Source organism: Schistocerca americana, chromosome 4, assembly GCF_021461395.2.
Source record: "Schistocerca americana isolate TAMUIC-IGC-003095 chromosome 4, iqSchAmer2.1, whole genome shotgun sequence".
NCBI lineage: Eukaryota > Metazoa > Arthropoda > Insecta > Orthoptera > Acrididae > Schistocerca > Schistocerca americana.
The window spans coordinates 161,831,041-161,903,129 of record NC_060122.1 but is presented as its reverse complement, the minus strand read 5'-3'; the positions used below and the strand labels follow the sequence as shown (position 1 = coordinate 161,903,129).

General features: G+C 42.7%; 1 protein-coding gene across 1 annotated transcript; it reads right to left on the bottom strand.

The window, feature by feature from the left end:
* Positions 1–34,405: 34,405 nt before the first annotated feature.
* On the bottom strand, positions 34,406–35,659 carry LOC124613329. The gene has a single exon (XM_047142025.1). It carries the CDS (start codon positions 35,657–35,659, stop codon positions 34,406–34,408), a length of 1,254 nt encoding a protein of 417 aa, XP_046997981.1.
* Between the last annotated feature and the right edge of the window lie 36,430 nt (positions 35,660–72,089).

The window sequence follows — 72,089 nt, the reverse complement described above, 5'->3', positions numbered from 1 at the left end:
ACAGAGATATCGAAATTGTAAGGACAAACAACAACAAATATTTCCTCTTCATCTTACTAGAAAACCTTCACATCCGAAAAACCATAACAGGAATGAAACAACGCATAAATAGTCGGACCAATCTGGTAAAACACACACTCTTTAAACTGACTGCTTAATATCAAACTAAATATACACATACAACCACAGGCTCCATTCACCATCACCACCTCCTCCCAGTTACTGTCCTATTAACATCATAAAACCCCCACCCAACAAAAGCAACCACAGCTCGTTTTCATCGTCCCAACATCCCGCCACACATCACTGCCAAATATACAGGATATTTTCAATAACTTACACAAACTCACACATTCCCATTCACCCCCAACCCTCCTCAAACGCTCTTATCCCTCTCTCCCTCTCTCTTTCTCTCCTCTTTCCCTCTACATCACCCCCTGCCTCAGACGTGGATGTGTGTGATGTCTTTAGGTTAGTCAGGTTTAAGTAGTTCTAAGCCTAGGGCACTGATGACCTCAGATGTTAAGTCCCATAGTGCTTAGAGTCACTTGAACCATTTGAAGATGCAACAACGCTTCATTCATTCTTTACTACACTACTGGACATTAAAATTGCTACACCACGAAGATGACGTGCTACAGACGCGAAATTTAACCGACAGCAAGAAGATGCTGTGAAATGCAAATGGTTAGCTTTCCAAAGCATTCACACAAGGTTGGCGCCGGTGGCGACACCTACAACGTGCTGACATGAGGAAAGATTCCAACCGAGTTCTCATGCCTGGTGAAATGTTGATGTGATGCCTCGTGTAAGGAGAAGAAATGCGTACCATCACGTTTCCGGCTTTGATAAAGGCCGAATTGTATCCTATCGCGATAGCGGTTTGTCGTATCATGACATTGCTGCTCGCGTTGGTCGAGATCCAACGACTGTTAGCAGAATATGGATTCGGTGGGTTCAGGAGGGTAATACGGAACGCCGTGCTGGATCCGAATGGCCTCGTATCACTAGCAGTCGAGATGACAGGCATCTTACCCGCATGGCTGTAACGGATCGTGCAGCCACGTCTCGATCCCTGAGTCAACAGATGGGGACGTTTCCAAGACAACAACCATCTGCACGAACAGTTCGATTAGGTTTTGCAGCAGCATGGACTATCTGCTCGGAGGCCATGTCTGCGGTTACCCTTGACGCTGCATCACAGACAGGAGCGCCTGGATGGTGTACTCAACGACGAACCTGGGTGCACGAATGGCAAACGTCATTTTTTCGGATGAATCCAGGTTCTGTTTACAGCATCATGATGGTCGCATCCGTGTTTGGCGACATCGCGGTGAACGTACATGGGAAGTGAGTATTCGTCATCGCCATACTGGCGTATCACCCGGCGTGCTGGTATAGGGTGCCATTGGTTACACGTCTCGCTCACCTCTTCTTCGCATTGACGGCACCTTGAACAGTGGACGCTACATTTCAGATGTGTTACGACCCGTGGCTCTACCCTTCATTCGATCCCTGCGAAACCCTACATTTCAGCAGGATAATGCACGTCCGCATGTTGCAGGTCCTGTACGGGCTTTTCTGGATACAGAAAATGGTCGACTGCTGCCCTGGCCAGCTCATTCTCCAGATCTCTCAACAACTGAAAACGTCTGGTCAATGGTGGCCGAGCAACAGGCTCGTCACAATACGCCAGTCACTACTCTAGATGAACTGTGGTATCGTGCTGAAACTGCATGGGCAGCTGTACCTGTACACGCTATCCGACTCAATGCGCAGGCGTATCGAGGCCGTCATTACGGCCAGAGGTGGTTGTTCTAGGTACTAATTTCTCAGGATCTATGCGCCCAAATTGCGTGAAAATGTAATCACATGTCAGTTCTAGTATAGTATATTTGTCCAATGAATAACCGTTTATCATCTGCATGTCTTCTTGGTGTAACAATTTTAATGGCCAGTAATGTAGTTCCTAGAGTTTAGTCGTTCTTCTTATTGCACTCCATTCTGTGGTACGGCTCTGAGTTCCCTAGTAATAAACAGGAATCGTAGCTGCTGACGTTGACGTACGGCAGGCGGGGTGCACGCACTGCTCGGGAGACACAGTGCTCGCTAGCTGCGAGGCGAGCTGAGATGGCAGGATGCGGCCGCTATGCGACCACGGGCGGCAACCATCTCTCCAATGCTTAAGGTCGTTTCGTTCCAGTGGACCATCGGCATGAAACCACAGGCTAGTCGACAGGCCCTGTGGCCAGCCAGACAGTTCGGAGTGTTCCGTCAGACGATGTTGCGAGAAACAGACGTGAGATGGCAGCCCCGAGCAACGTACTGGGTCACGAGCGATCGTGAAGACGAAGATGTGCGGTAATGTGGCAAGCAATCACGGATTTTACAGTGTCGCACTCCACGGCGCAAGCAAATGTACGGGTGCCAGATGTTCCAGAAGTCGTTTCCAGATGCCATGTGGATGCGAATTTACTATCAGGCGCCTTTGCCGTGTAAGGTCGCTAACACCAAGAAATCGGCGATACTGTCTACAGTGGTGACGGGCCAAACCAACCTGGACTGTAACAGATCGGTAGAACGTGGTGTTTAGTGATGAATCTCGATTCGTTTTGGCGACGGATGATAACTCTATCCGAGTGTGAAGGCGGTCTGGTGAACGGTACAGTAATACCCACGCTGTCGCGTGCAACCCCACCCGCAAGCCTGCCTGTCGAATGTCTGCAATAGTTCTGAAGCGAATGCCACAAAGTGGTTCCTTCATCTTCGGAATCAAATCAAAGTCACAATCGCTTAAGTTCGGGTAGCATGGTGGATCGTACAGTACTTCCCAGTCTCATCGACCGAAGAGAGCAGTCACTGCTTGAGCTGAATGTGCCCGCGCATTATCGTACAAAATGATGGGTGGACTAAGCAGAAAGTGTCGTCGCTTTTTTCGCAAAGCTGGTAACAGGTGATGCTCTAAAAACGAACAGCAATACTGTGCATTGATAGTCTGCCGTGGAGGAACGTAATGCGTTAGGATAACACCATCACAGTCGTAAACGAGAATCACCATAACTTTAGACCGCTCCATTTGCACCGTCAACAAAACAGGCTGTGCTAACGGTATACTGCGCCTTCCACATCTCTAGCAACGGGTTCTACACAACGCTGGCGACTACTTTGAAGCCGGCCGTGGTAACTGAGCGGTTCTAGGCGCTTCAGTCCGGAACCGCAGGTTCGAATCCTGCCTCGGGTATGGATGTATATGATGTCCTTAGGTTAGTTAGGTTTAAGTAGTTCTACGTTTTAGGGGACTGATGACCTCAGATGTTAAGTCCCGTAGTGCTCAGAGCCATTTGAACCATTTGACTACTTTGAAGGACAGTATCAAATGCAAACATGTAACTCTTTTATATCGGTTGTGAATAAATAGTAACCACTATTTAAGTTCCAACCCACGTATCAACAATGTCTGTCCCGCAAATTACCCATTCAATCTACGTTTAATAACAATTGTAACTCTACTCAAAAACTTTTGGAGTCTTCGACTTCTCAGAAAAGTCCAGCAGTATCAACTCTCATTTCTGTTAATACTTTGTACATATAACTGTGGGGACCTTTGAAAGTGTTACTGTATGCAACACCCCCATTGACAAGATTCGTGCGACTCGAATATGTATTCGAAAAACGTGATCAAGTCAAGCATGTTTTTTTCTCACGAGACTATGATATTTTTAAGCAGCATGTCTGACAGAGGTGTATAGTCGATAGTAAACATTGAAATTCTTCCGATGTTGTCAAGAACTGACAATTATCGTAGAACAGAACTAGCCATATTCAAGTTTCTTATTTACAGAGAGTTTTCTTTCCAGTATGTGCCACCACCACTACTTGAGAGAATTTCGTACACGTTCTTTCCGTCATACTCGCAAGAATGAAAAACAAACTGGTGGTTTCTTGCAGCAAAGTGAGTTCTTACAACGACTTTATTACAAACCTCAGAAACTGCATATCTCTCCGGGATGCTCAAAGTCCCCACATTTTCCGAAGTAATAGCACATGATAACCACCAGCAAATAAATCAAATAAGCCACGAAAGAATTATTTTTGGATGTGCTTACTACATCAAAACGAAAGGAGGATAATCGTTCTTAGCGGCATATTTGCGCTGCATTAAGCAGAAGAATCCTGGTAAAACGTGAAAATTTTTGAATGGTTTACTTAAACCGATTTTTAAACAAAACACTTTTCCATCAGTATAGTAGTCATATCTGATCCTCGCCTCAGGAAGCAGTTAAAATACTTACCTTATTATCATATTTGAACGATTTCGGACAAGATCTTCCTTGTATGTAAGATCTAGAGAGATGCCTTCCGTGTCTTGGTTTAGTAAATTACAACAGAATTTTCCTTTGTATGGAGTAGTAACGAATGAAAATCAAAATACCAGTGCTTTGAAAATGTAGCAGAAGCGACACGTATACGTATTACGACGACAATCAAATAGAACATTTAAAAAAATGTTGCTTCTTTTACAGTCACACTAATATGAAATACATACACATCGAGTTAGATAACATTATGTTCTGAACTTAGTTCTTTGAGCAACCCAACAGAAGAAGACAAGGCTACTTTCATTGAGTATTATATTTGTCTTTGATAATTATAACACAGGATACAAAAAGAAAACGTAACAGCCATAGATGATTGAATAGAAATGTTTTATTTCTAGATTTTGTTCCAAGATTTTACTTACTGACAGATCACTGAATCTTTTCAAACACCTCTAAACCTCTAGCAACACATTTTTTGCAGTAAATCGTACAAATGTAGAGAGTAAGAATCAAAAAACCAGAATCAAGTGTGCTAAATTTCTCATCTGACTCAAAGTTCACACGCGTTTGTCGGGATATGCGTCAGCACTCTGTCCAAAACACACAGAAGATTGGAGACTCTTGCATCCAAAACGTACGACAAATCACATGGAGTATTCGAGATTTCCTAGTCCAGAAACTGCTCCACATGGAAGCATAATTTCAAGGGTCATATGTTCACAAAATATTCCAAACTATATACTATGTTTCGGTCTGCTGCGCCCCACACGAGGCCCCAATACAGAGTTGAGTCAGGATGGCGGCGTTCCTCAAGAGTTTCACAACACAAAGCACATTCAAAGCTAATGAATTCTGCACATCGTCACAATCGCAGGCTAGATTCAGAATTTGTGTCAAACACGAGGTACAAACCACGCACACGTTTCACGACTGCAGCGTCCAGTTTGTAATCCAAACAGAAGAGTCTGTTCTGAATACTTCCACCACAGAAGATTATCACACAAAAAAAACCAGGTGCATGGCATCTGCGTTGTACATGTAGTCCAAACCACTGATTGGTTTCTGGATGGTTGCGTCCCACATCAGGTCCAAGCCACAAACCACTTCTTGTATTGCTGCGTCCTACCCGTGGACCGAATAACACACTTGTTTCTTGTTCGCTTTGTCCAATACGAGGTCCAAACCACAAAGTAGTTTCAGGATTGGTGTTTCTGACATGTGGCTGACGCAACGTAGTTTTCTGAACGTTACTGATCCCTGTACAAATTATCAAACCCGTTAGGGAATTTGCAAGTGTACCACGCGTGTGACGTCCAGCCTTTGTATGAATTTTAGTACCGCTGGGGCCAATGCTAGAGTCAAGCTGTAGTTCTAGATTAGAACGGTTGCAACCAACAGTGTTTCCTGTAGGTTTCTTGAACGTATAATCTGAGGAGCGTAAAGGACATGATTCATATTCCTGCGTTTTCCGAACTCTTGCCACGTTGGCAGGTACAGACACATTATCATCACCAATCGATTTTTGTGAGAATTCACCACTCCGTGCAGCATCTGCCTGTGACAAAATACAAAACTGTTCTTCAGAGTCATCGTGTTTGCAAACCGTATAGTCTGCATCAGAAAAATCAGTTTGTAAACGTCGACGAGCCACCTCTTTCTTGTCTAAAATGTACGCTGCTGATACTGCAAAAGCTAAACTTGCAACTGCTGTTAGAAGAGTGGCAAGCAACGAACGTCTGCTCCTCAGCATCTTGAAAGCACTGTGCTTCTCTCTGCAGCGAGCAGTCTTTTTATATCAAAGAGCCGCCCACTGTTTCACCGCAGTGTCCAATGTATTGCCTTCGACACGCAATTGAGTAGTAGCAAACTGGCAGCCATTTGTCGCTGTTAGCCCCTGTGAAGGATTCTGCAACCTACGCGTATTCCACAGTGTCCTAGCACTTGCTATTTAAGGCTCGTGCATTCATCTTTAGTTACACAATTTTAAAGGAATATTGACGATATGTAATCTTTGTAATGTCAGGTAAAACCCTGAAGTATCTGAAGTATATTACATGAAATGTAATGAATGGTAGACTGTGCCTTTATGCGCTGTTGTCAGTGCATCAGTTTTTGTAAACTAATCGGCAATGAACGGAAATATGTTCAAATATGATCGTGGTAGAGAATGTCACTGCCGTAATCAACAAGTAAGGTGTGGTGGATTGGTAAAAACGGACAATGATTTGCTATGATTTCAGGGTTAAAACAGTTTGCGAAAAGTTCTCTCCTAAAAAGCAGACACGTATTATTTGATGATGAGTGTGCCACTTTTTGCTCACATGCGCTGTTATCGTTTCTTAGACCCTTTATTGCATATTTGTGTTGACGCACCTGTGCTATGTAAACGGAAGTCCGTTGTAAGACTACTGATTACATTTTATCATCACAGGTTTCCTCGGGATAGTTGGTTCCGCAGTTACTCTACAGGAAATTGATAAGTCTGTTAATCACATGTCACTTTCACATTTGTCTCATTTACGCATCACAGTACTCAATCAACGTATTTAGTGTGTTTGCTAGTAACGCAGAAATAATACAAAAAAAATGATGTCACTATTATTATAATTTATGTAATGGCCTCCTCTGAACCGCTCTTGTCAGTCTTAGAAATGTTTATACAAGTTTCTGTTATTAAGTAAAACAACTCAGTTTATTGATAATTCAATAATATGATTGAATAACAAAGCGGTTGTACGAGTATTATCATAATTTTTTATTGTATAAGGGCTGTTTTCTCTTCTGTCTGCCCAGTTTTTATTCAGTCTTTACGATCTTTTTTTCCATATGAGGTTAATCATCCTGTAGTGCTTTTATTGATCTTCGTTTGTAGTCTGGTTTCTGTATCTTGCAGTATTCTTGTTTTTTCTGTTTTGGTTCCTAGGACATCTACTGCAATTTGGAGTTGTCTTATATCTTCCTTGATTTTTGTGATCTATCTAATTTTGCTCTTACTGTTCCACAATTTTCTATCATTATGATACTAATTCTATTTCCTGGTGATCTCATCAGGTGCCCAAGGAATGAGATGCATTTCTCCCTGATCGTCCTCATTTAATGTATACTGTTTCATTTGAAACTATTCTCCAGTGCCCATTTACCAGATATTGTTTGTTAATTCATGTCCTGATCACTCTTCTTTATGTCTTCGTCTTTTTTCAGTTTCAGCTGCATTTGTTGTTTTGAAGATGGTTTGAGCTGCATTTGCTATTTCTGATTCTATGACTGTAAAACAGTGTTTTACTTTTACAATTATGTGTAACCTTTTGTTCGATGTGTAATTGGTTATGTAATTTGCTTTGTTCAGTTTTTTTATTCTATTTTGGACAGTTTGTTTTTCATTTGGATTTTATTTTGTGATTTCACCTAAATCGCAGCTAATAAAAATACTTATATCCGCAAGTCCCATTTATCATCTTATACCGACATCTGTGTGCAGAATTTAGCGTCTTTAAAAAACTGGTGTCACCAAAGCGTTGTACTTAATTTGGTTTCTCCAAGTGTTAAGTACTTCCATTGCTACAGGTGAGGACTGGAGTAAATAATTCCGACAATGATAAAGTCATTGTGAAACAAACTACACATACATAGTTAATCATCAGAATCACATGGAGGATTGTGTAGTGAGAGAGTAGTGGAGATAAATACGTGGGTGAAACGTCACAGCAAGTGGGTTACTGTGGAAAAAATGTACATATGAAGCTAGACTGCCCATATGAAGCTAGAACACCTTTCCACTTGGCACTGAAAGTACTCAGGACTTCTTTAGTCTTATTGCACAAGGTATTTACCCTGTAGTACATCCATCCATGTTTGCTATGTTTGAACCTGTATATTCCATAAATTTTGATATCGTCACACGTGACAATCGATTCGTCTTTAACATACTTTAATGGAGAGCTTTCAGGCGACCTACTAGTCCACGTAGTTGTGGAAATTTACGAAGGTATTCCCATATTACGTTCATCAAGTGACCTGTCGTACTGCTGGAAAATGCCTCATAGAACTCCAATGAAGAGCAAAAAAAGTGTCGCTAATATAAAAAGCACTCGATTGTCATCTCCTTTCGCACAGCTACTGGGATAAGTAAGAGTCAAGTGCGGAGCAGTGACCCTGTAGTAGGGACGGTGTATTGTACGACCATACGCAGTACTTTGTCGTTTATCGCGACACTCTGAAGTGCACACATATCAATCCTCATTGCTCAGGTAGATTATGGAGTGTAGTTAACAGGTAATTGTATTCTTTCTCGTCATAGCTCCGGTTTTTATTTGAGGCAATAAATTATGAGTGTGCTTTTTTGTGAAAATTTCTGGACATATTTGCCAGATGGGATGCCTAACCAACAATGAAGAGAACGAGGAAGGGGATAGCCTTCAGGAGCTATGTACAGCATGAGGCCTGAGGTCAAGGATGTCACCATAGGAGGCCACCAATAGCCCCTCTACCTCTCACCACCTAACCAAGAACTACCGAATGTCGTAACACGGATCAATAACACATGAACCCAGTGAATTCCTTCGGCTGTAATGAAAGAAACACTTGCAGAATAAAGGAGATTTTCAAAGAAAGAGCCGGCAAAATGTCATGTCCACTAGACACAGAGCTTTCAGATTTTGCACAAATTGGAGGGTGAGAAAGGAAAGGAAAGCAAAGGGAAGGAACTAATGATATCAGCTGTATCGGGACTTTATACTGAAACAGAGGCGTCGAGTGAAGTTGTATACCAAACCTGGCCTTGAACCCGGGATCTCCTGTTTACTAGGAAGTTTCATTAACACTGCACCTTGGGGACACAGTGTTTACCACTAATGCACTCCTTGACTGACCTGCACTCCCTCCTAGCGCCATCTATGAGCAGTTCCTGCCCATATCCGCCATGCTCGCTAATTTTAGATCCCCCCTGGAGGTCGAACAAATTGTGCATCGGCGTTCGATCTCCAGCGGGAATATATAATATTAGCGAGGATGCAGGACCTGAATATGAGGGAGTGTGGGTCAGTCGGGGAACGTGCCGAAATAGTCCGCGAATTTGCGATGAACACTGTGTCCGGGTGGTGCAGTGTTAATGCAACTGTCTAGTTAGCAGAAGACGTGGTTTCGAGACCCGATCCTCCACACATTCTTATTCGTCACCACTAATGCCTTTCTCCCACACTTCACATTCAATTTACATAATATTTATCACAACTACGGATTCCGCTTGGTATCTGTTCTCTCGGATATTTCCAAAGAACAGACACCACACATTCATATAATCTCAGATTTTTTTTCAAAAATTAACTCGCAACAAGGAATATTTGCTTCCAATCAGGAACTTTATGGCTAGTGTGTGTCTTATTATCATGGAAACAGATGAAATTTCAGAACAACTACAGAAGTTGTTAATTTATTTGATTGGTGGGGTCCCAACCTGGATTCCTGGAAACCTCTCTACGAAAATGCTTCCAGTCTGCTACCAGTATTTCTAACAAATGGAGTTACCTGGAAATGAGCCCTGAATGTAAGCACAAACTTTTCAAGGGTCCTGAAAGCCACACCTCTCCATTTAATTAACCTGCCTTGACGCTTCCTGACAGACTACTGCGTTATTTCCCAGAGAGTCGCACAAGGTCGAGTATTGCCGAGAAGCTTGCATAGAGGTCACTGAAAGGTGATCTGCCAGAGCTGCATTAGGGGGGAAGAAACAACTCACAAGGAGCAGAAACCTCAAGTTCTGTACTACGTTAGTGCGTTTTTTTCGTTTCTTTTTATTATTTAAAAAATGTAAATTTTGTTTCTTCCGTGTAGGTTCTTGATTTACTGCAAAAACTATGATTCATGATTGTACCTGCACTACAGAAAAGGGCGATGGATTAGCACGTTGTTGGACAATTGCCAGATTGGGATGTAATAATCACACGGAGGGAAATGCTGATGACAATTAGCAAACGGCAATTTCAAAATCAGGAGACCGAAATCTGGGGTTTCATGTGCTGCATATCATGAATACAGTAATTTCAATGGAAGATATGTTAGTGGCAAGAATATAGAGGAAGGTAGAATCACTGTATTATTCAGAAAGTTGGAGTGACATGGGCGGCGCTCTCTCTTAAGTACAGATTTACAGATTTGCTGCCAAGAAGAACACAAAACAGCTTTTTGGGTCAGCTCAATAAAAAGTGCAGGTTATACTGGAAGAGCATGTGGTGGAGCGGGCATGGTGTTTTTGCTATTCAATATATCAAGAAAGGAAAGCACCATAAATTGTTACTGTTTCCACAGATAACCTTATTCTAGATGTCTTGAAAATTGACTCAATGTACTGAACAGACTTAGTATTTAAGAAATTACATCTAGGATCAGGCAACAGATTGTTGAGGTGAACACTGCCGTTCTGTAAATCAGATATTAAATCCATTCCACTCTCGAAGGCAACTGGGAAAAATGAACAATGCGTGTATCAAACACATAAATCTTTACATAACTCGTTGTTCCGTGTGCAGTTCTGACAATCAATGCTGGCTTCGAAATATTAAATCACATCTTCATCTCAACTTCATTCACATATAAACCACAGACCGCTGCATAAGATGGTTTATATTTGGTACAGATTTTAGAGCGTTCATTGCCCTAAATGCACATTGGAAAGCAGAATGTTGATTGTATGCATGTGCTCTAATTTCCTTATTTCTATGGACTAGATATACGATGGTGGCTGTAGAATTACTGTACAGTCTCGCTTGAATTCCCATTCCATAAAATCACCCAACAGAGTTTCTTTAAGAAATAATTTGCTGTTCTGTTATGGAATCTCATTTATCACAGAGGCGAGAAACCAGCCCAGGGATTGGGTACCCATATGCACAGACAAGGCTTACTTGTGTACAGAAAAATTTTTGCAATCTTAAATGTGTAAGTAATGTTTACCTAATAACTTCTTTTGACGACCAGTAATGATATCCTAATTGTATATCCGAAATGTGTAAGTAAAGTTTACCAAATGCCCTCTTTTGGCCACAAATAATAATTCCCTAATTTTAAATAAGGTAGATGATTCGACCATTAGGCAAACCCAATATTAATATCCATTAGCAGGTGTCTGGATACTTTGATCAGATAGTGTATGCTTAATTTAATCACCCACTCTGACATTAATTTTATTATTAAATGTATTTTTGTTAAGCATTATATATCACCATCAGATTATTGACATTAATTTTAGAAGCTGCCTCAGGCTCGCCCTTGTGGCGTCATATGTGATGGACCTAAGAGGACTGGATGGTACATTGAATTGAAGACAAAGGCCAGTCTGTTCCCACTGCTGCTGGGAGAGGAAACCTCTTTACGCAGGTGTTCTACAGCAACCTCTCAGTCACTCCCCGTCTCACACAGTTCCTCTGGTCATGATATTAAAATCATTCCAAACTCCATCTTCATCTTGGATGGACGAGGTGTGTGCAGTGCCTTCTGGGTGCAGTAGCGGGCACAGCACAGCAATAGCAGCAGGGTGCCTGTGGAGACCTGACTCTTTGCAATGTAATATCTGTATGATCGGTATTGTAACATTGCAGATGGGGCAGATCGTGAAAGGTAGAGTCTGTGGCAGGCAAGGTGGTTAATGCGCTGCGACCAATTTTCATCCAAAGCGCTGGGCGAGTTCATTCGTTTGTTCGGAAGGGGAGGCCGACAGAGTTAGCCCCCTTTAGGCTGGCTGGCGATGACAGAATTGGGGTATACGCCCTGCAGTCTTTCTCAAATGATTTTAGGGAAATTATTAGGTAAAATAATTTCACTTTTGTGTTGCTTATACCTTTGATGTCAGCTTCACGATGATGTGCCCATCATTTCGTTCACGGATGTGTTTATTGTGACATGTATGTGAAAGTGAACACTGCGCGAAATTCGAAAAAACTTACAATGAAATATGTGGGTCGGTATGACTTCGCGTTTGGTGATAGTGTGTAATATGGTGCTCCATGTGAAGGTTAAATAACAATTCTAATTTTTCTTTAGACTTAGGTCGAGGTCTCTGTCTGTCAACAATTTCGAGAAAATTGATCTGATGTAGCACACTCTTTTTCGATGCCACCGTGCCAGTAAAAAAATCCAGAAACAGGTATCCAGAACATCCCTCGTATTTAATAAACAGTTTGAGATATGAAATGAGATTTTGGCCAATGATAGCACACAAAGAAGCGAGAATTTTTCCTTGCGGTTATTAGGCGAAACTCCATTATGATTCGTGTTATTCCACGAACTATAGATTTTTTCGATGAAAGAATGTAGTTTTTAGGGGAAATCGATAGCTGGTGAAACGAGAAATGCTGTTGGTTTTGGAACAACGTAAGTGAAGACGCTACTCATTTATTTTGTACCGAGGATTTGCTTTTTCATAAGCTACTGACTTTACTTTTCCTCAGTTTCTGACTTAATAAATTTAATAAAACAGATTCGGAATTCTCTCGCTGCTGCATTTGTAAAACATGTTAGAAAGGTGACTCTGTGGTATCTCCGCTGTGTTTTGACAAAAGAAGCACATATTAACATAGCGATAGAAAAAAGCGTAGGTTTTACTCAAAATACGACATTCATGACGTTTCTCTAAAAGTTACAAATGGTTAACAAGCCAAGCGAAAATAAATGGCTCTGTTTTCTGAGGAATTCTTTTTAGATACTGATCCAAGCAGAGGTGATAGATATTTTTAAATGGTTACCACGGAAGTGTGGGCGTGGAGGGGCCACACTTAATATTTACAAAAAATGTGGGTGTAGGCTTCAGTTTTAAACGGCGCTTCCTCTCCAGTGCTTGGCATTTCCACTACAGTATCTGCCCTAAACCTCACCTCTACCACTCTCCCCACACGTTCCCTGCCAATGCTCATCTACACATCACAGTATTCTGTTCGTACTCTACCCTCCTGCATTTTTGTTTGTTTATAATAAAAGCATCATTATTCTTCTTGCCCCTCTCAGTAATGGTGGTAGCAGCACAAGTGGGTGGGGAAAGTGTTTAATTGTGATGTATCAGTGCAAATTGGTGATGTCTTATGTGTGTCTTTTTAACACACATGCTTGTCTGTTGAAGAATTTATAGTTTGACATAATTTTCCAATTACCCAGTTTCGTTACCCAGCTAGTATAAACTTACATTGTCAGACTCCCCTACGGCAACCTGATAGTGACATCAAGATGAGTAGGCCACATTTTGGGTCACAAAAGTATGGTAAATCCGTTGCAAAATATTTTAAGAGATCGACATCTACATCTACATTTATACTCCGCAAGCCACCCAACGGTGTGTGGCGGAGGGCACTTAACGTGCCACTGTCATTACCTCCCTTTTCTGTTCCAGTCGCGTATGGTTCGCGGGAAGAACGACTGTCTGAAAGCCTCCGTGCGCGCTCGAATCTCTCTGATTTTACATTCGTGATCTCCTCGGGAGGTATAAGTAGGGGTAAGCAATATATTCGATACCTCATCCATCCAGAAACGCACCCTCTCGAAACCTGAACAGCAAGCTACACCGCGATGCAGAGCGCCTCTCTTGCAGAGTCTGCCACTTGAGTTTACTAAACATTTCCGTAACGCTATCATGGTTACCAAATAACCCTGTGACGAAACGCGCCGCTCTTCTTTGGATCTTCTCTATCTCCTCCGTCAACCCGATCTGGTACGGATCCCGCACTGACGAGCAATACTCAAGTATAGGTCGAACGAGTGTTTTGTAAGCCACCTCCTTTGTTGATGGACTACATTTTCTAAGGACTCTCCCAATGAATCTCAACCTGGTACCCGCCTTACCAACAATTAATTTTATGTGATCATTCCACTTCAAATCGTTCCGCAAGCATACTCCCAGATGTTTTACAGAAGTAACTGCTACCAGTGTTTGTTCCGCTATCATATAATCATACAATAAAGGATCCTTCTTTCTATGTATTCGCAAAACATTACATTTATCTGTGTTAAGGGTCAGTTGTCACTCCCTGCACCAAGTGCCTATCCGCTGCAGATCTTCCTGGATTTCGCTAAAATTTTCTAATGCTACAACTTATCTGTATACTACAGCATCATCCGCGAAAAGCCGCATGGAACTTCCGACTAGGTCATTTATATTTATTGTGAAAAGCAATGGTCCCATAACACTCCCCTGTGGTACGCCAGAGGTTACCTTAACGTCTGTAGACGTCTCTCCATTGATAACAACATGCTGTGTTCTGTTTGCTAAAAACTCTTCAATCCAGCCACACAGCTGGTCTGATATTCCGTAGGCTCTTACTTTGTTTATCAGGCGACAGTGCGGAACTGTATCGAACGCCTTCCGGAAGTCAAGGAAAATGGCATCTACCTGGGAGCCTGCATCTAATATTTTCTGGGTCTCATGAACAAATAAAGCGAGTTGGGTCTCACACGATCGCTATTTCCGGAATCCATGTTGATTCCTACAGAGTAGATTCTGGGTTTCCAAAAACGACATGATACGTGAGCAAAAAACGTGTTCTAAAATTCTACAACAGATCGACGTCAGAGATATAGGTCTACAGTTTTGCGCATCTGCTCGACGACCCTTCTTGAAGACTGGGACTACCTGTGCTCTTTTCCAATCATTTGGAACCTTCCGTTCCTCTAGAGACTTGCGGTACACGGCTGTTAGAAGGGGGGCAAGTTCTTTCGCGTACTCTGTGTAGAATCGAATTTGTATCTCGTCAGGTCCAGTGGACTTTCCTCTGTTGAGTGATTCCAGTTGCTTTTCTATTCCTTGGACGCTTATTTCGATGCCAGCCATTTTTTCGTTCGTGCGAGGATTTAGAGAAGGAACTGCAGTGCGGTCTTCCTCTGTGAAACAGCTTTGGAAAAAGGTGTTTAGTATTTCAGCTTTACGCGTGTCATCCTCTGTTTCAATGCCATTATCATCCCAGAGTGTCTGGATATGCTGTTTCGAGCCACTTACTGATTTAACATAGGGCCAGAACTTCCTGGGATTTTCTGTCAAGTCGGTACATAGAATTTCACTTTCGAATTCACTGAACGCTTCATGCATAGCCCTTCTTATGCTAACTTTGACATTGTTTAGCTTCTGTTTGTCTGAGAGGTTTTGGCTGCGTTTAAACTTGGAGTGAAGCTCTGTTTGCTTTCGCAGTAGTTTCCTAACTTTGTTGTTGAACCACGGTGAGTTTTTCCCGTCCCTCACAGTTTTACTCGGACGTACCTGTCTAAAACGCATTTCGCGATTGCCTTGAACTTTTTCCATAAACACGCAACATTGTCAGTGTCACAACAGAAATTTTCGTTTTGATCTGTTAGGTAGTCTGAAATCTGCCTTCTATTACTCTTGCTAAACAGATAAGCCTTCCTGCCTTTTTCTATATTCCTATTAACTTCTATATTCAGGGATGCTGCAACGGCCTTACGATCACTGATTCCCTGTTCTGCACTTACAGAGTCGAAAAGTTCGGATCTGTTTGTTATCAGTAGGCCCAAGATGTTACTTCCACGAGTCGGTTCTCTGTTTAATTGCTCGAGGTAATTTTCGGATAGTGCACTCAGTATAATGTCACTCGACGCTGTGTCCCTACCACCCTTCCTAAACATCTGAGTGTCCCAGTCTACACTCCTGGAAATGGAAAAAAGAACACATTGACACCGGTGTGTCAGACCCACCATACTTGCTCCGGACACTGCGAGAGGGCCGTACAAGCAATGATCACACGCACGGCACAGCGGACACACCAGGAACCGCGGTGTTGGCTGTCGAATGGCGCTAGCTGCGAAGCATTTGTGCACCGCCGCCGTCAGTGTCAGCCAGTTTGCCGTGGCATACGGAGCTCCATCGCAGTCTTTAACACTGGTAGCATGCCGCGACAGCGTGGACGTGAACCGTATGTGCAGTTGACGGACTTTGAGCGAGGGCGTGTAGTGGGCATGCGGGAGGCCGGGTGGACGTACCGCCGAATTGCTCAACACGTGGGGCGTGAGGTCTCCACAGTACATCGATGTTGTCGCCAGTGGTCGGCGGAAGGTGCACGTGCCCGTCGACCTGGGACCGGACCGCAGCGACGCACGGATGCACGCCAAGACCGTAGGATCCTACGCAGTGCCGTAGGGGACCGCACCGCCTCTTCCCAGCAAATTAGGGACACTGTTGCTCCTGGGGTATCGGCGAGGACCATTCGCAACCGTCTCCATGAAGCTGGGCTACGGTCCCGCACACCGTTAGGCCGTCTTCCGCTCACGCCCCAACATCGTGCAGCCCGCCTCCAGTGGTGTCGCGACAGGCGTGAATGGAGGGACGAATGGAGACGTGTCGTCTTCAGCGATGAGAGTCGCTTCTGCCTTGGTGCCAATGATGGTCGTATGCGTGTTTGGCGCCGTGCAGGTGAGCGCCACAATCAGGACTGCATACGACCGAGGCACACAGGGCCAACACCCGGCATCATGGTGTGGGGAGCGATCTCCTACACTGGCCGTACACCACTGGTGATCGTCGAGGGGACACTGAATAGTGCACGGTACATCCAAACCGTCATCGAACCCATCGTTCTACCATTCCTAGACCGGCAAGGGAACTTGCTGTTCCAACGGGACAATGCACGTCCGCATGTATCCCGTGCCACCCAACGTGCTCTAGAAGGTGTAAGTCAACTACCCTGGCCAGCAAGATCTCCGGATCTGTCCCCCATTGAGCATGTTTGGGACTGGATGAAGCGTCGTCTCACGCGGTCTGCACGTCCAGCACGAGCGCTGGTCCAACTGAGGCGCCAGGTGGAAATGGCATGGCAAGCCGTTCCACAGGACTACATCCAGCATCTCAACGATCGTCTCCATGGGAGAATAGCAGCCTGCATTGCTGCGAAAGGTGGATATACACTGTACTAGTGCCGACATTGTGCATGCTCTGTTGCCTGTGTCTATGTGCCTGTGGTTCTGTCAGTGTGATCATGTGATGTATCTGACCCCAGGAATGTGTCAATAAAGTTTCTCCTTCCTGGGACAATGAATTCATGGTGTTCTTATTTCAATTTCCAGGAGTGTATAACTTGTATACCAGAATGAGAAAACAAGTTCCTTATGAATACAACATTCAAATGAGACATTCTGCTGTTTTCAATTTATTTTGTCTGATGCTGCTAATGCATTATTATAACTGACTGATGTATGGAGTATGAATCATGAGTTGTTCTAATGATAGAGACTACTACCCTTGGATGAGTAGTGGGGACCTAAGTAACAACTTGGGATGATGGTGGGGAATCAAAACCCATGTATCCATGATGTCATAGTTGGTAGTAAGAGACGATAACTAAATACACGCTATCACTAGTTTTTGGGCCACAAATTGTAGTAACCACCCTATAACACCAGTGGGGGAAAATGTTATATTGCTAATAAACCATAATAAAATGTACTGTTCCACATTTTATTCAAAGTGAGTCAGAATTTATAGGTTGTGCATTAGTTAATGATAATTATTAGCTGCCTAGTTGTATGTTACACACCAGATTAAGTACACTAGTCTTGTCTTATATCTTATTAAAATCGTAACTATTACAACGGTTTAGTAATGTTGGTTTCAGATAATTCAGAAAATATGATAATGATTTACCATTTAAACGTTATTCTGGTTCCCATAGGCTCTTTGTTGACTCACCGCTAGATTTATACAACATCTCATCAAATGTATTCGGACATCACCACGTAATACAGAACTGAGCATTAGAAGTCAACGCAGATACATACCAATATAAAAGGAGGTGTGGAGTATAGTGTTATTGGCAGAGAAGCAGTAACAACGGTATGTGTCAGTCTTTAGAACCATGCGACTTCAAATGTGGACTAGTCATTGGATGTAATCTGGATGAGAAATTGATCACGGATATTTCAGCCCTTCCAAATCCATCAAAATCGACTGCTGGTAACGTGAATGTGAAGCAGGAGTGCAAAGGAACAACCACATTTACGTCAGGGTCAGGAAAACGTTATTAACTGCCAGACAGGGTCAATCGTGCATTGTTAAGTGTAGTTGTGAAAGAACGCGTGAAAGCAGCGGAAAGAGTCACTTGGCTTTCCAATGTGCTGCCACTAGTCCATCTAGAACAATGGCAATGTATATGGCGCTAAATGATTGGCGTATAATGGTCAAGCAGCTGGTCGAACATTTCTGTACTCTACAGTAATGATAGAAGTTGAAATTATTTAAAATTTGTGCCATGGCCGGGACTTGATCCTGGATCTCCTTGCTTACTAGGCAGACATGCTACACCATGGGGAATCCTTAGGAAGGGTGTGAGTTTCGGGCTTGGAGAATTTCCAAAGAACTTTACCTCGGATAATGTGTAGTGACAAAAGTGAAGTACAGAGGAGATGGTGTTACGGCATGGGAATGTGTTTCGTGCTTACGTTTTCTTCAGTTTTTTTCATTAGTCTTCTAACTGGTTCCACGAGTTCCTACCATGCGACAATCTCTTCATCTTATAGTAGCAGGTGCCCGCAAAGTCCTCAGTTATTGGCTGGATTTATTCCAGTCTCTGTCTTCCCTAAAACTTTTAGCCTCCATACTTCCCTCTAGTACCACGGTGGCTACTCCCTGAGACCTAAACACATGTCCTGTCATGCTGTCCCTTCTTCTTGTCAGTCGGTGCCACACATTCTTCTTTCGTTCCTTATCATATCAGTACACCAGCTTTAACCATTTTTCTGTAGCACCACAGCTCAAACGCATCGATTCAAGTCTGCATCAGCTTTACCACTGTCCATGATTCACTGCGGTAACATACTGTATTCCAAAGGCACATTCTCAGAAATTTCGGCCTGAGATTAAGGCCTACGTTTCGTACTAGTAGCCTTCTGTCGGTCAGAAAAGTTCTCTTCGCCTGTACTACTACGTCATGGGTTATTTTCGTTCCAAGATAAGAGAATTCCGTAACTTCACCTACATCGCGACCAAAACTTTTGATGTTAAGTTTTACGCAGTTAACTACGATGTTATTTCTATTTACTTTGGTCTTTTTACGGTTTACTCTCAATCCATATTCGATACTAATCTCACTGTTCATTCCATTCAACAGATCATGTACTTCTTCCTCCCTTTCACTTAGGATAGAAATTTCATCAGCCTGACTTTTTAATCTCACTTGTGAACCTTTCTTTCATTTCCGTCTCTGCTTCTTCGATGTACACATTGAACAGTAGGGGCGAAAAGCAGAATCCCTGTATTAAGCTTTTGAACAACTCAAATATGTACCTGTACATGGACAGCCAGTCACCGATTACTATTCTCTGGTAGCTTTTCAATTTCACATGCGGCCAGCACGGGCCAATTCAGCGACATAGCACCACTCAGCTCAGGGACGTCGAAGTGGATACCTGTCACACGACGCCGTTTTATAACATTCAGTGACTGGCCATTTCAGTACAGATACATCTTATGATGGTCAACAGCCGTGCACTAGTGGTGCTTAGGGTGCTACCGAACGGGGAGGTGGGAGGTGGTGGTCTTAGAAGCACCCTTTGTCGTTTTATTCACGCATGTGCCACCGTCGCTCCCTCTCTTTCTCTGTGATCGCTCCACAAGTGGACGCGCGAACAGCAGGGCTGAAAAATGATAAAAACACATTGCTGCTTCGGTTCACGTTCAAATTTCATCGAATGCTTTTGAACAAATCCCTAGTGGTCGCGCTGCACCCGAAAGGGGTGCTTTTACGTTCAGTGGGGTTCCAGGAACACGGTGTCCCTAAAGAGCGGTTGAATTTGTCCGGGGGACGTCAGCAGTGTCGAACATTGGTAAGAACGTCGTGTTGTTGCTCATCGCATTTCGAATTATCTTTTTCGGTCACAAACTGTGTGGAAATAAAAGCCCGAGTGGATGGAGTGGTTTCATTGTCATCCTTTCTGTTACCTTCTCGGCCTTTTCATGACGAAACTGAGCTGTGGTAGGTCTGAAATATCTTCGTGAGGAACTTATATCAAAAACCTCGTGCCTGCAACGATGGGTGTTGTGCTGCTAACCTCCATCTCTGAGACGTCAATAGGAGGAGGAAAATATGAGTCAGAGGACGTGTGACGATATTCCCATCGTGTGACTCGTCGACGGTGGTACTGGGCAGAGCTGTACTGAAAAATGGTGCCAGTGTGACACCATTAAACCACATTCTACCTCACTTGACCTTCTGAGCTCTGGCCTTCTTCTCACATGTGACGTCACCTTGCTGTTTGAAGTATAGACGAGCTCGAGAGTGGCGTCACAGAGCGCTAGCTACGCTTTTGCGCCATCACAGAGGAAGGGTTGAGCCATCTTTGAGCCAAATTTCAAACTTTCGCATAGCGATGGGAGGTAATTACGGGATTTATAAAAACTGACCCTTCAATTGTATTGCATAGTGTATATGAAAGTTTTTATAGGATAAATTCCTTTTCAGGTCACATGAACCCGAAGATAATAGTAAAGTTGAAACAGCATATGACGTGCAGCCAAAAACTACTCACCCAGTGCTGTCATTAGCCAGCACCGGCCGCTACGTTCTAAGGGCGCCCTTCACTGTAGTCCAGAAATTTATCTGTTGGCACAGTATAAGTTTCCCTGGTCAAACAGAGGCCTACGTTAACCTTCGTGGAAAGACCTGAGCGCGTGTGCGTCTAGCTCAAATTGCTTGGATAGAAAACATCTACTGGATTGGTGCATAAGTTCATAGTGTTTTTAGATAAATTTAAGAAACAGAACCGATACAGAGACAAATCTCCTTCATTATTTACAACAGGTGGCAAATGCTGGGGTAACTTCTGGTTTCCGCGACCGTAGAAAGTACGTGGTTTTGTGGCAAAGAACACGTCTAGTCATGTTCAGATCGCATTTTCAACCAGAAACGTAGTTTTTCGTAGGTTGTTTGACAGCAAGCGGAAATGGTGAAACTCTCAGGGATCAAGATAGTACAGTGTTTTCTATCACTCTTGAAGAACGCAGGCGGGGGTTATCGTGGAGAAGCATCATTGTACGATGTCTTCCTGACAACTGTTCTTGCACTGCTTGTGCAAGGCGTCTCAGTTGTTGACAATAAATGTCAGCGGTGATGGTTACACCTCGGAGAAGCTATTCGTGGTGCACCACACCGTCGCTGATCCACCAGATGCAAAACATTACATTTTATTAATGTGTTCAGGTCTTTGTACGAGAAGTTGCTGCCTGGTTTGGGTCAATCATTCCTTTTTATTCCTTATGTCAGCATAGGGACACTATTTCTCGTCACCAGTAACGGTACTGTTCACGAGTGAATTCATGACGATGCACGTATGGCAACTCACAGATATTCCTGATTTTGGCTTAGGGCATGGCGTAGCCATACACCCGACTTTTGGATCCTCCCCGCTGCATGCAAATGCCGCACAATGGTGGAATGAACACAGCTCATCACATTTGCCATTTCTCGAGAACACTGACGTGGATCATTGTGAATTAATGTGTTTAAACGATCTTATCATCAAACCCCTATAGTCTCCATGAACTTGGAGAGTCAGGTCCTCCTTAAGCGAGAGAATCGTTTTCTAACAGTGCTCTGTCTACCGGCGTTATCCCTAAATACGGTGCACATGTTTCTGGCTTCACCCGTTGGTGTCACAGCTCTACTGAACTCATACAGAAGAATATGTGGAAAATGTTCCGATTTGTCCATTTGGCACCCTATATTCTAGCGTCCACTACTGCACTCGCTTTCTCCAACTGACAAAACGACACTATGCACACTCAAGTAGCAACAGTGAACTACAAATAAAAAATCACCCTTAAGAACCGGGATACAAAATGCAAAGCATAAACGCTACAAACTTACGCACCAGCCAAAAGATACTGAAATATTTATTGCTAAGTGAAGGTCAGATGAAGACCTGGCTGCTGCCACTTTGCAAGCCAAAATGGTGCTCCTTCGTGAAAGCAATCTCATACTGATCTGCAGTACAGTCTGTGAGTTTGTGTACCACGATAACAGACCTCTCCATTCAAGTGTAAATACCTTAAAAATCTCAAGAGATGTGCATCTGATTGAAGTTGTGATTGAGAGAAATCTGGAAAATTAGTCCCACACGTTCCATACGTTGTTTCTTCGACTATGAGACTAATTTGCTATTGTCATACCACTGATGCAAGGTCTACGCAACAATGACTAATAACAGTCTCTAAATTCGTTTCCCTAAGAAGAGAGACAATGTCTAGTGTTACTACATACAGTTTTAACTGCAGGACGGGACACTTAGAGCCACCGTCTTAGAAAGCAAAGTGTTAAAGAGGCCATATCGCAGCCAATCTTACCTTTATACATATATTTATTCTTTACTAAACTCAGTTTAACTGCTTTCTGGCTATATCGTTTTTAGTTGAATCACCGGCAGGAGATGATAAAAGTCATGGGATACCTACTAACATTGTGTAGGACCTCATTTTTCCCAGTATAGTCAAGCAAATCGACTGACATGGACTCAATAAGTCGTTGGAAGTCCCCTGCAGTAATACTGAGTCACGGTACTTCAATAGCCGTCCGCAACTGTGGAAGTGGTGCAGGTGCAGGATTTTGTGCATGAACTGCATTTCGATTATGTCCCATAAATGTTCGATGGGATTCATGTCGGGCGATCTGCGTTGCCAAACCATTGGCTCAAATTGCCCAAAACGTTGTTCAAACCAGTTGCGACGAACTGTGACCAGATGACAAGGCGCGTTGTCATCCACAAAAATTCCACCTTTATTTGGCAACATGTAGCCAATGAATGGCCACAAACGGTCTCCTACTAAACTAAAATGCTCATTTGCAATCAATAATCGGCTCAGCTGCCCCAGAGAACCCAGTCCACGCCATTATGTAGACACCACGAGCTTGCACAGCGCATTGTTGACAAGTTGTGGCCATAGCTATGTGACGTGTGCGCCACACCCGAAGTCTACTATCAGCTCTTACCAACTAAAATCGGGACTCATCTCACCAGAACACGTTTTTCCAGTCGTCTAGGGTCCAGCTGATCACGTCACGAGCCCAGGAGAGGTGTTCCAGGTGATGTCGTGCTGTTAGCAAAGACACTTGAGTAGATGGTGTGCTGCAATAGCCCATTAACGCCAAATTTCATCGTTCTGTCCCGACGGATACGTTCATTATACGTCTCACATTGCTTTCTGTGGTTATTTGACACAGTGTTGCTTTTCTGTTAGCACTGACAATTATACGCAAACGAGCTGCTCTCGGTCGTTAAGTGAAGGCCGTCAGCCATTCCATTGTCAGCGGTGAGAGGTAATGCCTAAAGTGCGGTATTCTCGACTCACTCTGGAAACTTCCCAAAGATTTTCGAAATGGTGTGCCCTAAGCGTCTAGCTCTAACTGCCACTTCACGTCAATGCCTGCTAATTCCCGTCGTCGGGAAACTTTTAACATGAATCATCTGAGTACAAATGACAGCTCCACCAACGCACTGCCATTTTGTTCTTTGTATGCTGGCACTACAGCCTTCTATATATGTGCATTTCGCTTATCCCATGATTTTCGTCATTTCATAATGGACGAATTATTAAAAAGTGTTTCCCACGTGCCGTTTCGACAAGTTCAGCAATATCAACTCAACTGTCGATGCTTGAACGGAATGTCCTACTTCCTACTGTGGAATAGCCACACATATTCGGATTGTTGTGGGAACAGAACCGTATGAAAGAAATCCATTGCAAAGCTCCTGCGAGCGACATGTTCCGGAGATGATGTTCAGTATCAGTACTTTCATCACGATTTTTGCGTCTCAGCTGGGATTGCACAACAAATTAGGTTCTTCACTACTGCGGAAATTCACTTACTAGCTTGGGGGTGACTTTGTGCGAAGAGATGGTAAAATCATTTTTTCGAAAAGTACTTATGCGTCCTTGAGAAGACATCAAGTAAAACCTTGGGTCAGGCTGACTACATATCGCATGATGATCAATTCGCAGAATAGCTTCAGCGCAACTGCCTACTACATGCTGGCAAAATGTGAGACTAGTCTCGGAATAGCTGTGCCTCCGACGAAAATACGGTTTCGATTTACGATTATTAACATGAGTTACATCTTCCGGAATATTCATGTCAGTGTCAGAGATACTATTGTCACATAGATAACTTCACCAGTTACGTAAGTTTATGAAGTAAAGTAAACATCACTAACGGTTTAGATTTGTTCCGACTGCCCGACTGCTGCCTACAAGACAGTACGAGGAGCGATCTATGATCGTCGTAAATATGATCAGCGTGTTACCAATCGCTGCAGCCGTGATTACCAGTAGATAAATCCTGATGATACTGCTGCTTCCTTATTCAAGCTGCTCCTCATTTTGCCGTCACAAGGGCTGAGAGTGCTCCGTATCAGACCTCCACACCACAGAAATAATCCGACACATACCGGGAACCCAGCTCCTACCAGAACTTAGGCAGAGACGATAATAATTCGGCTGCGGTAGCAAAAAACTGTATTTGTTGTACTCGTTTAGAATGATTAAGTGAGTGCCATAACTATACAGACACTTTTACGGAAGTGTGTAAGTGGCTGGAAACTGTTGGCTGCGGATTGTTTTCCGCTGCCAAAGAACTGTTCTTTTCAAAGAATGCAATGTCAGTGACAAATTTGCTCTCATTCCCAACCCCAGACGAACATTCAGTGCCCTTGGTTCAAATGGCTCTGAGCACTATGGGACTTAACAGCTGTGGTCATCAGTCCCCTAGAACTTAGAACTACTTAAACCTAACCAACCTAAGGACATCACACACATCCATGCCCGAGGCAGGATTCGAACCTGCGACCGTAGCAGTCGCGCGGTTCCGGACTGCGCGCCTAGAACCGCGAGACCACCGCGGCCGGCCAGTGCCCTTGCTCCACATTTTCAGCTGCTAGGCTAGTTAGAGTGGATGGTCATGATTTTGGACAAATGGCAACACATTTCATGTTTTTAGCTGAACTTGCGATCTATACGCCTCCTCAATCAGAACAGTCGTCTTTACGTCTAGTTTTGCAGGAGATTATATTATTTCATGACGGTATGTTTCGAGTAAGATTGTACACTAAAGGTCCAAAGAAGCCGGTAAACCTACCTAATATCGTATACGGCTCCCGCGGGCACGAAGAACTAAGAAGTGCCGCAACACGACGTGGCATGGTCTTGACTAATGTCTGAGGTAGTGCTGGAGGGAACTCACACTATTAATCCTGCAGGGATGTCCATAAATCCTTAAGAGTACCAGGGTGGAGATCTCTTCTTAACTACATGCTGTAAGGCATCCAAGACACGCTCAATAATGTTCATGTATGGGGAGTTTGGTGGTCAGCGGAAAAGTTTAAACTTAGAAGTGCGTTAATGGAGCCACTCTGTAGCTACTCTGATGTGTTCGGCGTCCAATTATCATGCTGGAATTGCCCAAGTCCGTCGGAATGCACAATGGCTATGAAAAGATCCAGGTGATCAGACGGGATGCTTACGTACGTGCTAACTGTCAGAGTCGTGTCTAGACGTATTAGCGTCCCATACCACTCCAACTACACACGCCCCACACCATTGCAGAGCCTCCAGCAGCTTTACCAGTCCCCTGCTGACATACAACGTCCATGGATTCATGAGCCTGTCTCCATACCCGTACAAGTCTGTCCGCTCGATACAATTTGAAACGAGAATCGTCCGACCAGGAAACATGTTTCCAGTCATAAACAGTCCAATGTTGGTGTTGACTGACCCAGGAGAGACGTAAAGCTTTGTGTCATGCAGTCATCAAGCGTAGACGAGTGAATCTTTGATTCCGATACCCCATATCGACAATGATTCGTTGAATGGTTCGCACACTGACCCTTGTTGATGGGCCAGTGTTGAAATATGCAGCAAAAGACGGAACGGTTGTACTTCTGTCACACTGAATGATTCTCTTCAGTCGTCGTTGGTCGCGTTCTTGCAGCATGTTTTTACGGCCACAGCGATGTCGGAGATTTTAATGTTTTGCCGGATTCCCGAGATTCGCAGTGTACTCGTCATATGGTCGTACAGGGATATCTCCTTTTTTTTTTTTTTTTTTTTGGTCATCAGTATACTGACTGGTTTGATGCGGCCCGCCACGAATTCCTTTCCTGTGCTAACCTCTTCATCTCAGAGTAGCACTTGCAACCTATGTCCTCAATTATTTGCTTGACGTATTCCAATCTCTGTCTTCCTCTACAGTTTTTGCCCTCTACGGCTCCCTCTAGTACCATGGAAGTCATTCCCTCATGTCTCAGCAGATGTCCTATCATCCTGTCCCTTCTCCTTATCAGTGTTTTGCACATATTCCTTTCCTCTCCGATTCTGCGTAGAACCTCCTCATTCCATACCTTATCAGTCCACCTAATTTTCAACATTCGTCTATAGCACCACATCTCAAATGCTTCGATTCTCTTCTGTTCCGGTTTTCCCACAGTCCATGTTTCACTACCATACAATGCTGTACTACAGACGTACATCCTCAGAAATTTCTTCCTCAAATTAAGGCCGGTATTTGATATTAGTAAACCTTCTTGGCCAGAAATGCCTTTGTTGCCATAGCGAGTCTGCTTTTGATGTCCTCCTTGCTCCGTCCGTCATTGGTTATTTTATTGCATAGGTAGCAAAATTCCTTCATTGACTTCGTGACCATCAATCCTGATGTTAAGTTCCTCGCTGTTCTCATTTCTACTACTTCTCATTACCTTCGTCTTTCTCCGATTTACTCTCAAACCATACTGTGTACTCATTAGACTGTTCATTCCGTTCAGCAGAACATTTAATTCTTCTTCACTTTCACTCAGGATAGCAATGTCATCAGCGAATCGTATCATTGATATCCTTTCACCTTGTATTTTAATTCCACTCCTGAACCTTTCTTTTACTTCCATCATTGCTTCCTCGATGTACAGATTGAAGAGTAGGGGCGAAAGGCTACAGCCTTGTCTTACACCCTTCTTCATACGAGTACTTCGTTCTTGATCGTCCACTCTTATTGTTCCCTCTTAGTTGTTGTACATATTGTATATGACCCGTCTCTCCCTATAGCTTACCCCTACTTTTTTCAGAATCTCGAACAGCTTGCACCATTTTATATTGTCGAACGCTTTTTCCAGGTCGAAAAATCCTATGAAAGTGTCTTGATTTTTCTTTAGCCTAGCTTCCATTACTAGCCGTAACGTCAGAATTACCTCTCTTTTCCCTTTATTTTTCCTAAAGCCAAACTGATCGTCACCTAGCGCATTCTCAATTTTCTTTTCCATTCTTCTGTATATTATTCTTGTAAGCAGCTTCGATGCATGAGCTGTTAAGCTGATTGTGCGATAATTCTCGCACTTGTCAGCTCTTGCCGTCTTCGGAATTGTGTGGATGATGCTTTTCCGAAAGTCAGATGGTGTGTCGCCAGACTCATATATTCTACATACCAACGTGAATAGTCGTTTTGTTGCCACTTCCCACAATGATTTTAGAAATTCTGATGGAATGTTATCTATGCCATCTGCCTTATTTGACCGTAAGTCCTCCAAAGCTCTTTTAAATTCCGATTCTAATACTGGATCCCCTATATCTTCTAAATCGACTCCTGTTTCTTCTTCTATCACATCAGACAAATCTTCACCCTCATAGAGGCTTTCAATGTATTCTTTCCACCTATCTGCTCTCTCTTCTGCATTTAACAGAGGAATTCCCGTTGCACTCTTAATGTTACCACCGTTGCTTTTAATGACACCAAAGGTTGTTTTGACTTTCCTGTATGCTGAGTCTGTCCTTCCGACAATGATATCTTTTTCGATGTCTCGACATTTTTCCTGCAGTCATTTCGTCTTAGCTTCCCTGCACTTCCTATTTATTTCATTCCTAAGCGACTTGAATTTCTGTATTCCTGATTTTCCCGGAACATATTTGTACTTCCTCCTTTCATCAATCAACTCTTTCTAGAGATGTCCATTCCTCTTCAACTGTACTGCCTACTGCGCTATTCCTTATTGCTGTATCTATAGCGTTAGAGAACTTCAAACGTATCTCGTCATTCCCTAGTACTTCCGTATCCCACTTCTTTGTGTATTGATTCTTCCTGACTAATGTCTTGAACTTCAGCCTACTCTTCATCACTACTACAGGGCTATTACAAATGATTGAAGCGATTTCATAAATTCACTGTAGCTCCATTCATTGACATATGGTCACGACACACTATAGATTCGTAGAAAAACTCATAAAGTTTTGTTCAGCTGAAGCCGCGCTTCAGGTTTCTGCCGCCAGAGCGCTCGAGAGCGCAGTGAGACAAAATGGCGACAGGAACCGAGAAAGCGTATGTCGTGCTTGAAATGCACTCACATCAGTCAGTCATAACAGTGCAACGACACTTCAGGACGAAGTTCCACCAAGATCCACCAACTGCTAACTCCATTCGGCGATGGTGTGCGCAGTTTAAAGCTTCTGAATGCCTCTGTAAGGGGAAAACCGATGGATCGGTCGTGGTGGAGATCATGATCAGCAATTCATGTCATGGCCTCCACGCTCTCCCGACTTAACCCCATGCGATTTCTTTCTGTGGGGTTATGTGAAAGATTCAGTGTTTAAACCTCCTCTACCAAGAAACGTGACAGAACTGCGAGCTCGCTTCAACGATGCTTTCGAATTCATTGATGAGGACATGCTGCGCCGAGTGTGGGAGGAACTTGATTATCGGCTTGATGTCTGCCGAATCACTAAAGGGGCACATATCGAACATTTGTGAATGCCTAAAAAAACTTTTTGAGTTTTTGTATGTGTGTGCAAAGCATTGTGAAAATATCTCAAATAATAAAGTTATTGTAGGGCTGTGAAATCGCTTCAATCATTTGTAATAACCCTGTATATTGTTATCTGAGTCTATATCTGCTCCTGGGTACGCCTTAAAATCCAGTATTTGATTTCGGAATCTCTGTCTGACCATGATGTAATCTAATTGAAATCTTCCCGTACCTCCCGGCCTTCTCCAAGTATACCTTCTCCCCTTGTGATTCTTGAACAGGGATTCGCTATTATTAGCTGAAACTTGTTACAGAACTCAATTAGTCTTTCTCCTCTATCATTCCTTGTCCCAAGCCCATATTCTCCTGTAAACTTTTCTTCTACTCCTTCCCCTACAACTGCAATCCAGTCGCCCTTGACTATTAGATTTTCGTCCCCCTTTACATACTGCATTACCCTGTCAATATCCTCATACACTTTCTCTATCTGTTCCTCTTCAGCTTGCGACGTCCCAAGCCCATATTCTCCTGTAAACTTTTCTTCTACTCCTTCCCCTACAACTGCATTCCAGTCGCCCATGACTATTAGATTTTCGCCCCCTTTACATACTGCATTACCCTGTCAATATCCTCATACACTTTCTCTATCTGTTCCTCTTCAGCTTGCGACGTCGGCATGTATACCTGGACTATCGTTGTCGGTGTCGGTCTGCTGTCGATTTTGATTAGAACAACCCGGTCACTGAACTGTTCACAGTAACACACCCTCTGCCCTACCTTCCTATTCGTAACGAATCCTACACCTGTTATACCATTTTCTGCTGCTGTTGATATTACCCGATACTCATCTGACCAGAAATCCTTGTCTTCCTTCCACTTCACTTCACTGAACCCTACTATATCTAGATTGAGCCTTTGCGTTTCCCTTTTCAGATTTTCTAGTTTCCCTACCGCGTTCAAGCTTCTGACATTCCACGCCCCGACTCGTAGAACGTAATCCTTTCGTTGATTATTCAGTCTTTTTCTCATGGTAACCTCCCCGTTGGCAGTTCCCTCCCGGAGATCCGAATGGGGAACTATTCCGGTATCTTTTGCCAGTGGAGAGATCATCATGACACTTCTTCAATTACAGGCCACATGTCCTGTGGATACACGTTACGTGTCTTTAATGCAGTGGTTTCCATTGCCTTCTGCATCCTCATGTCGTTGATCATTGCTGATTCTTCCGCCTTTAGGGGCAATTTCCCACCCCTAGGATAAGAGAGTGCCCTGAACCTTTATCCGCTCCTCCGCCCTCTTAGACAAGGCCGTTGGCAGAATGAGGCTGACTTCTTATACCAGAAGTCTTCGGCCGCCAACGCTGACTATTTATCAAAATTTAGGCAGGGGCGGGGATCGAACCCGGGAATTACGAATCAAAGACGCTGCCCCTAGATCACGGTGACCTCTCTACTTCATTGCTAAAACGGAGATGCTGTGTCTCATCGCTCGTGCGCCGACTATAACACTACGTTGAAACTCACGTAAATCTTGATAACCTGCCGCTGCAGCAGCAGTAACCTCTGTAACAACTGCACCAGACACTTGTTGTCTTATAAAGGCGTTGCCGGCCACAGCACCCTATTCTGCCTGTTTAGATATCTCTGTATTTGAATACGCACTCCGATAATAGTTTTTTTGGCACTTCAGTGTATGAGAGTTGTATTACTGCTGCTGTCTGACGGAGATGAGACAGTCGTCTTTTGTTTCCCTGTCGCCGTACAAGAAGAAACAGAACACCACCGACTAAATTATGGAGGTAGTTCACGGATATTTTCCGAGTATTTTGGAGCAGTGGGACCATGGTTTTCAGTGGTTCGTTACAGAGTGTTTACATTTCGTTCGATTTCTTATCCCTTGCATCAGTATTCCATTGAAAATACCGCATTGTAGTGCAAACGTCGGCGGTATGCGGTGTGTGTCTTGTTTGGAAGCAAACTTGTACCATTCGCTCAACGTACTTGATGATGAGAACAATAATGCCTACTTTACTTTTGCATTCAGTAATGCACCACTGTGTCTCGGGTTTGCTTTGTTGGCAACGTTAACTGTACGTTACGTGTGATACGTGGTAGTAGGGAAATAGCAGATGAGAAGCTGACCGAACTGTCTCTCCTGTATAGTTTCACTGAATTCAACGGAAAATACAGTAGAGCGACGCTTCGCTCAGCTGTTCCCGCAGAGACTACAGCTATATCAATATAGTCCAGCTTCTGTATGTAGGCGCCACCAATAGCCGGCTACTTTCTTGTCACTACGTTTTGATAAATAGGTATTACAGGCTTTCGCACTGTTGTGGAAGTATTTTCACAGAAAAAAAACGATAATTTTGGTAACGGAACCCAATAAATCACAAATCCAGTACTACTCTGTAACTACCCACCGGAGACCGCAGCTTCTTCATACAGCAGTGCTCAGAAAATACCCACGAACAACCTCCGGTATTTTGTTGGTGCAGTTTTGATTATCCCTATTTATTTTCAAGCAGCTTCGTGCCATATTATGAACTGTAACTTTACCTGTGAATAAGGAGGCCTTACACATTCATTTCTTGTACTATTCAAAACCCGTATATATGATTGTTGTAGGAAAGAAAGCTACACACGAATCTCTAGCGTTTGTTGCGCCGCAGTTTCTTGTAGCAAGGCAATCATAATCTGGTGATGCTGTTTCAATGTAAAACGAAGTGTCAGAATGTGAAGTACAGAGTTATATCGTGGTGATGACAAAAACTTTCATGGATGATAAAAGAGGACGAATGGATCAATCTCACTCAAGGAACACTGGTCCCGAAAGGATCCAGTAGAATGTTATGAGTATAAATCGACCTGATATCTCTGGCAGAAGAGTATACGTAAAGGTACCACTGTCGCTAAGGTTTTAGGGTAGGCAACATTCACAGATGGTACTACAGACCAAAACAAGAAAAACAAATCTAGTAAACATGGGCTTTGAAATACGTACGTCGAGAAGTGTGTTTATCCTCGCTACTGTGGGACACACCTCTTCTACAGCAAGACCATGGGTTTCCATGTTTTGAAGGCGCAGTATGGGCGCAAACAAGACAAAAATGTACATAAAATGTCGGCTAAAAAATGCATACCTTGAGAGCTACGGGCACTTCTGTATGTTTGCTACTGTGAAACGCATCTCTTCTATTGGACAAGTTCCCATAGCTCTTAGGGCCACCATTTTAGAGCTCGTGTATACTAATCTTTGTCCCTTGCGTTTATATATTGACCGTGATTTTGAATGTGATTTGGAGGTTAAACCGTTTTCTTTTCATGAGAATCCTAATATTTGATTTGAGATTTGTAAAGAGCGGCACACTTTACGTATAAAATGATGCTCTCTGAACGAAGAAAGCATATTCATGCAGACCACGTTCAGTTCGAGGAGGTAAAAGGTGCCGGCGGTATAATCTAAACACAACTTACGCGCATAACAGTCTTGTTTACTTAATATATTTGAATCAGATGAAGTAACTGTTAATAGCTACTACGTGGTCGTATTGTGGTAGATAGTCGCACAGTCTGCTCCAGTGTTGTCGTACAGCACCGCTGGCAAAGCGGGCTAGAGGGTGGACGTGACGGTCCTCAGCGCTCGACCCTGGCGGAACTCGCGATGAGAGTGAGGTGCCGCATATATCTCTCATCACGAGTTCCGCATATATATATATATATATATATATATATATATATATATATATATATATATATACGACACCTCTCTCTCATCGCGAGTTCCGCTAGGATCCAGTGCTGCGGACCGACACACACACACACACACACACACACACACATATATATATATATATATATATATGTATATATATGTATATATATATATATATATATATATATATATATATATGTGCGTGTGTGTGTGGCTTGTAATGTTTGCAGATTATTTTTTGGAACCTTAATGTGTATACACATCAGTGTGTTGGATGTTCTTTTCTCTGTGTCCAATAGTTTTCCCCCAAGCACTTTGCAAATTGCTTGACCTGATATTTCTGCACAGTCGTAACTTCGTTGACTCCCGTTGTCAGTATAGACCAAATTTTTCGCGGCCACACATCCGCACTTCAGTACTTGACCTGCTGCTCAAGGGAAAATGAGAATTAGTAGCTTTCTCTTGTCACATATACATAACTGAACTAACCAACATAAAAACTTACAACTTCTAATATCTATAATTACCCGTCTGAAAATGACGTAAATACTGATGTATTGTTCTTCAGTACACCGTCCTCAGTTACCAATAGAAATAAAGAAATATCTGTTCCTACACCCATTACAAAGGCAGAGAGGGGGATTGATTACGAACTTCAAGGAAATAACTGTAGTTGGTAGTGTCTGTTTCTTAGTGTTGGAGAGATCTACTTCCCAGCATAACTACAACTGTGATTCATTCCTCGTGAGCTTGGTGCCTAGGTTAACCTAGACCCAAAAGGAGTCACTACGTTTCCTAAGAATCCATTGTTGTTGTTGTTGTTATTGTTGTGGTCTTCAGTCCAGAGACTGGTTTGAAGCAGCTCTCGATGCTACTCTATCCTGTGCAAGCTTCTTCATTTCCTAGTACCTACTGCAACCTACATCCCTCTGAATCTGTTTAGTGTATTCATCTCATGGTATCCCACTACAATTTTTACTCTCCATGCTGACCTCCAATGATAAATTGGTGACCCCTTGATGCCTCAGAACATGTCCTACCAACTACAGTAAACCTGCATGCCCTCGGGAAAAATTACGGCTGTGGCTTCCCCTTGCTTTCAGCTGTTCGCAATACCAGCACAGCAAAGCCGTTTTGGTTACTGTCCATATCGGTCACATAGAAGTATGATGTGTTAAACACAGCAAACGACATAAATAAATGGAAACACCTTAGTTTTAATCAATAACTTTATTTCTGAAACATCACATAACAATACAGATCCGTAGTTTTACAACTCATAAAAACACAAATTAGTTTCTAGTATTGTTTCAAGCATTTCGTTTAGATGATTAGGCTTAAAACTGTCACGTGCTAAATTTCGTTATAACAATATGACAAGATCTTAGGAGCAGACTGATATTTATTCTGAGCTCAGGTTCAGAGTGTCAGCGTCCAACACAAGGTCTAAACCACATGCCTGGATCTGGATTGCTGCTCCCGACGCGACGTCCATACTACATCCATGGTTCCTGATGGCTGGGATCAACACGAGATCCAACCAATATCCCTGGTTCTGGATGGCTGTGACCAACACGTGGTCCGAACGACGTCCCTTGTTCTCCATGGCTACGTCCAACTCGGGGTCAGAAGCATGTACCAGGATCAGGATTGCTGCGTCCAATACGAGGGCCAAACCATGTGCCAGCATCAGGATTGCTGCGTCCAGTACGAGGGCCAAACCACGTACCAGGAGCAAGATCGCTGCGTCCAATACGAGGGCCAAACCATGTACCAGCATCAGGATTGTTGCGTTCAATGCGAGGGCCAAACCATGTATCAGCATCAGGGTTGTTGCGTCCAATACGAGGGCCAAACCATGTCCCAGCATCAGGATAGCTGCGTCCAATACGAGGGCCAAACCATGTGCCAGCATCAGGATAGCTGCGTCCAATACGAGGGCCAAACCACGTACCAGAAGCAGGATCGCTGCGTCCAATACGAGAGCCGAACCATGTACCAACATCAGGATTGTTGCGTTCAATACGAGGGCCAAACCATGTGCCAGCATCAGGATAGCTTCGTTCAATACGAGGGCCAAACCATGTACCAGCATCAGGATCGCTGCGTCCAATACGAGGGCCAAACCATGTACCAGCATCAGGATTGTTGCGTTCAATACGGGGACCAAACCATGTACCAGGATCAGGATTGCTGTGCCCAATACGAGGGCCAAACCACGTACTAAGAGCAGGATGCCTGCGTCCAATGCGAGGGCCAAACCATGCACCGGAATCAGGATTGCTGCGTCCAGTACGAAGGCCAAACCATGTACCAGGATCAGGATTGCTGCGTCCAATACGAGGGCCAAACCACGTACCAGTAGAAGGATCGCGGCGTCCAATACGAGGGCCAAACCATCTACCAGGAGCAGGAGTGCTTCGTCCAGTACGAGGCCCAAACGATATACTAGGCTCTGGAAGGCTCCGTCCTACGCATAGTCCAAACCACACTCCAGGTCTAGCGTGTCTACGATCGATACGCGATCCTGCTGAGTGCCATGATTCACTTTGCATCAAATCAAGACGAGGCGTTTCTGCTGTAGGAATAAACTTTCCAGCGTCCGATTTATAAAGACGTTCTTCCACGCCATCTAGAAATAAGGTTTTACAGCAGTCCCCGTCATCTTGAATATTTGGTTGATACCATTTATCGAAGTATATTACTGAAATGTTCCTTTTGTTGTACGAAAATTTTTCAGAATGTGTCTCTGTTTCAGAATCTTGGGTACCACAATCATGCTCGGTTGAATCGAGTAATATCTCTGAAGTTGCAGCACACAAGAGAAAAGCTGCTGAAGTCAAGAGAGCTACAGCTAAAACGTCCATGCTGCTCTGCATCTTTCGGGTTCTGTGGCCACAATCAACACGAATCGTCCTTTTATAGCAAACAGGCGGCCAGAACCTTCTCTACAGGTGGTCACGGTATTGTAATCCAGAAGCATTAGATTCTGTGCACGTTCGTCGGCTATTTGTCTGCGTCAGCTGACTAGTTGTAGCATCAGTCACACAGGATTCCCCGAGTTGACTGCAATTAAAGGCTAACGTCACAGGCTGCTACATCTCACTGCTGAGCTAAAACATTTTGACAAATAAGCGACCACTAGCAGAGGTATATCGTTCACGTGGGTCATGTGAAGACGATTCACTAAAACACTGCTTTTATTTCAGTGTTACATTTTTCCAGGCATTACACCATGCATCTCTGGTTTACTTTCATAACCATAATCTGTGTGTTTCATAAAAAAATGTGTTTCTCAGGCAAGTTGTTGATAAACTGTTAGTTTCACAGTTCTTTATTTTTTCGTGTAACTTAATTGTGCCAATAACAGCGATGACGACATAATTTTTTTAAATGCTTGCATGGCACCATTGTTTCAGTGTGCTACTATCCACGTACAGGTGAAGCGTCAGAAGCGTAAGTTTGTAGATTTCAACCTCGTACCAAAAATGGTGACATTAGATCTTTGACAGATTGTTTTACGAAAAATTGTAATGCCTTATCATGTAACTAATTTCATACCACTAACAGTTTATTCGTCTTTTATTTGCTTTGACACTGCTGTCAGGAGCAATCGTACCCAAAGGAAGACGTCATCGTTTTTGCTAAGTTGTTTGCTTGAAATGAGTACGTTGCTTCCCACTGATTACCAATTTTACAAAAAAATGGCTCTGAGCACTATGGGACTTAACCTCTGAGGTCATCAGTCCCCTACAACTTGGAACTACTTAAACCCAACTAACCTCAGGACATCACACATATCCATGCCCGACGCAGGATTCGAACCTGCGACCGTAGCGGTCGCGCGGTTCCAGACTGTAGGGCCTAGAACCGCTCGGCCAACACGGCCGGCTACCAATTTTACACTTTGGGTCATTTTCTCCTGCACAGAATAACAGTAAGTAAATAGCAAATGTCACATTTCATGATATTTCGTAGAGTGATGAGCCTGCATGTATTGCTGAACTTGAAAGAGATTTATAGCACGCGAAGAAGAGTTCGTATGACTTTGACCTACTTTCATCCTGAAGATAATCTCTTCAGTATTCATGGAAAGCGAAAATGATTACACACAAGTTAGTAGGAGCTACTCTTCTCCTTGAGCGTATAAATTAATTCTTCCAGACACCTGAAAATACCCCATGGCAATGGTCTCTGCCACAGACCATGACTGAATGAATCAGTGAACTCTTCCTCTACAACATAATATTGATGGGATTACATGGGATTTTGGGACTTCAGTTGTATCCTTGAGACACGGTTCAATTGGAGGATGCTATCTGATAGTTTTCACAACATATAAGTCATTGGCACCGATATAGTGGAGCACTGTACACAGTAGAAGTGTATTGTGGGCCAACGTAAATCTTTCTCAACGTCTTCTCCAGCTATCATCAGGTAACGACAGTCACACCAAAGCCCTATATCGCAATCAGAACAACCAACAAGGAGAGAGCTGCACTGTGAATAGCAGAGCAAAACCCGAAAGATACTCCCTCGTCTCACACAGGTGAGAGAACTGAATCATAAACTCAGCAGTACGATTTCAGCGAGGAGAAAACATAACGTTATTCTTACAGCGTAGTTTGATTCACAGAAGTTCAAATGAAACAATTACTTATATCAGACACACTTTTTATTTCATCCCAGGACGCGTTTCGAGAGTTTACACTCACATCTTCAGTTGGAACAATGATATTATGTTACATTTTTCCTAACTGGATCCAGCCAGCTGTTTGCTGTGGTTTCATATTGCTACAAAAACGTATATCAGTCACTTGGTAGCATAACATGGCACAGAATTATAAATTCCCAACGGTGATACAGATACTTAGAATCGCTTCAAATGCACAGAACCCTGCAGTTCGTCGTGTATATACGATATTAATTTGTCTCACTGAACACAAAACAATAACATAAACAAACCGAAGCTTACAACGGTGTTATGATTAGTGCCTTGTCTCACAAATCGTTCTTTACTAACTTAAGTTTTGGACCATACAGTGATGAGCCAAAACATTACGACCAAAGTATGTAAGCGGTGCTGAGACACACGGCGGATTAATCACGCCACGTTAGGGGCTGCAAATGGGAAAATCGATTAAAATAATGGCTCTGAGCACTATGCGACTTAACTTCTGAGGTCATCAGTCACCTAAAACTTAGAAATAATTAAACCTAACCAACCGAAGGACATCACACACACCCATGCCCGAGGCAGGATTCGAACCTGCGACCGTAGCGGTCGCTGTTCCATACTGTAGCGCCTAGAACCGCACGGCCACTCCGGCCGGCGATTAAAATAAGCGTCATTGACAAAGGGCAGATCATCATTATGAAGATCGTGTATCTCCAAAACCGCAAAGTTGGACGAATGTTCACGTGCTACTATCACAAGCATCTACGGAAGGAGGCAGAAGGACTGTTAAATTACCAGTACAAGCTAAATTGTGGAACATGCACGACGATTCACAGAAAATCGGGTTCGGAGACTAGTATGCTTTGGAAAGCAGGGTAGATTGTGATCTGTGGAATCACTACCGAAAGAGCACAATCTTGGTACACGCCCAAGTGTTTCGAAGCGCACCGTTCATCGTACACTGTTGAACATGGAGCTCTGCAGCAGAACACCTATACGTGTTCATATGTTGACCCAACGACATTCTCAATTACGATTGCAGTGGTCGCTGAAGCATCTGGATTTGACCGTCGATAAATGGAAACGTGTCGTCTCTTCGGGTGGATCATATTTTTGGTAGAGTAGTCTGGTGGTCGTCTCCACAAACGCAGTCATCGAGGTGAATGCGAGTCGAAACGTCCAGTGTACCACGGACACAGACTGGTGGGCGCAGTATTGTGCTAAGGGAGACATTCTCCTGCGCTTCATAGGACCTGTGGTAGTAATCGAAGACACGCTCATAGCTGTGAAGCACCTGCATTCTCTCATGCTTGATGTCTTCCCCGACGGCGATGTCATCTTTCAGCGGTATAATTCTCCGTCTCTCAAAGCAAGAATCGTGCTACAGTGACTTGAGCAGCATTATAGTGAACTCACTTTGTTTTCTCGGCTACCAAACTCGCCAGATGTGAATCCTATGAAACCTCTCTCTCTCTCTCTCTCTCTCTCTCTCTCTCTCTCTCTCTCTCGCCATCGGACGCCATCACCACGTACGCAAATCAGCGGCACGTTATTTACGCGAATTACTTGACCATGCTGCATCCAAGCAACAAAAATGTAACACAGCGTCATTATTACGACACACACAACCAATCTTCCATAGTTACACACATTCACGACGTTGTACATTCATTTAATTACATAAAGCGCAGTCTAGTAATACTTCACAAAATAAACAAGGACACAAACTCATTCTTTATGAAGAACTGGAAATTTTCATTCACAATAGAAAATACGGACAGAACACACTAAGTGAAATAGCTGAGACAATGGCAGTCAGCGTCTTTAATACTTTCGCAGATGTCCTAGATGATGCACTCTAACTCTTCCCACTTTCTACATACTGAGACACATTAATAGAAGATAATTTCCAAAGCACTGTACAAAAAGAGTAAGAATTAGATTATGTTGACACTAAGCCTGCAAGTTTTATATTTTTTTCATTTTTTTGTCTTTAATATCGTGTATTTGCAAGAGTAATACTTTTAACAGGTCGTTTTAGAAAATGAAACAGTTTCATAGTTATTATCTGTATTTATTGTCGACAATTGGAGCAAATAATGAATGAAAGTGAAAAATGCATATTTTTCATGAACCACAGGGTTCCGTGCAATGAAACAGATTGTAAGTAACTGTAACACCATTTAAAATTTGTAATCTTAGTACCATATTACGCTGAAACGTGCCTGTTGTACGTTTTTGAACAAAATGAAACCACGACAAACTTCTGGTGGCATCCAAGCAACAAAAATCTAACAGCGTCAACATTACACCTCATGATGAGAGTGTAAATTCTCCAAACGAGTCGTGGGATGACATAAAAAGAGAGACTGATGCAGTTAATGCCAACAGTCCATCATGGAATACGGAAAATTTTATTTCAGAAGAGAGAGACAGAGAGAGAGAGAGAGAGAGAGAGAGAGAGAGAGAGAGAGAGAGATAAGAAGAAGTTTTGCATGATTTTGCAGTAAAACCTATCAACCTGCAAATATAGCAGAAAGAAAACACGATTAAGCCTTGAAAGCCATTCCTTTGAAACAGAGGCGTGGTGCAGATCGCTAGTATGTCTGGAAAATGGAGGTCACATTCAGTCAACGCTGACCAAGAATAGTTTCATTGCCCCAGATCAGCAGTAATAACGACTCAGGCATCCGAGCCATCCAATGAATTACGTTGCAATACACCAGGTACAAGGCTAAATCTGTTGCGTGCAATCTGAAGTTTGCCACGATCATTTCTGCCTTTAATACTACTGCCTGTGTGGCCTCCTGTACTTGGCCACTGTGAGCTGCCAACCACACAAGCAGTGATGAGAAGACTTGGAGACATCTACCTCTGGCTTGCTGAGATCAACTAATTCTGATTGGTGTCCTGTCCACTTGTCACAGAATCTGGGTTTTGGGCTACGTGCTGCTGCTCCCGACTAGTGCCAATATGCAGTGGTTGACATCCCCAGCCTTCCTTGGTGGAAGGATCACGCTGTTGTCCATCTCTACACGGTGCATATGTACTGAAAGATTACCGGACAACACCCTTTTGATGTCCTCGAGAGTTCACCAGTAATATGTTGTTGATGTCCTCGGAAGCAACACTTGATTTACGCGCTACGCCAGCTGTCGGCGAGGCCTGCCACCTGCCTGACACCGTATTTACGTGAACTGACGGTACCACGGCTATGTCTTCCGAAGATTGATGTAGGGTCAATACGTTCCGAAGCCGTGCGCTGCACTGCCGCTGTCCCGGGTGCCGCCACAAATTATAATACACGATTGTAAACTGTCAAGTAATAAATATTTTCGGCTGACGTTGTATAACCAGCGTCCAGTGCGCCGACCTGCATGCACCACCGCACTCCTTGCTCCATCATACCGAGCCGGCCGCTGTGGACGAGCGGTTCTAGGCGCTTAATTCTGGAACCACGCTGCTGCCTCGGTCGCAGTTTGGAATCCTTCCTCGGGCATGGATGTGTGTGATGTCCTTAGGTTAGTTAGGTTTAATTAGTTCTAAGTTTAGGGGACTGATGACCTCAGAAGTTAAGTCCCATAGTGCTCGGAGCCATTTGAATCCATCATACTGAAAACAGTAGGGCCTCAATGAGACCCATACAAACTGGCGCCAGAAATATACACGTTGGTTTATGCTGCCATAGCAGAACCACGTCTGAAGGACGTCTGGACCTCCAGACCGCCGCAGTGGATCGTGGTGAGTAAACATATTGTGGTGACAAAAGTCATGGAATACCTCATTTATTGTGTCGGACCTACTTTTGTCTAGTATACTGCAGCAAATCGACGTGGCATGGACTCAACAAGCTGATGGAAGTCCGCTGCAGAAATATTGAGTAATGCAGCCTCTATAGCTGTGCATAACTGCCAAAGTGCTGCTGGTGCAGGTTTTTGCTCACGAACCGACCTCTCGATTATATCTCGTAAATGTTCTATGACATTTATGTCCGTCCATCTGAAAGGCCAAACTATTCGATCGAAATGACCAGAATGTTCTTCAGACTAATCGTCAACAACTGTGCCCCGTCGGTTCTAGGCGCTACAGTCTGGAACCGCGCGACCGCTACGGTCGCAGATTCGAATCCTGCCTCTGGAATGGATGTGTGTGATGTCCTTAGGTTAGGTAGGTTTAAGTAGTTCTAAGTTTTAGGGGCTGATGACCTAACGGTTAAGTCACATAGTGTTCAGAGCCATTGGAACCATATTTTGAACTGTGGCCCGGTGACTCGGAGCATTGTCATCCATAAAAATTCCGTGATCCTTTGGGAACATGATATCGTTGACTGGTTCCAAATGGTCTCAAAATAGTCGAACATAGCCATTTGCAGTCAAATATCGGTTCAGCTGGAACAGAAGACCCAGTCCGTTCCATGTAAACACAACCCACAACATTGTGGAGCCTATACCTGCTTAGACAGTACCTTGTTGACAATTTGGGTCCATAGCTGCGTGGGGTCTGCGCCCCAGTCTGACCCTACCATCAGCTGTTAGTAACTGCAATAGGGACTCATCTGACAATACCATAGTTTTCCACTCGTCTAGGGTCCTACGCATTTGGTCACGAGGTTAGGACAGGCGCCGCAGGCGAAGTCGTGCTGTTCAAAAGGGCCCTAGCTTATTTCGTCTGCTGTCATAGTTCAATAAGGCCAAATTTCTCCGAGCCGTGTTAACAGGTACGGTCGTCGTACGTCCCACATTGATTTCTGCGTTTATTTTACACAGCGTGGCTTGTCTTTTAACGCTGACGACTCTGCGCAAACGCCGCTGCTTACGGTTGTTGAGTGAGGACCGTCGACTACTGCATTGTTAGTGATGAGATGTAATGCCTGTTTTGTGGTATTCTCAGCGCAGTCTTGACACCGTGGATTGCAAAATGCTGAATTCCTTAGTGATTTCCGAAATGGAATGTCTCATGAGTTTAGCTCTAACAACCATTTCGTGTCCCAAGTGTCTTAATTCCCGTCGTGCGGCCATAATCACGTCGGAAAAAATTTCATATGAATAACCTGAGTACAAATTATAGCTGCGCCGGTGTACTGCCCTTTCATACCTTTTGACCCTGCACTATCGCCACCTGTATTGTGCATATCGCTATCCAATGACTTTGTCAGCTAAGTGTGCTTCATGACCATGTCCAATCTTAGGTGCATTAATTCCACTCTCGAAGTGTCGTTTGTTAAACCACAGGAACTTGCTGACCTGTCATTGCGAGAAGAATTTCCAGGTAACTGTATTTTATCACTAGTGAGGTGGAATTTCTTTTCATTTATCAGGCTATGAGTGTCCATACACCAGCTGTGTGTTACACTTGTTGAAGGTTTTTCCATTTATTGGAGGAATTTTCTAAAACACGCTGTGCCGTGATCGGACGTGTTACTGTATTCTGTTGTGAGGAGGGCTCATAACTCTCTGAATTTAAGAATGGAGTAGTGACCTCCACGAGAATCCACACTGACAGATCGTCTAATACGGTTATTACGATAGTAGTGTGTCTGAGTGTGTTCATCAAGGGTTTGGGTTGCTCCCTTTCGTTGGGTTTTGTGTAACTGTTAGCGTGTCAAAAAGTCTTCGTGTTTCCACAGAGAGCTACACTGGAGGAATTATTGAGAATTTTAACATCTGCAGTAGCTCGTTTGCATGAGAGAAGAATAGAGTAACTCGCTAGCACTTTGGATATGTTCAAACAGCGAATGCACATGACACAGCATTAGCGGAAGAATGAAGGATAGAGAAAGAGGGAGAACAAAGACAAAATATGAGACACTTGCTGCGAGGAAGACGCTGATGGAGTCAGCCGAGAAGTAAAACAAAAGGAAGAAATCCAAGTTGATAATTGCTCGTTTGAGATAGGGAAATGCCAATAAGTGCCTGGATTCAAACGTTGTGTATTTTGCTGTAAGTTTACTTGCGATGTAATGTGCCTTGTGGAAGAAACGTACAGTATGTAAAAGTATCAGCCTCTACGACTTGTGAAAATGTAAATTCTAGGGCATCTGTAAAGCTGAACGAAGTGAGTGTGTGCTGTACGGAAGCAAATGGGTTTATGTGTAACAACAAGAGTGATAATGATTTAGGTGCCGCAGTATCTAGGCCACTGGGTGATAATGACTTTAGTTTTGAGGCCGCGCGGGATTAGCCGAACGGTCAGGCGCTGCAGTCATGGACTGTGCGGCTGATCCCGGCGGAGTTTCGAGTCCTCCCTCGCGCATGGGTGTGTGTGTCTATCCTTAGGATAATTTAGGTTAAGTAGTGTGTAAACGTAGGGACTCATGACCTTACGAGTTAAGTCCCATAAGATTTCACACACATTTGAACATTTTTTTTAGTTTTGAGTACGTGGAGTCTGCACCACATATGTAGGGATTTACATATGCCACTGATTTTTGCGTCATGCAGAGTGGAATTGTAAACGATATTTTAGGGTATATACTACATAGAGAGTAAACGACACTAACGATTATACGGTTTCTGTTGCGAATTTGTGAATGATGCACTAGTGCAGACACATTTATTTCTGACGGATGCAGAATCGTCATTACATGAAGAAGATCCACTTTCTCCTGGGGAAAGGTAGAGGAAGTGAAGAAGAAGGAAAAATGCCCGTAAAGTTAATAAGCGAGCCGAAGATGTTGAAGTCTTTCCGGAGTTTGTGCCTGAAAATCGGGATGAATTCAACTATATTTGCGATGTTATAGGAAATGATAATAACGAAAACATTGTTCCTATAAAATACAGTTACATGCAGAGAGATACTTTTTCAGTCAAAGTAGGCAGGTATAAGCGTTACATCATCGCAAGCGTCTATTCTTTTGAAAGTAGAACCACCTAAACAGCGCACGGCATCCCTAAGAGTCGACACATACGAAGTGGCGAAGAGCATGAGCAAGTGAGTTGTAAAAAGAGAACGTACGATGAGGCATGCCATTTCAAAACGTAGTCAGTCTGTAAGTAACTGTAAAAGAAGAAAAGTAACCGGATCTATCGATCAGTACTTTACATGTCGTTATAATGTTATTGCGAAAGCATTGTTTCTAAGATTTGTTTTGAGGAACCGTAGGCGAAACACTTGTTTCAAACACAAAAGTTCAAGATGATGAAACGAAAAGTAAGGTCAAACAATCGCCTCGTTTGTATCTTCCCTTGCCAAACATGAGCTGTAACAATCATCAAAGTGTGACATTAAAGTGTAACGTGAAATAAGATTGTACACATGTATTAGAGAATAAGGGCTCAATACAGAGAATATGGAATTAAGAAAAGACTAAAAAGCTTTGTTACAGTGCTTCTCATACGTTTATGTGATAGAAAATAGTACACTGTGCAGTTATTTCCTCAAAATGCATGACATGAGAGCGTTTCAGAGGAAAATTAGGAGAAATTCCGGACGAATTTTTCAAAGGAGAGGCTACTACTTATACAGCATAAATGTACACTGAGATCACACAAGTTATGGGATAGCGATATGCAAATACACAGATAGCGTTATTATCGGGTACACAAGAAATGAAAGAGCAGTGCATTGTCGAACTATCATTTCTACTCATATGATTCATGTCAAAAGTTTTCCGACTTTATTATGGTCGCACGACAGGAAATTACATACTTTGCACGCGGAATGACAGTTGGAGCTAGACGAATGGGAATACCATTTCGGAAATCGTTAGGGAAATCAATATTCCAAGATCCACAGTGTCAAGAGAGTGTTGAGAATACCACATAACAGATATTATGTCTCACCACGGACAATGCAATGTCCGACGGCCTCCATTTAGTGACGGAGAGCATCGGCGTTTGTGTAGAGATGACAGTGCTGACAGACAAGCGAAACTGTGTGAAATAACCACAGAAATCAATGTGGCACTTACGATAAACGATTCCGTTAGGACAGTGTACAGAACTTGGCATTAATGGGCTATGGCAGCAGACGACCGACACTAGCGCCTTTGGTAACAGCACGTCATCGTCTGCAGAGTCTCTTCTTGGCTCGTGACCATGTCGGTTGGACCGTAGACGACTGGAAAACCGTGACCTTGTCAGATGAGTCCCGATTTCAGTTGGTATGAGGATACTGAACGGGTAATTCAGTACGTTAATGGAGATAAAAATATAATAGTCATGGGTGACTGGAATGCTGTTATAGGGGAAGGAATAGAAGAAAGGGTTTCGGGACAGTATGGGATCAGTATTAGGATTGAGAGAGGAGAAAGACTAACTCAGTTCCGCAACAAATTTCAGCTAGTAACAGTGAATACCCTGTTCAAGAAATACAAGAAGCAGAGGTATACTTGGAAAAGGCTGGGAGATACGGGAAGGTTATACTTACATTACATCGGTATCAATCAGCGATTCCGAAATCATATACTAGATTGAAAGGGATACCCATGACCAGATATAGACTCAGATCACAATTTAGTGGTGCTGAAGCATACTGTACGACACTAGTCAGAAAGAATTAGTGAGCAAAGAAGTTGGATACGGAAGTACTAGGGAGGAAAGAGATACACTTGCAATTCTGCAAGCCAACAGATATCTACATCTACACCTACTTCTACAACTACATTAATACTTTGCAAGTCACCGTACGCTGCGTGGCGGTGGTACTCTGTACCATACTAATCATTTCCTTTCCTGTTCCACTCCGAAAGAGAGCGAGCGAAAAGTGCCCCTATATATGCCATCGTCTGATCTCCTATTTCTCGTATCTTATCTTCGTGGTCCTTATGCGCAATGTATGTTGGCAGCAGTAGAACTGTATGCCAGTTAGTTTCAAATGCCGATTTTCTAAATTTTCTGAGCACTGTTTCTCGAAAAGGCATAGTTCAGTAACGTGTTCAGTTGAAGAGGAATGGACGTCTCTAAAGACAGTAATCACAAATGTTGAAGAGAAAAACACTCGGACAAAGAATGTAGTTGCGAAGAAACCATGGGTAAAAGAATTAATACTGCAGTTTATCGATGAATAAAAGTACAAGAATCTTTGTGAAACTTCAGGAATACAAAAATCCGAGTTGCTTAGGAATGAAGTAAATAGGAACTGCAGGGAAGCTAAAACGAAATCACTGCATGAAAACCACAAAGAAATCGAAAAAGAAATCATTGTCTGAAGGACTGACTCAGCATATAGAAAAGTCAAAACAACCTGCGGTGAAACTAATAGCAAGGGAGGTAACATTAAGAGTACGGAGGGAATTCTATCATTAAATCCAGAGGAGAGAGATGATAGGCAGAAAGAGTACACCGAAGGTCTCTATGAGGTAGAAGAGTTATCTAATGACGCGATAGAAGAAGAACTAGGAGTCGATAGGGAAGAGGCTGGCGATTCAGTATTAGACTCAGATTTTACAAGAGCTTTGGAAGCATCATCCACACAGTTCACAAAGATTGCAAGAGCAGGTAAGTGCGAGAACTATCGCACAATCGGCTTAAGAGCTCCTGAATTCAAGCTGCTGGCGAGAATAACATACAGAAGCATAGAACAGAAAACTGCGTCTGTGTTAGATGACGATCAGTTTGGCTTTAAGAAAGGTAAAGGTACCAGAGAGTCAGTTCTGACGTTGCAGTTCATATTGGAAGAAAATTCAAGACACGTTCATAGGATTTCTCGCCATGGAAAAAGCCTTCGACAAAGTCAAATCGTGAAAGATGTTCGAAATTCTGAGAAATATGAGGGTAAGCTATAGGGAAGGAAGGGTAGTATACAATCTATACAAGAAGCAAGAGAGAACGGTAAGAGTGAAAGACCAAGAAGATGCTGGGATTAAAACGGGTGTAACGCAGGGATGTAGTCTTTCGCCCCTTCTGTTCAATCTATACAAGTGATGATGTAGATTAAAGAAAGGTCCGAGAGAGGAATTTAAATTCAAGGCGGAAAGATATCAATGATAAAATTCGCTGATGACACTGATATTCTCTGTAAAAGTGAAGAAGAACTATACGTTCTGGAATAAACAGTCTAATGAGTACAGAATATGGATTGAGAGTAAATGGAAGAAAGACGAAAGTAATGAGAAATAGCAGAAATGGGAACGAGAAATTTAACATCAGGATTGGTGATCACTAAGGAGATAACGTTAAGGAATTCTGCTATTTGGGTAGCAAAATAACCAATGACGGACGAAGTAAGAAGAACATTAAAAGCATATTAGCACTGGCAGAAAGGGCATTTCTGGTCAAGCGAAGTCTACTGGTATCAAACACACGCCTTATTATGTGGGAGAAATTTCTGAGACCGTACGTTTGGATCACAGCATTGTATGGTAGTGAAACATGGACTGTGCGAAAATACCAAAATAGGAGAACCGAAGCGTTTGAGATGTGGCGCTACAGACAAGTGTTGACAATTTTCTGGTTTGACAGAGTAAGGAATGAGGATGTTCGCCGCAAAAACGACGAGGAATGGAATTCATGGAAAACACTGACAAGAAGAAGGGACGAGATTGTAGGACATTTGTTAAGTTATCAGGGAATAACTTCCACGGTACTAAAGGGAGCTCCATAGTTCTGTGGGCTGTGTTTACATGGAATTTACGGGGTACTCTGATCCAGCTGAACCGGTGGGATTGGTTATGTTCGGCTACTTGGAGAGCATATGCAGTCATTCGTGGAATTCATGTTCCCAAACACGGATGCGCCATATCACCGAGCTGCAGTTGTTAGCGATATGTTTGAAGAAGTTTGTGGAAGATTCGATCGAATAATTGGCCACCCAGATGGCCCGGCATCAATTCCATCGGTCATTTATGGGATATAATAGAGGTCAGATCGAGCGCAAAATCCTGCCGGCAACATTTTCGTATTTGTGGACGGCTACAGAGACAGCATGGCTGAATTTTTTCTGCAGGGGACCTCTAACAACATGAGTCAATATTATATCGAATTGCTGCATTACACCTCGCAAAAAGAGGTCCGACAAGATATTGGAAGGTATCACTCGACTTTTGGTATCTCATCGTATTTTCGGTAAATGTAAAATTTTCTCAAATTCCTTTCCAGCCGTCACCAAGCAACGCAGACCAAGCCAACAACCCACATCGCAGTGTGCACGACAAACAGGCAGCAAGCCGTCATAGATAGTTGGACAGGAAAACCCGGGAGAGGACACTAGCGAGACGACTGAATAGTAAACTCAGCAACATTGCCTCTGCGAGGAGAAAACATAGCGTTATTCTTAAAGCGTAGCTTGGTTTCACAAGAAATGGAGTACAGGTTTCACAAGACCTACTAGGTGGCTAATGTGGAGGAAACGCAACAAACTGAACCTCTGACGGCCGGTGGTGAAGTTCGCTGATGAGCCCAGATAAGTAGGTGACATTCGGCCATAACTAGCCAGGCATAACGACATAGCCCCTGATGAGGAGTAACAAATTCTTAAACTTTTCCAAGGTTTCCATCAATTACCTTGCAGTGTACCAACTACGGGGACGAACCTATTCTGTGCTATTACCTTTCGCCAAGATGGCTTCTGTCTTCGAGACTGCTATCTTTCTGGTGTGCTGTACGTCTGTGCTGTGAGCTGCCCACGATACATCCGTGGGTGAGAAGACTTGGGGGCTTCTACCTCCAGCATGCTGATGGTGTCAGCCACATGTCACAGTATTTGGGAGGTGCGCTAAATACCGCCGCCCCTGACCAGTAACTGTGAGCAATCATTCATATCCTCTGATTTCTTTTAGAAGCATTGTGCTGTTGTCCATCTCCATACTATGCAGAGCTGCTGATGGATTACCCATGCACTTCCCTCCGCACGAGAGTGCACTGGTAACACGCTGCCGCTGTCTTGGGCAGCAGTGCTTGCTGCTTGGGATGTGCCAACTCCCAGCTAGGCCTGCCATCCTCTCGCACCGTGTTTTACGTGAATGGATACTGCAGGGGCGAAATCCTCCGAAGATTGCTCAGGCAGTGTCAGCACTTTATGAGCCCGTGCTCTGCATTGCCTCTGACCTGGACGCGGCCACAAAGAAGAATTCATGATAGTAAACTTTACCAAATTGTTGTTATGCTAATGTGGTAACATTGACGCCCAGTGCACCTACCAGCCGGCCTCACTGCTCTCCACACTCCCTCATCCCGATAACAGCACGTGTCTCAATTCAGATCTTTGTAACGGATTTTAGCTGCTGTTTGATTGCATTTAATACATCTAGACACTCATCCACATGTTCAAATACACCATTAATTCCATCGCTACAAATTGCAGTTTCTATTCTTCTAGTACCATGTTTTTTAGGCAAGGAGACCTAAAAGTTTCTCGAAAGCACATACCATTGTACTTTATAACATGGTAATTGTTAAAAATTTACTTCTGACTAATGACTTTGTCTTCTGATGTACAAATCTGTTATGTATTTTTGTTGGACAACTCTAGCATGTCCTCGTTAAACTGTCTTATCGTAGTTTACAGTAAGAGTACTCATTTCTCAAAAGACTTCTTTTGATAAAGAGGTCGTGATGTGATGTTACGTAGTGACACATTTCCATTTTGATCAAAATCCTAGGGAACTTCGCGTTATATACACGTCTATAATGTGACAGTTGTCTACAGATGCTGTTGGAGCAGTGCAGACATTGTTCCATTAGAACATCCATATCGAAGTCTACCAATTCCACTTTGTATGAAGGAGGCACAGTAATTTTCTCCGTGGTTCCCAGGGTTTCCTTGCAATTTTTTCCCAATATTCCTCTAGCTACCACACTATTGCCCAGGTGTTGGAGAAACTACAGTTTCGTCTTGACACAGTGTCCTCTGTTAGTATATCTGTGGTGTTATGTCTCTCTTATACCTGCTGCTTAGGATTAATTTTCTTACTATAACTGTCTTAAGAGTACAAGGTACATCAAATTTGTTTCTTAGGGAACGTGGAACAGCGTGCAGGAGCTGAAACAGTTAATGGCATATTTTTCCTGAGACATTTAGAACACAATCCTTCTTCGAAATGAGTCAATTTAACTTCGAAATTACCAAATTTTGTGTCGAAATTAAGGAATTTGGTATCGAAATCACAAATCTCTTGTATGTCGAAATCAATTAATTTTGCATCGATATTGTTGAACTTTATGTTGAAACGAGTCAGTACATTTTGTATCGAAATAGTGAATATTATACTGAAATCCTCTGCTTTATGTCGGAAACAGTGAATTTTACCCCATTGACAATTCATACGGCAACTGAAAAATGGCAAAAATTATGATTACCTTACTTCGAATCCAGAGAAAGTTGGCAATAGTTTTGGCTACTTACAGCCTAACTATGTAGAAGAATGGTATCTTTTTTGTGTGCGAAATCATTTCGATCCATTACCGTCAGTTTTCGTAACCTGTTGGTTCGTTAATAACCTAGCACCTTACGATCTGCGATGAAACTCCCACATATCTTTTGAACCTATACAGGAACGTGTTATTTCCACATGGGATAGTGACCTAACAGATAGTGACCTAAGACGAAAGGGAATACTGTGTGGTTATCACCAACAAGTATCGTTATTCACTCATCATTCACATGATGCCACGTTTTGCAGAGATGAACTTGGAAAATTTGCCATGTAGTTACACTACAAAGTGTGGGTTTATTTCCTCAGCATTCAATCGTCACAAAGATTCTCCAAATAACCACACTATCTGCAAAGTGCTGGCAGGAGCATTTATTCTTCTGTCTCCAAATGACTACAATGAAAGCATCCATAAACACAGGTTTCTAATTACCACAGTCACCATTTTATTACACAATAAATGAGGATTATGGTGGAGGTGGAATGCATTACAACGACAGTTAGCTACATTCAATACAATTTTACGCTTAAAAAGCCTTATAAAATCTCATTACATGACCTGCTAACAAAGGTGTCACCGATTCTCATTTTATCATGTGTTAATAACACAGAATACTCATCAACTGCAGCAGTCAAAGTTTCGTGCATACCCTTAGCATACAAGTCGAACGAAAAGATGGAAATAATGCCCAAGGAACTACTTCCATACAGTTGTAAACACTTGGTCCAATTGCGCTATCTTGTGAATGTGTTGGTTTGCCATTGCAGTACGTTCTAGGCAATATATTTCTTCCTCCACAATCCTCTCTTAAAATTGACCGCAACGTAAAATACCTATTAGCATTTTCTTTCCAGGTGAGTGGTTTACGGATTTGGTTTTAATGATGGTAATACTCTTCAACATCTTCGTAAGATAGCATATGGGTATTGTACATCAGATTTTTGGTACAGGTATTAGGATAATCTCGGAAAACAATTGCTTTCTTGCTTGTAATTCAATTTATCGTAATAAAGTAGTCTAATTAGAGATCTCCGATCGTTACGACTGTTTTAGCATTTTGGAACTTAAACAAGGGAATCCTGTCTCTTTATCGGTGGTCCTTGAGACTAGTGGTGGCATGGGAGCTACTATCGACAGCGAATGAACTTTTACAGTATATAGCTTTTCTTTTCTGTCAGCCGCAGGTACAGATCGATTTTACTGTTGTGAAATGATTTTGCGACTATAATAAGCTAATGATGGATTAGAACGCTGGTTGATTATTGCGTGGTTGGGATGTAACTATTACAGAAACAGAATTTCTGATACCAACAGGCAAACTGTATTTCAGAATGAAACAGGCAAAAGTCAGGGATGCATGTGCCATATATCACCAAGACTGATGTTTTAATGGAACATTTCTTAGTGACAAGCACGCAGGGAAACAAAGTACAACGTAGTAATGGTAGTGCAGATGAGTTCTTCCAAGTACAGGTTTGTTGCTGAGAATATTGAGAAACGCATATGAATCTACTTGAAAACAAGGATGGCTGTATTGTATTAGCTTTCCGGACGGGTTATTCTGCATCTCTTTATTCGATAGGTCTTTAAAAAAAGTGCCATTAACTGTTACTGTCCCCAACAATACTGGTTTTCCCCAGGGCTTTAGAAGTTGAGGTATTTTGTGAAATAGACTTAAGGAGGTCCGTATTAAAGGAATTACTTCCTGGTTCCCAGAACAAATGGGTGGGATATATTCTACTCTGCCCTAAGTCCAATAATAAATTCATTCCATTCTCGAATTGCATGTGGGAAAAATGTGTTATGTCTGTCCACATATCCCGTTGTTAACAAATGCAGACACTGAAATACTAAATCCATTTTTCATCCCATCTACATCCACATATATGGCACAAAATAACAAAGGCTGCTTGTAAAATTTTAGCGACTTCTTTGCATGTAACACATACTCTACTGTGGAATGATGTTTGTATGCTCCAATCTCTCTCGTCTTACTCCATGGTCTTTTTTGGACATATACGTTGGTGGCGGTAGAGTTACCATACAGTCTACCGTGAACACCTGTTCCTTCAAAATACCTAAAAGAGTTACATGAGAACTGCGTTGTCCCTTTCCATGGGACATTTACTGCAGAGATGATAATCCAGTCTTGAGACATGATATTCATATCCACAAACAGCCCTCAGTCTAACTTCTGTAAAGATATATGGTTGCAAGTCCCATGCCTCTAAGTAGTGTTTATAGAATAACTTTTTTACTACCACCAGTATTGCTTTTCTTATTTTAAATATGGTACACCTTTTGACCATTAGGTACAACCCTTAATAATGGTCACTACTAGGTGTCCAGATAATTTTGATCAGATAACACAAGCTGAATGTAGATTATACATCACTAAAATGGGAGCAATATCTCAAATAAGTTTTATATTTATCTACGATTTTGTTAACCATTATATGTCATTCACAGAGTATTAGCATTTTAATACAGTCTCAGGTTGTCACTGTGGTAGTCTGTGTTGTGGCAAGAGAGGAGTAAACTAAATGATGTCTCGAAGTCAGAATCATTTCTATTTCTGTCGCCCCTGGTTAAGGCGATTTGGTTATGTCCGCAGTAGCCTTTCCACCGTTCCCATAGCCTTCTACACTGCCCATGGCCACGCTATTAAAATCGTTCCAGAATCCATCTCAAATTTGGGCAGGCATGGCGCGTGGGGTGACCATTGGCTTCCGTGGTTGGAATGCCACTATTGCATTCAACAATGTAATTTCGTTTGCACGCCTAACTTTATCACTGTAGCTTTTAATTGCACCGACGTTTGTTTTGAATTTTCTATACGTAGGGTCAGTCCTTCTGACATTCATTTCCATTTGGATTTTTCCTGCGGCCATTTAGCCTTGCACTTTCTGTTTATTTATTCTTATGTGATTTTTTGCTGTTGGCTGTGCGTTTTTGAACCAGCTCGATCAAATGAATTGTACATGTGTTACCGAACATTTACTATTAGATAGCTTCTGTCTACCTATATCTGACTTTTCAACGTCTCTAACGACCTTTTTAGACATGTCTACCCCTCTTCAACAGAACTGCCTTCTGTGGTATTCCTTACCACCGTATCCACACTTTTATGAACTTCAAATGCGTGGTATCGTTCCCCACTACTTCAGTGTCCCACTTCCTTCCGCACTGATACGTCCAGAGGAGTCTATTAAACTTGCGTCTGTTGTTCGTCATTACTAAGTTATGATCTCACAAGGAACCACACACTTGAGAGGTCGATAAAGGCCAATGACGTTTGCAGCATTCGACGCCCCACTTCGTCTACCACAATATTGGATGCTAATCGCAACATGGGGCTGTATTGGAGGTATCCAATGGTGTGCTTAGCGTGAGGCTACAGGGCGTAGTTGAACCGCTTACTCGACATGTAACTCACAGTACTTTTACTGTGCTTGTGGTGTTGATACAAAGAAGAGCAATGGCAACAGTAAAAAATAGCAAACATTGCTTTACATTTACAGTAACAGTTGCCAAAGTTGACATTTCCTCGCTAAGGAAGCAAAGGAACTTCGCAGAGTGAGAAAGAAGTGACAAATCAGATATTTTCGTTTCTGCAAGATGAGTTAGTGGAATCTGTGGTGGCGTATACGCTTGACTGTGCGGAGAATGTACTTGAGGAATACAGTGATGACGATACGTGCTTAACAAAAGTGAAAGTGATTTTGAAACAGGTGTAGAGCCATCTAGTTCACCGTAATGTCGGACAGAGAGCCAAGAATCCCGTCTCCAGTGAAACGTAGTGAAGGAAAATCGGTGTCCAAGGAGCGGGTACTAAATAAATTACATACACGGAAGGTCATCCCTATGTATATACAGGGTGAGTCACATAACATTACCGCTGGATATATTTCGTAAACCACATCAAATACTGACCAATCGATTCCACAGACCGAACGTGAGGAGAGGGGTTAGCGTAATTGGTTCATACAAACCATAAAAAAATGCACGGAAGTATGTTTTTTAACGCAAACCTACGTTTTTTTAAATGGAACCCAGTTAGTTTTGTTAGCACATCTGAACATATAAAGAAATAGGTAATCAGTGCCGTTTGTTGCACTGTAAAATGTTAATTACATCCGGAGATATTGTAACCTAAAGTTGACGCTTGAGTACCACTCCTCCGCTGTTCGATCGTGTGTATCGGAGAGCGCAGAATTACGTAGGGATCCACAGGGTACTGTGATGAACCTTAGGAACAGAAGAGACTGGAACAGCACATTACGTCCACATGCTAACATCTTTTTATTGGTCTTTATCACTGACGCACATGTACATTACCATGAGGGGTGAGGTAAACGTACACAAGTGGTTTCCGTTTTCAATTACGAAGTGGAATAGAGTGTGTCCCACGGGAAACGCGTCGACGTATGTGGTATCAGCATGATGGTGCACCTGCACATTCAACAATTAACACTAGGCTGACCCTTGACAGGATGTTCGACGGGCGTTTCATAGGACCAGGAGGACGCATAAATTGGCCAGCCCGTTCTCCTGATCTTACACCTCTGGACTTCTTTCTGTGGGGTACGTTAAAGGAGAATGTGTACCGTGATGTGCCTACAACCCCAGAGCATATGAAACAACGTATTGTGGAAGCCTGTGGCGACGTTACACCAGATGTACTGCGGCGTGTACGACATTCATTACGCCAGAGACTGCAATTGTGTGGAGCAAATGATGGCCACCACATTGAACATCTATTGGCCTGACATGTTGGGACACACCCTATTCCACTCCGTAATTGAAAACGGAAACCACGTGTGTACGTGTACCTCACCCCTCATGGTAATGTACATGTGCGTCAGTGATAAAGACCAATAAAAAGGTGTTAGCATGTGGACGTAATGTGCTGTTCCAGTCTCTTCTGTACCTAAGGTCCATCAACGTTCCCTATGGATCCCTACGTAATTCTGTGCCCTCCGATACACACGATCGAACAGAGGAGGAGTGGTACTCAAGCGTCAACTTTAGGTTACAATATCTCCGGATCTAATTAACATTTTACAGTGCAACAAACGGCACTGATTACCTATTTGTTTATTTGTTCAGATGTGCTAACAAAACTAACTGGGTTCCATTTAAAAAAAGGTAGGTTTGTGTTAAAAACATACTTCCGTGCATTTTTTTATGGTTTGTATTAACCAATTACACTAGCCCCTCTCCTCACGTTCGGTCTGTGGAATCAATTGGTCAGTATTTGATGTGGTTTACGAAATATATCCAGCGGTAACGTTAGGTGACTCACCCTCTATATTCGAATAAGTCCATAGTAATATGACCGTGTAGTGCATAAGAAAAACTTCGAATATTCAAGGTAGGACACGGTGCATTTGTTAAAAAAACTACTGTTTGCACGTTTCAAGGATGCTCAATACAATTTACAGGACGTACATGATAGTCAACTACTGCGTTACGCACATTAACTTCGGCGCGACATAGAGACATTACAGTGATTTCACAGAAAGCAGTGGATGGTTGCATAGCTTCAGGCGGTGCTATAGAATTGGAATACGTAAGATAACGAAATTTCAAACAAAGCATCAACTTCATGATGCACAACAACTATGGTACCGACCTGAAAATTTGTAGATGAGATAAACGAACAAACCGCATCGTTGAGTAAGTAATTTATTTTCAAATCCGACCAATCGGGAAATGAAGAGGTAATGCATATGAAAGGAAATCTGTAAATTACCATCAGAGTGGCATCAAGACCAACTAACATCAATGTCTTAATATGTCGACAGTTTACCTGGATGTCAGAGTGGTTGGAAAGTCATTTTCTGAGCTGCGAGATGTTGAACGTGCTCTGCCCTCTACGTTTCTTTCTCGTGGATGTAATCTTGCAAGGGCAGTTGGGAATATTTGCGTCACCGCAAGAAAGAGTGAAACTGTGCGTAAGAGAACCACGACTATGGCATGAACACTGCTTTTGGCCAAATAGCTGGTCAAAATAACTTGCCTTTACTCGATTCTGGTCTGCATATAAATATCAGGGTCCTTTTGAGCAAACTATTCCTCCTGAAAACCGTGACATGACAATTCATAATATCTGGAACCACAAGAGAAATTGGGCATCTGGATGTTTGTTTTTTCCATGCCTATAAAACATATTAACTCTCTGTCTTCATCAGCTCCTTAAAAGATAATTACTTCCACGATAAGTTCCTTTACAGACGTTTTCGGAATACGATTCTGTGTGTACTCTTCAACAGTACATATATAACTGAACGTCCTACACGGTTTGTAATTATCAAAGAGTTCGCCTTCGATCTATATGGTGGGAACCTTTCTGACCACTGTGGCGCACTATTTTTCATTCGGTGTTCATGGTGCAAGTTAATGGTGTATTTTGAAGATTTGTTGAATGTCGATGATGTCCATTTTGTGATGTCATTGTTGTAAACTCAACGCTTTCAACTGAGCCTTACTAAAAATTGACGTCGTGACCTGGCACTGGAGAGGTCCCTTGTGAGTCTATATCATCTCCCGGCTACGTCTTGCAATCCAAATTTTGAGTTAAGTATGGCTGTGTGACTACGATATAATCCAAATGGAATTGTCCCAGGCCTTTCCCAAGTAAACCTCTTCCTATTGTGATTCTCGAACTAAGTGTTCTCTATTACCTTCTCAAATTTATTGTAATGTTCAGTTCGTCTTTCCGCTCTCTCATTGCTATAGTCAAGCACATACTGTTCCGTAAACCTTACTTTTATTCGTTCCCATACAACCCAATTCTACTCCTCCATAGTAATCAGATATTCATCTCACTTTAAATATCGAATTACCCATTTCAAAATCCTAATATACTTTCTCTGTCTCTTCATCTTTTGCTGCGACATCGACATACAAACCTGAATTATTGCTTTCGGCGTTACTTTGCTATCTAATCTGATGAGAACAACCCTACCACTGAACTGTTCAAAGTAGCTACTGTCTACCCTAATATACTACTCCCGTAATACCACTTTCAGCTGCTTAAATTACCCTGATTAGTCTCACTAGAAGCCCTTCTTTCCCTTTCAGCAGACTGACCCCCACCGTTTCTCGACTGCACCTTAACAGTTCCTTTTTTAGATTATCTAGGTTTTCTAATACGCACAAACGTTTGACAAGCCACGCTCCAAGACTTTGAATTTTATGCCTTTGTTGGTTCGTCCATCATTTACTCACGCTTAACACCCCATTCGCAGTCTCCTCTAGAGGAACCGAATGGAGGACTAAACCGGAATCTTTTGCCAATGAAGAGATCCTCATGACACTTTTTCTGTTAAGTATCACATTTCCTGTGGATACACATTACTGCGCTTAAGGAAACGCTAAATGTGGAAGTAAAGGGACACATTTTACAGCATTATTGGTGTGAACAGTAGAGAAACGGTTCGCACACGACGATTGTTTGTGTCACCATGACAATACAACCTGTCATAAAGCAGCAGTTGTTAGGCAGTGGCTTGTGGACAACAACATTACATAAATGATTTGCTGTGCACAGCGACCCGACTTTAACCCGAAGGGTCAACTTTGGGATAGTTAGAACATTGACTTAGCTCCAGACACCAGCCTCCAACAACAATACCTTCTCTGGTTTCGGATCTCGGTAAGGTACGGACAGCCATTACTCCACAAACTTTCAGATACCTTCCTGGAAATGATCTCCAGCAATAATAGATGTCCGTATATTTTTTAGCAGATCACCAGACAATAATAACAAACCAATGTAGGCCTCGGCTGTAATCTGATATTATTCAACCAGGTGTCTCATTACTTTTTGCCCCTCAACATTTTTATAACAATAATCTTCGAATACTGTCGGTCACATAAGCTCTAAAAGGGGATTATACGAAGGCGAAGCGAAAATTAAAGCCTCCGTATTCCTTATGTGAAAACGCTTAAAGCTTTTTAAATAAAACAAACGTTATCAACATTTTATATCTTTATACTTCATGTCTACAAAATTATTTCCGAACAGAACCAGCCTAGAGACCAATTTGTTGGTATTGTCAATTCAGACTGGTTCACTCTTTTGACACGAAACCACAACCTCACCTCTGTTCACGCCGCTTCGTCACTATCAACTTGAAGTCCTCGAAAGCGTTCTTTAAGTTCTGCAAACAGCTAAAAATAGGAGGGAGCCAAGTCGGGACTGTGAAGCCATGGCATCGGATTGTTGCAAATGCCGCAGCACTCATGTGTAGTCCAGCATTGTTATGATGAAGAAGAGGGTGCTCCATGTGAGGACAGGGTTGACATATCTAGCTGGAAGCTCTACGGGACAGCCGGCCGGAGTGACCGAGCGGTTCTAGGCGCTACAGTCTGGAACCGCGCGACCGCTACGGTCATAGGTTCGAAGCCTGCCTCGGGCATAGATGTGTCTGATGTCCTTAGGTTAGTTAGGTTTAATCAGTTCTAAGTTCTAGAGGATTGATGACCAAATCAGTTAAGTCCCACAGTGCTCAGAGCTATTTGAACCATTTCCACGGGACAGTTTGAGGTGAGGGTGTAGATATTGAAATGTCCCCTTAGAAAAATTATAAATGTCGGTGCTTAAACTGACACACAATATTTTTTGCACAACGCAATATGACTTTTAAAAATCCCTACAAAAGGATGGCTCTGAGTAACAATAACCTATACCTTTCATGAATCACTTACCTCACATAAATCTTCGTTACTGAAACTACTGCAATACAGCGAGCGCCAATACTGCCAGCTAAATAAAAGATTCCAACTACTGAAGTCACTAACTACTGATATGCATAGTTAGCAAATGAAAGATTTTGATAGAGAACAAACAATGTATTTACCTTCATAATATTCAAAAGTCATCATATTAATATATCAGTTCATGACATCCAGTCTTACAAATTTACTTTCCCTGATGGACACACGTATAGATCGTCCGCTCTCAAAATTCTGCCATCTCTCTCCCCACATCCACCGCTGCTGGCGGCTAACCTCCAAATGCGCAACGCTACGCGCTGTTCACATCTAACTGCCCAACACTACAATGGCGAATAATCCAACAATGCCAACCAGCCACAGACTGCACACAGCACAGCCACTGATTTTCAACCAACATAAAAACCTAAACAGCCTACTTACAATATGAAGTTTAAAACGTACTTTTTATTTAGAACACAATTGCATGGAAATTGTTGCAGTGGAAGTAGTTGGTACACGGTATTTTTCGGAAGATATCACTTTCTTCAGCAAGTCTTTTCGCTTTGTACATATTTCAAAACTCCATGCAAGTCTGCTTCTGTTTAAACTGGCACTGGAAGACTGATTCCACAGTTCCTGGCAGCAGACGATTACCTTCATCAGTTCACTGGGGCCACATCAACGAAAATACTCTTTCCTCAGTGGCGTTGTGGGCAGGAATAGGAAACAAATACTCGCATAATTTTAGCAGTTGGCTTCTACGTTCAGGATATTTGGTTTGTTAAAGAAAGCAAATCCACTTTTCTTCCGCTGATTGTTTCGACTTTCGATCCACGCTTAGTTTCTAAGGAGTTCTTCATATACATATATTCCTGAAAATAATTGTCGCCTGTAATCTTCACAGCATTTTTAGTCAGGTATATAATAGTGTTTTCAGTCATCGCACAATCTGGGGTTTCAGATGGCGTCATCCAGTCAAATACTTCATATTTATTTAAAAAAATAACCCATTTCTCTAACTAACCAAATGCTGTGTCCATCGCAAGCCATTGCTTCTTCCTAAAATTTCGAAATCAAATTAGTTATTGCCTGGTTATGGTTCTCATTCATTAATTTGTTCATATTCGTCTCGCTTTGCATGCCAATCTATTGGCAGTCATCTTTTCATTCAGACAGTCAGACATCTTTCTGTGTTGGTTAATATATTTCTTATTTCAGTTATCGAGACATCATTCTTCTCCCTGCTTTTGATATATTTTCCACACTGAACCAAGTTTGACTGCAGAAACGTGAAGTACATTTGACTGATCCGAATAGTGAAAAAAATCTGAAATTATTTTAAATGGCCCAACTTCGGAGTCAAAATGTTGTTGTACCGGAATCATAGCTTAGGAATTCACTCAACTGTGTACATAAACGACAACCATCTTGTTTTTGAGTGAGATGGAACAGTCTGAAGATTGACATCAAAGTATAAGCAGAATTCTTTCATCTTCTCTTTGCTTACTGTGTATATTGGTAAATAAACATTTTCATGAGGATTATTTCAATTTCGACAGTTAAGACTCTAGCAGCACTTGATACAGTATTGTGGAGAATATGCGCAGAGCATCCAATTCCTTCTACATTTTTCCTACATCTTCTTTAATTAGATGAAACACATTCCGCTGGCTGCTGACTCCGCAAAAATGAATTAATTTATCTAATGGAATTTTTGCCCCCCATGAACCATGGACCTTGCCGTTGGTGGGGAGGCTTGCGTGTCTCAGCGTTACAGATTGCCGTACCGTAGGTGCAACCACAACGGAAAGGTATCTGTTGAGAGGCCAGACAAACGTGTGGTTCCTGAAGAGGGGCAGCAGCCCTTTTAGTAGTTGCAAGGGCAACAGTCTGGATGATTGACTGATCTGGCCTTGTAACAATAACCAAACCGGCCTTGCTGTGCTGGTACTGCGAACGGCTGAAAGCAAGAGGAAACTGCAGCCGTAATTTTTCCCGAGGGCATGCAGCTTTACTGTATGATTAAATGATGATGGCGTCCTCTTGGGTAAAATATTCCGGAGGTAAAATAGTCCCCCATTCGGATCTCCGGGCGGAGACTACTCAAGAGGATCTCGTTATCAGGAGAAAGAAAACTGGCGTTCTACGGATCGGAGCGTGGAATGTCAGATCCCTTAATCGGGCAAGTAGGTTAGAAAATTTATAAAGGGAAATGGATAGGTTAAAGTTACGTATATTGGGAATTAGTGAAGTTCGGTGGCAGGAGGAACAAGACTTCTGGTCAGGTGAATATAGGGTTATAAACACAAAATCAAATAGGGGTAATGCAGGAGTAGGTTTAATAATGAATAGGAAAATAGGAATGCGGGTAAGCTACTGCAAACAGCATAGTGAACGCATTATTGTGGCCAAGATAGATAAGAAGCCCACACCTACTACAGTAGTACAAGTTTATATGCCAACTAGCTCTGCAGATGACGAAGAAATTGAAGAAATGTATGATGAAATAAAAGAAATTATTCAGATAGTGAAGGGAAACGAAAATTTAATAGTCATGGGTAACTGGAATTCGAGTGTAGGTATAGGGAGAGAAGGAAACGTAGTAAGTGAATATGGATTGGGGCTAAGAAATGAAAGAGGAAGCCGCCTGGTAGACTTTTGCACAGAGCACAACATAATCATAGCTAACACTTGGTATAAGAACCATGAAAGAAGGTTGTATACATGGAAGAACCCTGGAGATACTAAAAGGTATCAGATAGATTATATAATGGTAAGACAGAGATTTAGGAACCAGGTTTTAAATTGTAAGACATTTCCAGGGGCAGATGTGGACTCTGACTAAAATCTGTTGGTTGTGACCTGTAGATTAAAACTGAATAAACTGCAAAAAGGTGGGAATTTAAGGAGATGGGACCTGGATAAACTGAAAGAACCAGAGGTTGTACAGAGTTTCAGGGAGAGCATAAGAGAACAATTGACAGGAATGGGGGAAAGAAATACAGTAGAAGAAGAATGGGTAGCTTTGAGGGATGAAGTAGTGAAGGCAGCAGAGGATCAAGTAGGTAAAAACACGAGGACTAGTAGAAATCCTTGGGTAAAAGAAGAAATATTGAATTTAATTGATGAAAGGAGAAAATATAAAAATGCAGTAAATGAAGCAGGCAAAAAGGAATACAAACGTCTCAAAAATGAGATCGACAGGAAGTGCAAAATGGCTTAGCAGGGATGGCTAGAGGACAAATGTAAGGATGTAGAGGCTTATCTCACTAGGGGTAAGATAGATACTGCCTACAGGAAAATTAAAGAAACCTTTGGGGATAAGAGAACGACTTGTATGAATATCAAGAGCTCAGATGGAAACCCAGTTCTAAGCAAAGAAGGGAGAGCAGAAAGGTGGAAGGAGTATATAGAAGGTCAAGGGCGATGTACTTGAGGACAATATTATGGAAATGGAAGAGGATGTAGATGAAGATGAAATGGGAGATACGATACTGCGTGAAGAGTTTGACAGAGCTCTGAAAGACACGAGTCGAAACAAGGCCCCGGGAGTAGACAACATTCCATTGGAACTACTGACGGCCTTGGGCGAGCCAGTCCTGACAAAACTCTACCATCTGGTGAGAAAGATGTATGAAACAGGCGAAATACCCTCAGACTTCAAGAAGAATATAATAATTCCAATCCCAAAGAAAGCAGGTGTTGACAGATGTGAAAATTACCGAACAATCAATTTAATAAGCCACAGCTGCAAAATACTAAAACGAATTCCTTACAGACGAATGGAAAAGCTAGTAGAAGCCGACCTCGGGGAAGATCAGTTAGGATTCCGTAGAAACACTGGAACACGTGAGGCAATACTGACCTTACGACTTATCTTAGAAGAAAGATTAAGGAAAGGCAAACCTACGCTTCTAGCATTTGTAGACTTAGAGAAAGCTTTTGACAATGTTGACTGGAATACTCTCTTTCAAACTCTAAAGGTGGCAGGGGTAAAATACAGGGAGCGAAAGGCTACTTACAATTTGTACAGAAACCAGATGGCAGTTATAAGAGTCGGGGGACATGAAAGGGAAGCAGTGGTTGCGAAGGGAGTAAGAGAGGGTTGTAGCCTCTCCCCAATGTTATTCAATCTGTATATTGAGCAAGCAGTAAAGGAAACAAAAGAAAAATTCGGAGTGGGTATTAAAATCCATGGAGAAGAAATGAAAACTTTGAGGTTCGCCGATGACATTGTAATTCTGTCAGAGACAGCAAAGGACGTGGAAGAGCAGTTGAATGGAATGGACAGTGTCTTGAAAGGAGGATATAAGATGAACATCAACAAAAGCAAAACGAGGATAATGGAATGTAGTCGAATTAAGTCGGGTGATGCTGAGGGAATTAGATTAGGAAATGAGACAATTAAAGTAGTAAAGGAGTTTTGCTATTTGGGGAGCAAAATAACTGATGATGGGCGAAGTAGAGAGGATATAAAATGTAGACTGGCAATGGCAAGGAAAGCGTTTCTGAAGAAGGGAAATTTGTTAACATCGAGTATAGATTTAAGGGTCAGGAAGTCATTTCTGAAAGTATTTGTACGGAGTTTAGCCATGTATGGAAGTGAAACATGGACGATAAATAGTTTGGACAAGAAGAGAATAGAAGCTTTCGAAATGTGGTGCTACAGAAGAATGCTGAAGATTAGATGGGTAGATCACATGACTAATGAGGAAGTATTGAACAGAATTGGGGAGAAGAGAAGTTTGTGGTACATCTTGACCAGAAGAAGGGATCGGTTGGTAGGACATGTTCTGAGGCATCAAGGGATCACCAGTTCAGTATTTGAGGGCAGCTTGGAGGGTAAAAATCGTAGAGGGAGACCAAGAGATGAATACACTAAGCAGATTCAGAAGGATGTAGGTTGCAGTAGGTACTTGGAGATGAAGAGGCTTGCACTGGATAGAGTAGCATGGAAAGCTGCATCAAACCAGTCTCAGGACTGAAGACCACAACAAGAACAACAACAACAATGGAATTTTGCAGTTGTCTTTAAGTGTCTCGACAAAACTTGGCAATTGTCTCCGATGTTTCCTTATTCAGGGATTCAAACTTCAAAAGCTTCTGTAGGATTCCGTCAGTTCCAATGAAGTATAAACAATCGCTGTAGCTTTTGTCCTGGCCGTCAACTCCTTTGCGGTGATTTTGAGCCATGCTACATTGCAGCATTCAGGTTTACGGTAGAGCCAAGAGAACTGAAGGACTGATGATGCTTGACAGCTTTATAAGCTGTTGTTAGTTCTTCAGCAGCAACAAGTTTTTCTTCCAAGGTATCTTTTCCATTCATGAATGCAAAAATATCCAGTGAAGTCGATGCTACTGTGACTCTATTTGTATGATTCTTCGTAGAATTATCTATGAGATTTACTGAGATAAAAACTGCTATAAACCCTCACACAACACTTTCTGATGCGTACGTCCTTTCTTGACAAAAGAGAACTCTTATGTGTAATCATCTGACAAGTGACATTTTCTCTTTCCATCCTTAGTCAATTTCGTAAGCTATGAGAAGTTTCTTAGACTGTAATTAGTCGATAAGAAGACTTTAGTACTCAAGTTCACATCACTATAGACTTCATGCCCTACAAAAACGCAGTAAACACTTCAGATATTACTGACTTTCACTCCATGTTCCTATTACATCTAGAAAGAATCGTTTTTTTTTCTTTATTGTGATTTCATTCCCTTGCCCCATATGGGCAGGGGAGGGCTGTCAGCAGCACATTCCGCCGCTCTTCAGCAGAGTGACATGACAACTAAAACAAGAATAAAATAATACATACATAAGGAGGTAAAAAAGGGGAACATAAAACAGAGTAAGGGGAGAAAATGGAGGTAAAATTACACTGACATGTAGACGTTCATTGGGGACAGTTAAAAAAGTCACCAGAAAGTTAAAAAGAACACAGTTGGCGATTCTTAAAACACAGAGAAGACACTGGATGCGCATGCACAGGTTAAAAGTTGGCCACAGTATTAAAAACATTCCGAAACAACACACTTAAAACCCACTTGTAGCACACACGACGAAGAATAAAACTACCAGGTGGGACCTGCCAAGGGAAAGGTCAGAGAGAATGGAAAAGGAGGGGAGAGCATGGGGCAGCTGGGGAAGTGGTGGGAGGAAGAGAGGAGGGGCAACCGTGGGTTCACGAAGAGGCAGGAGACACATGGGGCGGGAGAGGAAAAGGGAAGACAGGGCAGGAGGGAGCGCAGAGACACTGAAAGATGGCACAAGAGATGGAGGGGGAGTAGGAGGGGAAATCCGCTCAGAAGGAGGGAGGGGGAGGAGATAGAGCCCTGAGGAGGAGGCAGGAAGAGGGGGTTAGAGTTGGTAGGAAGGGTAGATGTCAGGGCGAAGCTCATCATCCGGGAGTGGTAGACGGTGTAAGTTGTGTTGGGAAAGGAGATGGAGGGTGTGGAGATGGAGAGAGGGAGGGAAACGACGGTAAAGGCGCGGCAACTGGTTGGGAGTGGAGAGGAAGGGAGACACCAGGGGGTGTGGGGGATCAAGGCGGCGGACAATATATAGTGTGCGGATGTGTTCAAGGAAAAGGAGAAGGTGGGGGAAGGGGATGAGGTCATAGAGGATGCGCGTGGGGGACGGAAGGCGGACGCGGAAGGCGAGGCGGAGTGCATGGCGTTCGAGGATTTGGAGGGCGTTATAGAACCGGGAGGGGCGGAAATCCAAGCGATGCTGGCATAACAAAGGATGGGGCAGATCATGGATTTGTAGGTGTGGAGGATGGTGGAAGGATGCAGACCCCATGTCCGGCCAGACAGGAGTTTCAGGAGGCGGAGGCGGTTGTGAGCTTTGTTTTGGATGGTAGGGAGATGGGGAGTCCAGGTGAGGTGGCGGTCGAGGGTGAGGCCAAGGTATTTGAGGGTAGGAGTGAGGTGGATAGGACGGCCATAAATGGTGAGGTAGAAATCATGGAGGCGGAAGGAGCGGGTGAAAGAATCATCTCATCAGATCGCTATTCAGATGGTAACTACCCGATTCTTCCTTGTGTCGCTGCTTTAAATAGGTCCAGCCGCGTACTATTGGAGACGTCTGGTATTTTCTCGAATGATGGCGTTAGATCTATAAAGTACTTGCATCTTCTATACAGAGTACTCAACATGTAATACCATCTGTGAGACGGCCTTGTCAAGATAAACTTGTTGACGTAAATATAACTGAGGCTCATTTATATGTTGCGCTAACAGATGGCGTTACTTCTATACTTGAGACAAGTTCGTAACAGTATTTTGCCAAATCGGGAAAAATGGGTCTTGTCTTGATTGTGGGATAAGAAAGACGATAACGGTGACGGTCCCGATATATCAGGCCAGATGACAAGGTGGATGAACTCTTCGAATTCGAAATTCGACTGCAGCACGCTGTTTCTCATGCGCTGACATAGCTACGTTGTACACCGCTATGTCACTTCCTACAGTTCGGAAGCCTATAGCGGCAGAAGACTGCTGATATGTAGACATGAAGAAGATAAATGTTTGTTTATTTTAAAAAACTTTAAGAGTTTTCACATAAAACATTCAGATGCATTGCTTTGCTATGCTATATCTCTCGATATAACATATTTTGTTGGACCGGGAGTCAGCTTTATTATGTTTGCACTGATGGTTTTCCAGTTTATGGAAATGGTTGTAACCTCCACGTGATACTTTAATCTTTTGACTCAACCACTTCCACTGCTTACACATTGCCATGTGAGGTATAAAGTCTGAAGTGTTCTATGTTTCAGATTTAGGATAAATATCGTCATCACTGGTATGATTTTCTCGTTCTACATATTTTCTTCTCTATAACATGCATTTACTAATGCATCCAACTTCTCTTCAGCGTGAAATCATTTCGTCAAAATAGCCACACTCAAATTACTGCGTTATATACATGAACTACAACTGCACTAAATAGTAAACCAAACAATAATGGCAGCGGTAATGTTTTGATGATCTGAACGTAATAAAGCTATTGTACTGTTGCGTAACTTCACACATCTCTACAATAAACACACATTGACCTGAACTAGCTTAAAAAAGCCGTTATTCATGAACTTGTAGAACAAGGAGCGACATTCAGTTGTTGTCGCTCATGAGGGCAACATGTGTTTTAACAAAGGTGTTCAGAGCTTGTGGAACTTTCATTTCTACTATTCACATTTTAATATTAATTATTGTCAGCAGTGTATGAGAACTCCATACCAGTTCATACATGCAAGTGACATAAGATCATCAAATTAAGCTTTAACAAGAACGTTAAAAACTTTTATATCTATTTGAGCGTTAAGATATTTAGAATATACAAAAAAGAAGGTCATAACTTTTTTTATGTCTTGCGTTTAAGTATGTGATGATTATGGAAGAACAAACTCCTTTCAGGCCATATAGACGCTAAACTAATGGGAGGCCACCTTTTACTATAAACTAGCACTAACCAGTGTTGATGGAGTTACATTTTTCCGGTTTCACAGACGCACACGTCTGTCATTGTGAAAAGAGGTGGGCGCCTACGTTTCCAGCAAAATTTACGGTGCACCATTGAGAGAAATTTTGCTACGATAGAATACGTAATACTTTTCGGATATTTCATGGAAGGTGACGGTCACCTCAAGATGTCCGCTGCTATCTTGCAACCTAAAATGGAGCTCCTTCTTAAAGGCGCTATTACACTGATCTTCAGTACAGAGCAGCTATTAATTTCTAAAAGTTATGTGCTGGGATCTACCTCTTCGACCAAACAGCTCCCGTCCCCCACAACAAATTTCGGTGACAGATCTTTTTTTTTAACGAAATACTGTTCTGAAATTCAGGTTTTAAAGCATAATTTCTTATAATCAAATCAATAAAACTGCAAGATTTCATAGTTTCAGCTGTGTCGTTCGTGTTCATGTGTTTTGTGTTGCGGATGCAATAGCCCTGTACTTACTAGCATATACAATAACTCGCTCATAGAATGCCCCTATACCTAACAAAGGAAATAGGAGTAATCCGCTGAATTATAAACCCATAACACTAACGTCCATTTACGAGTATCCACTATGGTCGAACATTACGAAATACCTATGCCTCTAAGAAAACGGGTACTTGACAAAGAGCCAACACGGATTCAGAAAACGTCGATCTTGTGGAACAGAACTAGCTCTCTATTCTACGTCTACATCTACATCTACATGACTACTCTGCAATTCACATTTAAGTGCTTGGCAGAGGGTTCATCGAACCACAATCATACTATCTCTCTACCATTCCACTCCCGAACAGAGCGCGGGAAAAACGAACATCTAAACCTTTCTGTTCGAGCTCTGATTTCTCTTATTTTATTTTGATGATCATTCCTACCTCTGTAGGTTGGGCTCAACAAAATATTTTCGCATTCGGAAGAGAAAGTTGGTGACTGAAATTTCGTAAATAGATCTCCCCGCGACGAAAAATGTCTTTGCTTTAATGACTTCCATCCCACTTCGCGTATCATATCTGCCACACTCTCTCCCCTATTACGTGATAATATAAAACGAGCTGCCCTTTTTTTGCACCCTTTCGATGTCCTCCGTCAATCCCACCTGGTAAGGATCCCACAGCGGGCAGCAATATTCTAACAGAGGACGAACGAGTGTAGTGTAAGCTGTCTCTTTAGTGGACTTGTTGCATCTTCTAAGTGTCCTGCCAATGAAACGCAGCCTTTGGCTCGCCTCCCCACAATATTATCTATGTGGTCTTTCCAACTGAAGTTGTTCGTAATTTTAACACCCAGGTACTTAGTTGAATTGAGAGCCTTGAGAATTGTACTATTTATCGAGTAATCGAATTGCAACGTATTTCTTTTGGAACTAATGTGGATCACCTCATACTTTTCGTTATTTAGCGTCAACTGCCACCTGCCACACCATACAGCAATCTTTTCTAAATCGCTTTGCAACTGATATTGGTCTTCGGACGACCTTACTAGACGGCAAATTACAGCATCAACTGCGAACAACCTAAGAGAACTGCTCAGATTGTGACCCAGGTCATTTATATAGATCAGGAACAGCAGAGGTCCCAGGACACTTCCCTGGGGAACACCTGATATCACTTCAGTTTTACTCGATGATTTGCCGTCTATACTACGAACTACGACCTTCCTGACAGTAAATCACGAATCCAGTCGCACCACTGAGACGATACCCCATAGGCCCGCAGCTTGATTAGAAGTCGCTTGTGAGGAACGGCGTCAAAAGCTTTCCGGAAATCTAGAAATACGGAATCAACTTGAGATCCCCTGTCGATAGCGGCCATTACTTCGTGCGAATAAAGAGCTAGCTGCGTTGCACAAGAACGATGTTTTCTAAAACCATGCTGATTGCGTATCAATAGATCGTTCCCTTCGAGGTGATTAATAATGTTTGAATACAGTGTATGTTACAAAACCCTACTGCAAACCGTCGTCAATGATATAGGTCTGTAGTTCGATGGATTACTCCTACTACCCTTCTTAAACACTGGTGCGACCTGCGCAATTTTCCAATCTGTAGGTACAGAGCTATCGGTGAGCGAGCGGTTGTATATGATTGCTAAGTAGGGAACTATTGTATCAGCGTAATCTGAAAGGAAACTAATCGGTATACAATCTGGACCTAAGGAATTGCCCGTATCAAGCGATTTGAGTTGCTTCGCAACCCCTAAGGTATCTACTTCTAAGAAACTCATGCTAGCAGCTGTTCGTGTTTCAAATTCTGGAATATTCCATTCGTCTTCCCTGGTGAAGGAATTTCGGAAAACTGCGTTCAGTAACTCCGCATTAGCGGCACAGTCGTCGGTAACAGTACCATCGGCACTGCGCTGCTAAGGTATTGGGGCGTCTTGCCGCTTGTGTACTTTACATACTACCAGAATTTCTTCGGATTTTCTACCAAATTTCGAGACAATGTTTCGTTGTGGAACCTATTAAAGGCATCTCGCATTGAAGTCCGTGCCAAATTTCGAGCGTCTGTAAATTTTAGTCAATCTTCGGGATTTCGCGTTCTTCTGAACTTCGCATGCTTTTTCAGTTGCCTCTGCAACAGCGTTCTGACCTGTTTTGTGTACCACGGGGAATCAGTTCCATCTCTTACCAATTTATGAGGTATGAATCTCTCAATTGCTGTTGCTACTATATATTTGAATTTGAGCCACATCTCGTCTACATTTCCATAGTCAGTTCGGAAGGAATGGAGATTGTCTCTTAGGAAGGCTTCTAGTGACACTTTATCCGCTTTTTTAAATAAAATCTTTTTGCGTTTGTTTCTGGTGGATTTGGAAGAAACGGTATTGAGCCTAGCTACAACGACCTTGTGATGACTAATCCCTGTATCAGTCATGATGCTCTCTATCAGCTCTGGATTGTTTGTGGCAAAGAGGTCAAGTGTGTTTTCGCAACCATTTACAATTCGCGTGGGTTCGTGGACTAACTGCTCGAAATAATTTTCGGAGAAAGCATTTAGGACAATCTCGGAAGATATTTTCTGCCTACCACCGGTTTTGAACAAGTATTTTCGCCAACATATCGAGGGAAGGTTGAAGTCCCCACCAACTATAACCGTATGAGTGGGGTATTATTTGTTACGAGACTCAAATTTTCTCTGAACTGTTCAGCAACAATATCATCGGAGTCTGGGGGTCGGTAGAAGGAGCCAATTATTAACTTAGTTCGGCTGTTAAGTATGACCTCCACCCATACCAATTCGCACGGAGTATCTACTTCGACTTCACTACAAGATAAACCAATACTGACAGACAGAAACACTCCATCACCAATTCTGCCTAATCTATCTTTCCTGAACACCGTCTGAGACTTCGTAAAAATTTCTGCAGAACTTATTTCAGGCTCTAGCCAGCTTTCATTACCTATAATGATTTCAGCTTCTGTGCTTTCTATTAGCGCTTGAAGCTCAGGGACTTTCCCAGCACAGCTACAACAATTTACAACTACAATTCCGACTGTTCCTTGATCCAAGCACGTCCTGTATTTGCCATGCAACCTTTGAGATTGCAGCGCACCCCGTACTTTCCCGAGGCCTTCTAGCCTAAAGAACCGCCCAGTCCACGCCACACAGCCTCCGCTACCCGTGTAGACGCCAGCTGAGTGTAGTGAACTCCTGACCTATTCAACGGAACCCGAAACCCCGCCACCCTATGGCGCAAGTCAAGGAATCTGCAGCCAACGCGGTCGCAAAACCGTCTGAGCCTCTGATTCAGACCCTCCACCCGGCTCTACACCAAAGGTCCGCAGTCGGTTCTGTCAACGATGCTGCAGATGGTGAGCTCTCCCTTCATCTCGTAAGCAAGACCGGCAGCCTTCACCAAATCAGATAGCCGCTGGAATCCAGAGAGAATTTCCTCAGATCCAAAGCGACACACGTCATTAGTGCCGACATGTGCTACCACCTGCAGCTGGCTGCACCCTGTGCTCTTCACGAGCTAATGACTGCTATCGACAGGGCTAGTGAAACTGATTCCACACTTTTAGATAACCCGAAAGCTTTTGACACCGCTTCTCAAAAGCGACTGTAAAATTGCTTGAGTGCCATATTGTCC

Bases quoted from the DNA above. Each gene is read 5' to 3' on its own strand.
- LOC124613329 (XM_047142025.1), bottom strand. From the start codon at position 35,659: ATGCAGAGCAGCATGGACGTTTTAGCTGTAGCTCTCTTGACTTCAGCA.